This window comes from Nelumbo nucifera, chromosome 6 (genome assembly GCF_055504915.1).
Source record: "Nelumbo nucifera cultivar China Antique chromosome 6, China Antique-T2T, whole genome shotgun sequence".
In the NCBI taxonomy this organism is placed as follows: domain Eukaryota; kingdom Viridiplantae; phylum Streptophyta; class Magnoliopsida; order Proteales; family Nelumbonaceae; genus Nelumbo; species Nelumbo nucifera.
Window position 1 is genome coordinate 48102199 of NC_142654.1, and position 72089 is coordinate 48174287.

The 72089-nt window shown below is 41.5% G+C and overlaps 1 protein-coding gene and 1 non-coding gene across 2 annotated transcripts; both read right to left on the reverse strand.

Moving 5' to 3' along the window:
• Positions 1 to 41424: 41424 nt before the first annotated feature.
• Positions 41425 to 42156, reverse strand: LOC104590360 (uncharacterized). Its single transcript, XM_010248993.1, has one exon. It carries the CDS (start codon positions 42154 to 42156, stop codon positions 41425 to 41427), a length of 732 nt encoding a protein of 243 aa, XP_010247295.1.
• Positions 42157 to 56966: 14810 nt separating this feature from the next.
• LOC148791018 (small nucleolar RNA R71) lies at positions 56967 to 57073 on the reverse strand. The gene has a single exon (XR_016078058.1). It is a non-coding gene; the product is annotated as a small nucleolar RNA R71 (small nucleolar RNA).
• Between the last annotated feature and the right edge of the window lie 15016 nt (positions 57074 to 72089).

Sequence of the window (72089 nt, forward strand, 5' to 3'; positions counted from 1 at the left end):
AAACATTGCCCCCTCGCCCTGCCTTCTGCCATCTCAGCCCTGGATAAGTGCTTAATAGGGGGTGTACCGATGCTGCTCCCCACACTGGATGTTGATCTAGAATTGGTGCTCGTCTCTGGCTTCCGTTCTGGGCTAGCTGCTGGATATGGAGCCATTCCGAGTGGTTCCCTGTTGGCTGCCAGCGAAGGCCCTCCTCCAGTAGGCTTCGGGCTTGCCCAAGCTGCTACTGGGCATCCCATGCTGGACGGCCCTCGGCTAATCTGCAATTTGCACTCGATGGCTCGGGTTAAATTCATTGTTGTGACCAGGTTAGGCGGGCTCTGCATCTCTACATCAACACTCAGGGGTTTGGCTAGACCAGCTGTGAACATATCCACCTGCTGGTCTGGGCGTACTGAAGAGGCCCTGGTGAGAAGGGTCTGGAACTGCCGCTGATACTCTGCTACGGTCCCGGTCTGCTTGAGGTTAATGAGTTCCCCTAAGGGGTTGCTTGTTAATGGGGGTCCGAACCGAAGGAGGCAGTACGACTTGAATTGATCCCAACTAAGACCTGGTTCCTCCTGCTCCACTCAGTAGAACTAGAGTTGCGCTTCTTCAGTCAGGTGGAACACGGCCAGGCTGACCTTGTCCTTCTCCTTCGTGCGCTGATTACGGAAGAATTGCTCACAGCGGTACAGCCATCCCAGTGGGTTTCCGCTGCCGCTATATGAGGGAAACTCCAAACGGCTATACTTGGGAATAACTGCGGCTGTCGGGGCAGCGATCTGCTGTTCGCTAGATGCCTCTGCCCAGTCAGAACGGCGACTGTTTGTGTTGGCGATTCCCTTAGAACTCCTTTCTTTGTTGGAGAGGAATGCTTCTAGCAGGCGTCGCAGCTCTCGGACATCTTCTTTGACTTCACGAACCTCCATGCTGGTTTCTACTAGACTATGTTCCAGTTCGTGGACCTTGGATGATAGCTGCTCCATATCGCCCATGACGTTTGGCTCTGATACCAGAATGTTATGGGCCCGCGCGTAGGATCTCGTCACGGGTCGGTCCACGGGAAGAACCTCTTGCTTTCCCTTGCGCCTTCCCTTGCGTGCTGACCCTATTGTGGAAAACTGAATGGGTGATTTGTCCAAGAGACCACCCAAACTCTTCGAATGGGTGATTTGTCCAAGAGACCACCCGAACTCTCCTTACTCTTCTCTTGACTGGAAACTGAATGTCTTTACTTCAACTCATAGCTCCTTAAATAGGAGATTACAGAAGGAAATTCCTTGTTGGATTCGGCTAGGCTAGGGTAATCCAACTCAAACTCAAACTCCTAATTACCTACTCCTAATGGTAATACAACTCTTACTTAAGAAGATAAGATAAGATAAGGATAAGGGATAAGGGATAAGGGATAAGGGATTAGGAATGGTGTAGCTGGCGGCGAGTTGGTGAGCAGAGCTGATGTGGTAAGATAAGTGTGGACCCACCTTGATGAGCTGTCGTGTAGGCCCCACCCTACTGCTGCTGCCGGTCGGTGCGCGCGTCTCGCAGTGCTGCTGCCGTGAGGTGCGTGCTGCTATCGTGCGGTGCATGCTGCTGCCTAGTGCTACTACCGTGCGGTGCGTGCTGTGCGCTGTCGGGCGGTGCGTGCTGTGCGCTGCTAGGCGGTGCGTGCGGCGCACTGCCGGGCTGCTAGGCGGTGCGTGCTGCTACTTATGACTGCGCCGCAGTGCGCTGCCGGGCGGTGTATCCATAATAGCGATTGGTGATTTGAAGGCAAGAAAGGTTCCCGATGCTAGCAATTGAGTAGACATGGTTACAGGGGGAGGAGGAGGTGGTTTGGATCGAGTATGCTTTGCACCAAGGGATGCCAATTGAGTTGATACTTCCTTTAGCCTCTCTTGAAGTTTGAGGTACTTACTATATGTAACTAAGGCTGGTATCTTTGGATCTAATGAAGAAGCAGGTAAACATGCATTCTTGAGTGAGTCTTGTGCCATGGCTCGGGAAACTGATCGGGTTACTACGTGATGAGTCAGAGGTTTAGGATTCCCAATGGTGTTCTCCTACCAACATAACTTAGTTAGCAACTGCTTCTTTCCTTATTTTGCTTGCTCTCTCTTTCTCTCTCTTTGAATTTTTATTACTTTTTTACAAATTTTTTATTTTGATTTTTTAAGTTTTTTGCTTTTTTAATTTCTATTTTGTTTTTTTCAATTTTAGGCTTTTGCACTTTTGCACTTTGATTTTTTTTAATTTTTTTCTTTCTTATTACCCTTTTCTCTTCCTCTCTTTTTTCTTTCTTTTTTTCTTCATTTTTTAACTCCCACATTAATCTTTAAATCTTTTCAATATCTTTTTCTTCTTGCCTTTCTCTCTCCCCTTTTTTAGCATTTTTATTATATTTTAATCATTTTTAATTTTTAATTTTAGATTTTTTTTATTATTTTTTAAAATTTATTTATTTATTATTTATTATTTTATACTATGTTTAGTTTTTCCTATATTTTTATTATAACTTCTCTATTTAAATAATTTTGTTTCATTTTTTTAATTTCATGTTATCACTCAATACCGATTCCATGTTTTACCATTTAGCTATTACTTATCTATTATCTTTTTTTTTTATTATTATTCTTTCATTGATTTGACCTAATGTTTTTTTGTTGTTTTTTATTATTGATTTTGAATTTTAATATTTTTTACAAATACTTTTTTAATTTTTGATATTTCATTTGTGTTATAATTGTTTTTGACTTTTTTTCTTTTCTTTTCTCTTCTTTTTATATTTTAGATTTTTTATTTGTTATGAATTTGTACTATTAGTTATTATTATTATTTTTATATTATTATTATTATATTAGCATTATTATTATTATTTTATTTTTAATTATATATTTTTTCTTTTTATGTATTTGTGCTACGATTAAATTTACTTAATTACCCAAAAGAAATATTCAAAATTTTTCTTGCTCAAATGATTTTGTTTTTCTTATTTTTGATTTTCTTATTTCTTTTTCTTCCTTCATTTGTCTTTTCTCCTCTTTGTTCTTTTATTTTTTTCTTTTTCCTTCCATTTCTATTCATTTTTCTTTTTTTTTTGTATGTTTTCCAAATCTTTTATTTATTTATTTATTTGTATTTTCGATTGTTATATTATGATTTGTTGCTTTTTATTTTATTTTGTTTATTTTTGACACTTTACTTTATTTTTGGAATTTTCAAAAATTTGTTTTCTTTTTAATATTTTCTGTTTGTTTTATATATTTTTCCTTTCTTTCTTTTTATTTTTCCTCTTTAAAACTTCCCCTTTGATTTCTACCTCTATCGATTTTTCTGATTTGTTTCTATATTTTTGAATTTTTATTTAATTTTTAATTTTTTGGGTACTTTAATTATTTTATGTATTTTTATATTTTTACTTCTCTTTTCTCTTTTACTTTTTTTTTTATTTTTTCCTTTTCTATTTTTTTTTTGTATTTTTAACTTTTTTTTTATTGTCTTTCAAGTGTAGTGCTCAACTAACCCATCCTACCCCTTTTTATTTTTTTATTTTTTTTAATTTATATTATTTTATCCTATTGTTTTATTTTTATTTTGTTTTATTGGACTCTTGACTTTTTATCTAATTTTTGTTTTTTATATATTTTTTTATTTTATGTTATTATTTTTATGTGGGTCCCACCAGGGGTATGCAAACAAACAAAGCTGATGTGCTGACACCCTAACCGACTAGGCTGACACATGGGATGCATAAGGTTGGAGAGTGACATCTAGATCTATGGCTGAGATCACTAGTCTTTAAACCTCCACACATAAGGGCTTCTCGGGCTGGTGACTGGCTGAGAGCTTTCCACTAGCCTCATCGATTCCTAATCCCAATGGCCCAAGTGTACTAAGCTCTCTCCTAATAGGACAATGGGATGCTAAATCTAATGCACAATGATGTGTACAAAGTGTTAATAAGCAAACAAGCAATAACAAAAATAAAGCAGTAAATAATTATCTAAAAATCATAAGAAAATAAGCAATTCTTATTATGATATAAAGAAGAATTCAAAGAGCATGCATATATACAAAAATAGCAATTAGTCCAAATGGGTCTCCATGTATGCCCCACCTATGGTCCAAGAACTCCCTAATGGAATCACCAATTTGTGAGCATCGGAAAGCAACTCACTTGGGTGATAACTGAAATTTGAACTTTAGGGTTGGGCTAAGTGTAGTGTCTAGTAGGGGCAATTGGGCGGGTTGGGTTGGGTTTGGTTTGGGTTAAGCTTCAACCCAACCCATCTAACACGCCAACCCATTATAACCCAGTTATATAAAATCAAATGGGTTGGGTTCAACCCAAACCCGCTTTAACCCAATCCAACCCACCCAAACCCACTAATCTTATATTTATGGACTTAAAAAACAAACTAACTCTCTCTTAACAAATAAGTTGGTCATACCTTGGTGGTAATTGTATTTACTATTTACACAAGTGATGAAGGTTCAAATCACATTACATGTATGCTATTTTTACACAAGCGGCGAAGTCATTTAACTATGTTTGGATTTCGGGTTTGACCGAACCACTTAGGTTCAAACCGGTCAGACAACTTGAACTATCTAATTAGATTATCTTCGAGCTAATCACATCAAGGATGGTTGAACCGTTTAGATCTGGATCAGTTCGGTCGGACCAGACCAGTTTAGTCAATGGTGGATTGACTTAGACCGAACCATATCAGGTTTGTGCATGAGTTTCGGACCGAACTAACTAACCCGAAGTTGGTCAACGTAAGTAAATCGGGTCAGTCCAGATTCAGGTCGGGTTGTGTGGATATTGGTCGGTCGGACGGTCTAGACCGGGAAAAGCACGCGAACACCAAACCATCCCATCCGAAACCGTTTCGGATTTAGGTCAACCCGGATCGGCTTTGTAATCACCCAATTTTTGCTCGGTCCCCTTTCTAACCCACTTTTCATACTCCAAATGCCCAATCAGACTTCACCAATTTCTTTAGAACATGCCAAAACCCTAGGAAACCAAATTTTAACTCAAATACCATCAAATCCACCGTTAAATCCATAAGATTCCCTTTCAATGGTCCCAATTATGCCACGTTACCATACCCATTACCTGATCAGATCCCATCACATGAAACCAAACCTTCAAACAACCAATCGCACCAAAATTCAGCAATAAATTCTTTTATCTCACCATTCATCCATCAGAGATTTCATTCTGACATATCTCACATTACGGTACTTCTCGAACAAAAAACCTATGATCCACACATCTTTGACATGACCAAACCCTCTCCACAACCTTGTAATTCAAACCCATGCCACTCTACCAATCATAAACCAAAAATTCCCTCATTTACCCATCCATCAAGCCAAGATTCCATTTTTAATCCCTTCATTAGCCGAAAGACCCACGACGTAAATTCCAACACCATTAAAACTATCAAACACTCCCGTTAGACCCCAAATACCCTAAGATATCCACCGCCCAAATATCAAATCCAAAAATCCCCATTTTACCCTTTGTACACAAAGATTCTAAATCGACCACTCTCTTTGCTTATCACACTCAAAATCTTAGGTTTCGATCATGACACCTCTCACGAGAGATTCAAACCTTCCCAAAATCTTCAACAACCACTTGATTAACCACCCACCAAATTTCAGAGCTCAAGATGTCCATTTTGCCCTTTATCCAAAAAGATTCTAAATCGATGATCCTCATTAGCCACCACTCTCCTAATCTGAGATCTTCATCGAGATACTCCATCCAAGACCCCAAAACCTCCATCAATTTCTTGATCAACCATCCACCCAACTTCAGACCTCAAAATATCCATTTTGCCCTCTATTAAAAAGATTCCAAATCAATGATCCTCATTAGCTACAAATCTCTTAATCCAAGATCTTCATCGAGATACTCCAAGACCCTAGGACCACCACTAACTTCCCAATCAACCATCCACCCAACATCAGACCACAAAATACCCATTTTGCCATTCATAAAAAAAAGATTCTAAATGAACCATCATCATCGTCCGATACGCCCCAAATTCAAGATCCATCATCACGCATCATCTGACACCTCCAAACCCCATCAAAACCTCCCGATAGATGATTCATCACATTTCAGACCCTAAAATGACCATTTTACCCTTGGCTTAAAAAGATTCCAAATGAACCATCCTCATCGCCCGATATGACCCAAATTCAAGATCAATCATCACACATCATCTAACACCTTCAAACCTCATCGAATCCTCCCGATCGATGATTCATCACATTTCAGACCCTAAAATGACCATTTTATCCTTGGCTTAAAAAGATTCCAAATGAACCATCCTCATCGCTCGATATGCCCCAAATTCAAGATCCATCATCACACATCACTTGACCCATCGAAACCCCATCAAAATCTCCCAGTCAATGATCCATCACATTTTAGACCCTAAAATGACCGTTTTACCCTTGGCTTAAAAAGATTCCAAATGAACCATCCTTATCGCCCGATACGCTCCAAATTCAAGATCCATCATAACACATCATCTGACACCTCCAAACCCCATCAAAACCCCCGATCGATGATCCATCACATTTCAGACCCAAAAATAACCATTTTACCCTTGTCTTAAAAAGATTCCAAATGAACCATCCTCGTCGCCCGATATGCCCCAAATTCAAGATCCATCATCACACATCATCTGACACCTCTAAACCCCATCAAAACATCCCGATCGATGATCCATCACATTTCAGACCCTAAAATGACCATTTTACCCTTAGCTTAAAAAGATTCCAAATGGACCATCCTCATCGCCCGATACGCCCCAAATTCAAGATCCATCATCACACATCATCTAACACCTCCAAACCCCATCAAAACCTCTCGATAATCTTTCTATTAAACCTAAAGCCTTAAAATTACCATTTTACCCCTCATTTATAAAGATTCCAAATCGAGGGCTCTCATTGGTCGTTACTCTCCTATTTCAAGATCGGAATTCTGGCACACACTTCGATACACCTAGACCATGTCATTAGCTTCCTAGACACCCGGATAAACCCTCCTCCATCTTTAGACCTGAAATTACCATTTTACCCCTCTATCAAGAAAAATCCTGATTTGACACCTTACATTGCTCGACACACTCCAATTCATGATTTCTCACTCTAACACACCTCTCGAGGCCATTAAACCTCATCATTTCCCTTTTTAGAAACCTTAAAACCCCCTTGGAAAATTTTATTACAAAATTCCCCATTTTACCCCTCCATCTACAAAGATTCCAATTCGAGCGATCTCGTTGGTTGAGAAAAACCCTAATATCTTGAATTTTAATCTCAGCCCTTGAATCTTCCACATTACACCCCTTGGACTTGCCCTCTCATTGCAAAAAAACCCCTTTTTTGTTTTTTCACTCAAGTCCCTTCACATTTCTAGAAATCACCCCAAAGCCCTTACTAAACCTAGAATCAATCCTAGCCTTAGATTTGAGCCCCCCTTGCTTCTCCACCCTAGGATCAGCCTAACCATCATTTAGCACCCCAAAACCCTAGCCATCCTCCTTAAAAACTAAGCCATTTTCAATTCAAAATTTGAATTCAAATTTGAAAACTCCCCCCGTTCTAAGCATTTAAGGGAATGAGACAAGGAGGAGAAAATCAAGGGAAGTTGTCTCCTTGCCTTAAATTCGGTCAAAAGGCAAGAGATTAATAAAGAAAGAATCTAGGAAGCCTCCATCCCTTAGATTAGGATCAAACCATCCTAGCCTTCCATCTCTTTTGAAAACCAAGCCCAAAACCCTAACCTCTCACACTTAAACCCTAACCAAACACTCCAAATTCGGTCCAAGTTTAACCAAACCCTAAACTAAACCCAATTCAGTTCTAATGGAACTGAACCACCCCCCAAACCAAACTAGGACCCTTCCCACTTTTTTGAACCAATAAAAACCAAAGAAAACTAAAAAAAATCAAAGAAAAAGAGGCCATAAGACCCAAATCCGAACCTAACATGGGGTTTTTTTTTTTGGACTCTCTTTAAGACTCTTCTCCTTTCTCTAGCACTCTTACCATTCTCCCTTCTCCCTCTCAAGAACCGAACTACACACTCTCCTCTCTATCTCTACCTACTTCCTCCACCACCGAATTCCCTCTCACTCATCTCTTCTCCTTCACACCCAACAACGAAAAACCCTAGCCTCGTCCTTTCTGTCCACCACCAAACTGATCATCACCCTCCATCTTCACCCAAGAAATGAGAGAAGAGGAAGAAAGAGCACCACCATTTAGTCACACGACCAAGGGAGAAGAAGAAGAAGAGGGAACAAGGAAGAAGTAAGAGGAAGAAGGTAGAACCCCCTCCCATTCGGCCAAAAGAAGTAAGGAAGAAGAAGAAGGAAGGAAGAAAAAGCCCTACTCCATTTCGGCCAAGTCAAGGAAGAAAGGAAAGATCAAAGCCCTCATTACATCCAATCAAATTCGGACTGTCATTGTTTTAGCATTTCTGCACCATCAATTTTAGCTCATCCCATCCATCACTAATTGTTTGTCAAAAGTCCACAAAGAGGTGAGCTTCTCATCTCATTTTTGTTTTTTTACATTTTCTTTCTTGAACTTTGTTGGTATCCTAGTCCTTCTCTAATTTTAGCATGTAACCCTTTCATCTAAGTGACATTATGTAATTTTTTTCAATAGTTTTCATGGTGGTGGGATGTAGGAATCATTAGAACATTTTGTTAATCACTTTGAGTGAATATGCCTTGTCTTATAGTGTTTATTTTGGGCTGAATTTGAATTTGTTTCAATGCTGAAATCTATTCACTTTCATGGCTTTTTAATTTGATTTATTCTAGGTTAAATTTTTTTCTCGAACATTTTTATATTGGGAATAACAATTGGAAGGGATTTTCATAGGGGATTGAATCACTTGTGGCTTTGCCTTTCCCATTTGCTTTGTAGGAGTGAAGGGAACCTTGGATAAAGAAGGAGAGTGGAATGTAGTTGCCAACTCCTTTGCTCCTTTAAGGGTTTCCCACACCCGAATTGAGAATGGAAGGGTTAAGTCATTTGAGAGAAGAATCCTCTATGATAATCTCCATCTTTCATCCATAAAATCACTAGCATTTTGTAGACTTAATTCTTTCTAGTTCTTATTTTTATTTTTATTTTTTTTTTCCTTTCACTAAATTAGGGGAATGGTACTACTTATCAATTGTGGGAGAGGGGTGCCTAATACCTTCCCTCTCTCCCCTAAAAAGTACCTAGATTAGCTTTGTTTTTAGGTGTGAGTCATTTCTTGTTGTTTTCTTGAACATGGGAGACCCATCACTTATGTTCTTTGCTTTGATGGGTGGCGGCTCCAATCCATTTTCAGCCATGAAGTGAACTTCAAACTCAATATGATTGTACACAGAATGGCGACTTCGCTGGGGAGGGGAAGATGTATGTATGCCATTCCTTTCTTCCCCTTGAGTGGGGAAAGCACTCATGGTTGCTTGTATGCTGATTTTTTTTTTGTACTTTTAATATTGCAATTTCTTGCATGTAGATTGAATTATTTTTTAGGACTGCTAGTAGTTTAACTTGCATGCACATGGGCTGAATTATTTGGCATTGTTAATGGTATTGTTAGCTTACATATAAGTTGAATCTTGGACTGCTAATGGTTTTATTTGCATGCACATAAGTTGAATTTTGTTGGAGTATTAAGGGTTGTGTTTGCATGCACACAAGCTGATTTTTCTTTCACTAATAATGGTTTTACTTGCATGCACTGTTAGACAGTTATGTCCTTAGCTCCAATCAGATTGATGCATCTTTTGACATTTATTGTAAATGAATAAAGTATATAATTGATTCATGTCATTGTGGTGTGTTTCTGTGTAATACCTTTAAATTGGACACTTATGAGACTCGTGTTAGTTTAGAATCTTCACAGCCGTTGGATAGATCTTGGGAGATTTATCATGCCAAGGCTAACACTGATGTGCCGCCAAGTTGGTTGGGGTGGCTTGTCTTAGCTACCAGGGTGAGACCAGAAGTACATGCAACGTGGGTTTTCTTGAAACCTTGAACTGGACCAAATTCCAGTATTGCCCTACACCTTGGAGATAGATGGAAAAAACTGGAATGTTACACCTAACCCCTAAACTCGATTATGATACTGCACTAGGTGTCGGATTGGGCTGTTTTTGATGTACCAATCAGTGAGCTCCTTAGAGGGGGTCAAACCTGGGTATGTTGGGACAGTCTGAGAATTCACTTGAGTGGGTGATCATAGAGACAAGATCAACCCCTTTGTCGGACAAAGTGAATGATTGGGGAATGCACTCTCTCTAATGGAAACCTAAACTACCGGCATTTGATTTCAAACGTTGAGATTTGTTTTGCTATATATATATATATTATGGTTTCAAAATGTTTGCAAAAGGTTTTAATTCCCGGGATCCATGTGAGTAGAGAGTGCAACACTTTTCCTTGCAGTCGAGGGAGAGGTCCTCTCTTGTCGGGCAGTGTTTGATCATTAGGGGCTGAGAGGTTAAATGTAAGACCATTGAGGATAATACCTGATGGGCTAATCTTGCATCTGCCCACAGTCCTTGGGTTTTCATAAGGTGGTTGGACCCAAGGACCATTTAGTGTAAATGTTGGGCTCATTAAGAGCCCATGGTGATGGACTCAGGGGTTCATTATCTCCTAAAGTGAATTTGGCCAAGCCTTGTAACAAAGGCTGGGCTGAACCCATGTGGCTGATGTGTAGATCAATGTTTGGGTCCTACGCCATACAAAGAGAGCCAACTGGGCAGCAGGTTAAGGGGAAAGTGAGCACATAAGTTTAATGGGCCTAAAGTACAATTCGAACTGATTTATAATCTGATTAGTTAATTAAATTAGTTAATTAAAAGGAGGCAAGATATGATTTATAATTTGATTAGGATTGGCTGAAAGGATAAGATAAGTCTTATCCATTTAAGAGTCTAGATCCAAATATTAGATTTGGATCAAGAAACTCTCTCCTAATTAGATTAGGAGGCTGATCCAAAGAAGACTATAAATAGGGGTCGAATTCCTCTGTTTTAACACACAACAACCTGCAGAATTCTCTCCTATTCTTGCCACCCCTACCCAATTCGATCTCCTCTTGTGGAATAGATCAAGAAAGGTTCTTGATATTGTTTCTTGATTGATGAAACAATCTAAAGTCGTGCTCACCAACCCTTGTTCGATTCTTGCTGAAGAATCCTGGTTCTTGCTGAAGAGCCATCCTACTGATCCTGCTTCTTCACACACTGTGTCATATTCAGTGGAAACGGGTTTTGGTCTTCTCCTTGGGTGTGAACACCTTCATTGGGAGTTATTGCTACTTTGTATCAGGTATATCCCTCTCCTCCCATTTGGTTTTAGATCTGGTTCGGTTTTGGATTCAAGATTGATCCTTGAAAATGCAGTTTTCTAAAATAGGGAATACGACTCCCAGATGGGAGAGAGAGAAATTTTTTTTTGAAATTTCGCCCAACCTTCCTGCTGGGTTCGACCATCCATATGATGGAGCTCTCATCCCTTCGATGGTATCAGAGCCAGGTTCAAGTCTTGAACTGAATTAAATCATATTTGGATCTGCGCAAATGGGTAGAAGGTGTTCTACCTGATTTGCGCAGTTAGCGATTTTTCTTGGGAAATTGGTTCCTAGTTTTGGGCGAATGATTTGAAAATAAATCTTTATTATTCTGTTATATATTTAGAATTGTTCAATTTATATTTCTTGAATTTTGGGCTGTTCATATGGAGGAGATCGAAATCTTTCTACGGCGCAAGAAATCTGCACATCTGCATTTTTTTTCTATTCATTCTTGGTCTATAATTAATTTTTATTTTATTTTTATTTTTTTAGATGGAATGTATAGGAATTCGATTCTGATGTAATATTAATAAAAAAATTAGGTTTTCTATTTTATTTTATTGAAGACGAAGCTGGAAGCGCAAAGGAGAAAATTTTGTAGATTTGGGTTCGGTAATCTGCGATTTGCAGTTTTGGAAATTGCAAACTGCAGACTAACTTTTGTTTTGCAGGGTTTCAGCCTTACGAACAACCCTCTTACTGTTGTTTACTGATTCTTGATTGTCATGTATCAGTTTCTTTATTTTTAGATCATGTTTCTTGAATTAAACATCAAACCCTAGACCCATTCGAACCAGATTGGACCAAATTGGTTGGACCGAATCTATGGTTCGATGGGGCTGTTCTCAGCCCTAAAATTTCCTTCATGGGCCGAGGGATTGATGGTTAATTGCAAGATGCAATTCGGCCCACATCTGTAAAACCCAGTTTTGATTTGTTAAAATTGCTTTAGCCCAATTCAGCATAAATGCTATATGGGCCGAACTGCTCTTTGCAGTTCCACCCATATACCTAGATAATAATATTTGATAATATTATGGGATTTAAATGGGCTGAAATGGTTTTTAAATTTTAATTATGGGTTTTACAATTATTTAATTGATTGGATCAATTATCGATTTCATGCATGTGATGTATGTGATGTGATGTGCTGCGTACATGGGCCATAAGTGCTTGGCCCATGTTAATTCGATAGTGGCTCTTTCGAACACCATGGCTGAATGCACATCATTGCCTTGGTGCCCTTAAGATCATTGAATGATCGCCCTTTCTCAGTAGGGCCCACTTCAGTTTCTCCCCAAGAGGAACACCCCGAAACCCTAGCCGTTTCAGACCCACTTTGAATTTGGCTTTATGAAAGTCAGTGGGAGCCACTTTGGTTTGACCTAAATCAGATCTAGGGGGTTTTTCGTTGCCTCCATTAAATATAAGTGCATGTGATAGGGAATTTCATATGATAAATTCTCTAAAGTCCTTCCATCATTAGTATGAAGGTTGGTTGTATTGGTGGGTGGAGATGCACCATAAAATTGGGTTATCCATCTGCTAATGCAGTTGGCTGAATTGCTTCATGAGATGATAGGGGTGTCATAGACCGATGTGGGAGGAGCCTATCCTAAAATTGAAGACTCTCTCACGGTACCTTGGCGTTCACGAACATGATGGGTGAGCACTTATTGGATAGAAAGGTTTAATCTAAAATGGCTATGAACCTTATCTGATAGAGGCCAAAGGGAAAACTCATAAGATGAGTGGATGAGATCCTTCATAGAAGGTGGGGGGGTTTTGCAGCTGAAACAGTTGGCTCCATGCACCCCATGTGGTTTCCCACATTTCTAGAGACATAACTGTCTCCGTCACTGAGATTGGAGGGAATCTCAGAGATGCCCAAAATGGAAATGGAACATAGATTAAAAGCCCTTTTCTATGTAATGACATGAATCAATTAGGTTGTGGACATATAAATCTGCTTTTACCAAAAATGGCAAATGGAAACTTCACCAAGTTGTTGGATGATAACAAACTCAAGGGCCCTAATTATGTTGACTTGTTCTGAAACCTTATGCTGGTTCTGACGTCTGAGAAATTAGACAAAATTGCTAAGAACCTTGCTCCGGATCGTTCGAGTGACAGGGCTTCTGAGGCCCAAAGGAGAGAGTATCAAGAATGGGAAGAGAAAAATTCTCTTGCCCAGTGTTATATTATAGCCTCTTTAGAAAATCTGATACAACAACAATTCAATAAGATCGAAGTGTCAAAGGATATATTGGATAGTCTGAAGACTATGTACGAAGAGCAGAACCGTTCTACTCGACAAAAGGTCTTAAAATTGTTTATGACCACTTAGATGACTGAGAACCAATAGGTTCATGATCATTGTCTAAAGATGATGGGTTATATCAATGAACTGGAGGCTCTCGGGTCCGGGCTAGATCATGACACCAAAATTGATGTTGTTCTCAATTCCTTTCCTCCGTCCTTCAATCAGTTTGTCATGTATTACAACATGAATAAGCTAAATGTTAGCCTTCAAGAACTCAACAATATGTTGCAGAGGGCTAAAAAACTAATTAAGAAGGATAAGCCAATAGCCATGCTTGTTGAAGGTGGAAAATCGGGCAAGAAAAAGCGGAAGGCTAAAAGGAAGGCTCAGAAGAAGGGTAGCAAAACCAAAAAGCAGAAGAAAGACAAGGCATCAGATGCCTATTACTTTTGCAAGCAGAACGGCCACTGGAAGAGGAATTGTCCTCAATACTTGGAGACTAAGAAACAAGGTATGTCCGATTCTTTCATCATAGAGACCAACCTGTTGGTCACTTCTGCTTCCTGGTGTATTGACTCTGGGTCTTCGACTCATGCGTGTAATTCACTGCAAGGGTTCAAGATAAGTAGAAGACTAAGTGATGGAGAAGTGACACTTTACTTGGGCACTTCTGCAACTATTGCAACTACTGCCATAAGCACTACAGAATTAGTTTTCAGAGAAGGGATTATTGTATTGAAAGATTGTCTTTCCGTACCTAATTTAAGAAGAAATTTGATTTCTATCTCAAAATTGTGCATGGATAGTATTCTATTTTGTTTAGTAATGTGATTACTATCAAATGGAATAACAAATTCCTAGCATATGGGGAACTTGAGAATGGTCTCTATGTTCTCCATCCCTCTCTAGAAACCATCATTATTGAAACTACGTTGGAAATAATCCCAAGAAAAAAAACCGTGATACAGTTAGTCCCACGTGCTTGTGGCATTACCGACTTTGCCACATTAACATAGATCATATCACAAGGTTGGTAAAGGATGGTCCTTTTGATTTTCTAACCATAGAAGATCTTCCAACCTGTAAACCTTGCCTTCAGGGTAAGATGACAAAGCGGCCATTTAACGGTAAGCTTGAAAGATTTACAGGCACACTTGACCTGATACATATCGATGTATGTGGTCCCCTGAATGTTAGCACACGTAATCAGCACATTTATTTCATAACCTTTACCGATGATTTCTCGGTATGGTTACGTGTACCTAATGAAACATAAGTCCGACTCCTTTGAAAAGTTCAATAGTTCAGACAAGAAGTCGAGAAACAGTTAGGAAGAGAAATTAAAGCCCTTTGATCAGATCGAGGTGGTGAGTATCTCTTTGACGAATTCAGGGACTACTTAAAGGATAATGGGATAGTATCACAATTAGCCCTCCCACTACACCACAGTTAAACGGTGTGTCGAAGAGGAGGATTTGGACCCTATTGGATATGGTCCGATCACTTCTCATCCACTCAGAATTACTTACATCCTTTTGGGGATATGCATTGGAGACTGCGATTTATGTGTTGAACCGCGTTCCAACCAAATCCATTCCGAAGACTCCCTATGAGATTTGGACCGGTAAGAAACCAAGTGTGAAACACTTGAAAATTTGGGGTTGTCTAGAACATGTTAAAAGAACTAGTGCTAACAAATTGGAATCTAAGACCAGTCGTTGCCTATTTGTAGATTACCCCAAAGGCTCTGTAGGTTATCTATTCTATGATCCGAAGGAACCAAATGTGTTTTGCAATCGAAATGCCTGTTTCTTAAAAGAAGATTACATCCTAGAGAATCTTCAGCAAGAAGTTGTTCTTGATGAGGAGAGCCTAGGAGTAGTGGGAGATGTCCCACAAACTCCAGATACTCAACCTAGAAGGTCTACTCGGGTATCTAGGCCTCCAATTCGTTACGGCTATGACCAAGAAAGTTACTTGGTGGAAGCCACGACAAGGGAGGAGAATTCCACAACTTATGTGGAAGGTATGTTGGATATAGATTCCCTAAAGTGGGTAGATGCCATGAAAGCCGAGATGAACTCAATAGAGACCAACAAGGTCTGGACTCTTGTGGACCCACTCTCTGGGGTGAAAGCAATTGGTTGCAAGTGGATTTACAAGAGAAAGAAGGGCCTAGATGGTAACATTGAGACCTATAAAGCTCGCCTTGTGGTGAAAGAGTACACTCAGAAAGAGGGAATCGACTATGAGGAGACCTTTTCGCTGGTGGCTATGCTAAAGTCTATTAGGATCTTGCTAACTGTAGCAGCATACCATAACTACAAGATTTGGAAAATGGATGTCAAAACCGCGTTCCTGAATGGAGATTTTATTGAAGATATCTATATCCAGCAACCGCAAGGATTCATTGCTGTAGGTCAGGAACACATGTATGCAAACTTAACCGATCCATATATGGACTGAAGTAGGCTTCTAGGAGTTGGAACATCTGGTTTGACTCTACTATCAAACAGTTTGACTTTGAGCAAAATCCGGATGAACCTTGTGTTTACAGGAAAACCAGTGGGGATAAGGTTATATTCTTGGTTCTGTATGTAGATGACATTCTACTCATTGAGAATAATGTAGGAATGTTAACTACGGCCAAAGTGTGGCTTTCACAGCAATTCTCAATGAAAGATCTTGGAGAAGCCACCTATATCTTGGGACTTCAACTCTATAGAGATAGATCAAAGAGGATAATTAAATTATCCCAGTCTACTTACGTTGACAAGATTGTCAAGAGATACAGTATGAAGAACTCTAAGAAAGGAAATGTTCCTTTCAGGCACGGAGTCACTCTCTCCAAGGGTATGTCTCCCAAGACTCCCAAGGAGATTGAGGGCATGAAGGAGATTCCCTATGCTTCAGCCGTAGGGAGCATCATGTATGCCATGTTGTGCACTTGTCCTGACATTGCTCAGGCAGCGAGTGTGGTAAGTAGATACCAGTCTAACCCAAGACAGGAACACTAGACAGCTGTGAAGAACATACTGAAATACCTTCGAAGGATAAAAGAGTTTTGTCTAGTATTCGATGGTAGTTCACTATAGATCCAAGGGTAAAATGATGCCAACTTCTAGTCAGACCCAGATGATAGAATATCTATATCTGGTTACATCTTAACGATGGGGCCTTGTGTAGTAAAAATAGTAGATTCCACAACCCAAGCCAAGCACATTGCCATAATTGAGGCTGCCTAATGAATGAAGGCGTTCATTCTGGAATTTGGAATTTAGCACATCACCCATTCTACTATTGTGTGACAACACTGGATCAACAAGAGATTGATGTTAAGATGTAGCATCAACGGAGAATGTGGCAGACCCATTGACTAAGCCACTGATACAGAAAGTGTTTGAGAAACATGAGGAAAGTTTGGGACTCCGGCTTGTACCCAATTGGACCTAAGTGCAAGTGGGAGCTGTTAGACAATTATGCCCTTAGCTCCAATCAAATTGATGTATCTTTTGACATTTATTGTAAATGAATAAAGTACATAATTGATTCATGTCATTGTGGTGTGTTTCTGTGTAATACCCTTAAACTAGACACCTATGAGGCTCGTGTTAGATTAGAATCTTCATAGTCGTTGGATAGATCTGGGGAGATTTATCCTGCCAAGGCTGACACTGATGTGTTGCCAAGTTGGTTGGCGTGGCTTGTCTCAGCTACTAGGGTGAGACCTAATGTACATGTAGTGTGGGCTTTATTGAAACCCTGAACCGGACCAAATTCCAGTATTGCCCTGGACCTTGGAGACATATAGGCAAAACTGGAATGTTACACCTGACCCCTAGACTCGATTATGATACTGCACTAGGTGTCAGATTGGGTTGTCTTTGATGTACCAATCAGTGAAATCCTTAGAGGGGGTCAAAAGCTAGGTATGTTGGGACAGTCCGAGAATTCACCTGAGTGGTTGATCATAGTGACAGGATCATCCCTTTTGTCAGACAAAGTGAATGATCAAGGAATGCACTCTCTTTGATGGAAACCTAAACTACCGGAAGTTGATTTCAAACGTTGAGATTTCTTTTGCAAAATATATTTATATAGAGATATACATATATATATATATATATATATATATATATATATATATGTATGTATCATATATATATATATATATATATTATGGTTTCAAAATGTTTGCAAAAGGTTTTGATTCCCGAGATCCATGTGAGTAGAGAGTGCAGCACTGTTCCTTGCAGCCGAGGGGGAGGTCCTCTCTTGTCGGGCAGTGTTTGATCATTATGGGCTGAGAGATTAAGTGTAAGACCATTGAGGATAATACCTGATGGGCTAATCTTGCATCTGTCCACAGTCCTTGGGTTTTCATAAGGTGGCTGGACCTAAGGACCATTTAGTGTAAATGTTGGGCCCATTAAGAGCCCATGGTGATGGATTCAGGGGTTCATTGTCTCCTAAAGTGAATTTGGCCAAGCCTTGTAACAAAGGCTGGGATGAACCCATGTGGCTGATGTGTAGATCAATGTTTGGGTTCCACGCCATACAACGAGAGCCAACTGGGCAGCAGGTTAAGGGGAAAGTGAGCACATAAGCTTAATGGGCCCTAAAGCCCAATTCGAACTGGGCTTAAATTAGTTAATTAAAAGGAAACAAGATCTGATTTATAATCTGATTAGGATTAGATGAAAGGATAAGATAACTCTTATACATTTAAGAGTTTAGATCCAAATATCAAATTTGGATCAAGAAACTCTCCTAATTAGATTAGGAGGCTGGTCCAAAGAAGACTATAAATAGGGGGCGAATTCCTCAGTTTTAACACACAGCAACCTACAAAATTCTCTCATATTCTTGCCATCCCTACTCAGTTCGATCTCCTCTTGTGGAATAGATCAAAAAAGGTTATTGATATTGTTTCTTGATTGAAGAAACAATCTAAAGTCGTGCTCACCAGACCCTGTTCGATTCTTGCTGAAGAGACATCCTGTTGATCCTACTTCTTCACACATTGTGTCATCTTCAGTGGAAGTGGGTTTTGGTCTTCTCCCTGGGGGTGAACACCTTCATTGGGAGTTATTGCTACTTTGTATCAGGTATATCCCTCTCCTCCCTTTTGGTTTCAGATCTGGTCCAGTTTTGGGTTCAAGATTGATCCTTGAAAATGCAGTTTTCTAAAATAGGGAATGCGATTCCCAGATGGGAGAGAGAGAAATTTTTTTTTGAAATTTTGCCCAACCTTTCTGCTGGGTTCGGCCATCCATATGATGGATCTCTCATCCCTTCATGCACATGGGCTGAATCCATTTGGATTGTTAAGGGTTAGGTTTGCATTCGTATAGACTGAAATTTCTTGGATTGTTTATGCGTAGGACTGCATACATATGAGCTGAATTTTCTTGGTTTGTTAGTTGTTTTATTGGCATGCATATTGGTTGTATACTTTTGGGATGTTAGTGCTTGGATTTGCATACGTTGAGGTTGAAATGTTTAGGACTGTTAATGGTGTTATTAACATTCGTCTAAGTTGAATTCTTGTGAGTTGTTAATGTATATATCTTCACGTATGTAGTTTGGTTTCTTTGGGATTGTTAGTGGTTAGATTGGCATGCATTTAGGTTGGAATTTTGGGAATGTTTATAGTTTTACTTGCATGCACATATTCTTAATTTTTTTTGACTATTAATAGTTTTGTTTTCTTGCATGAAAGCTGAATTTGTTGAACTGTTAATAGTCTTGTGCTAATAACTTTGGTGACACTCATTAAGACTAAAATTTCATGGGTTAGTAGCTTTATTAGCATATACATTTTTTGAACTGTTAATGGCTTGATTTACATTCATATAGGCTGAAATTTTTAGGGCTGTTGATTGCTTTACTTGCATGTTCATAAGTTGAATAGTTTGGGGCTGTTAATGCTTGGCTTTCTTGTATAATATGATTTTTTTTTGGTAAAATATTTAGCTTGAGAACATAGTAACATCTATGGCTGAATTGGTCAAGCTTGAACTTAGTCCCCCATAGAAAACATAATTTGGCTACATAGGACCAAAATAAACTAAGAGAACAGCAACCCAAACAATAGAATAAAAATGTTAGAATCCAACAAAAAAAAAAAAAGAATATAATTGTATAGTAAATTAAGAAGTGGGGGAAATAAGGGTAGCAAGTGTTGCTTTAGGATAATTTCATCAAGCATAGGAACCATAGCTCAATGTTTGGGAAAATAAATCATTAGACAATAATCCAACTTTTGGAAAGGTAATTAATTGTTAATTTGGTTTAGACAAGAGATTAGTTTAAGGTTTAGGACATGACTTGTTTTATTAAAAATGTAAAAGAAGCAATAAACAAAGGGGGTTATGGGGTAAGTTAGGCTTACTTTAACTTAAAAAATGTGATCAATCTATGATTTTTGAAGATGTAAGAAGATGTTTGAAGCATTTTTGTTTTTACTTTGAGGTTGGGTGATTTAAAGTGCTTGGAATGAGGGGGAGGGGGGCGGTTAGTTCATGAGAAGGCCTTGGAAGCTCAACTTAATCAAATTATTTTAGGTCTTGTTTGGAAAATGGGTGAGATAGCAAACTAGGTAGGTCAAGCTAGGGGGTTGGTTAGGGTGTGAGGTAGAATGTGTATAAACATGGAGTCATGTAAAAGAAAAATTAAAATGCAGCCATGAAAAATTCTTTAGGATTCCCCCAAAAACAAGAAAAAAAAAAGAGAAAAAAAGAAGAAATCAAGAAACAAAAACAAAGTGATTTATTAAGTGGGGTAGAGCTAAACCTAGGCCCAAGCCCATATCCCCTTAGTTTAGCCCAACTAAAGTCTCAACCTAAGCCCATTTCCTCTTAGTAGCCTAAGCCCACTTCCCACTAACATCTAGCTAGGCCTAACCTTAAGCCCATTTTAACCTAGAAGCACACCTTAGCTCCAGGCTCATCACAAACCCAAGTTTAACTTAACCTTGGCCATGTAGGCCGAGGAAACCCTAGGCCAAACCCAATTTAACCAAGGCCAAGGAAGTCTAAGCCCAAACCCATTTCAGCCTATGGGCCAACCAAGGCCAATGTCAAATAGGCCTAGGCCAAGACTACTTTAGTTCAGGGCCCATTTCAAATCCAATCCTTTAGCAATCTAGAAGCCAAACCTAGGCCAAAGCAAAATAAGCTTAGGCCCAAGCCCACTTAACCTTAAACCAACTAGGCTTAGGCTCAAATCCATTGCAACCTAGAAGCTTACCTTAGGCTCAAGCCCATTTCCATCTAAAGCCCATTTTCCCCTAAGCCAGATAGGCCATGCACAAGCCAAGTACCAAACCCAGTTCAAGCCCATTCTCATTCCTAACTCAAGCCCAATTCAGCTAAGGCCATATTGGCCATGTGCAACACTAATCCAAGCCCATTCCCACTTCTGCTAAGGCCATGTAGGCCAAGCCCAATTCAGCCAAGGCCATATAGGCCATGTTTGGCCTAAGGCCTAACCCAGTTCAGCTTAGTACCAGCCTAGACCAAAGCCCATTCCAGCCTAGAACCAATCCTGAAGCCCACCTAACTTAGAGCCTAACATAGTCCATGCCCAAGTGGGCTTAAACCCAATCCTCTGGAACCACTCAGCCTTAAACCCAGCATGTTAGACCTAGGCCCATTTCAACCTAACATTCAAATAGCTTAGACCCAAGTCCCATGTTAAGTAAGCCTAACCCAATCCCATTTCAGCTTGGAATTAAGCCTCACCCAAGTCCAGTACCACATAAGCCTAGGCCCATGTCCATTCTAGCTTAGAACCAGCCTAGCGCAATGCCAAATAGGCCTAGACCCAAGGCCCATTCCAGCCTTAAACCAACCTTGAAGCCCACTCAACATAGAGCCCAGCTTAGTGCAAGTCCAAGTGAACTTAGGCCCAATCCTATTCTACCATACTACCCACTTAGTTCCAAATCCAATCAAGCTTAGTCCCAAGCCCATTTCAACCTAGTGCCAAAGCAACATAGATCAAATCCCATTCTAGTTTAGAGCTCAATCAAGCTTAGTCCCAAGTTCATTTCAGCCTAGTTGCCAAACAATTTAGATCTGAGCCTATCTTTGCCCAACATCCAAACAAGTCAGACCAAGCCCATCTTAACCTAGCATCCAAGCAAACTTAGACTCAAACCCATCCTAATTAGTCCTAAATCCAACTAACCTTAGGTCCAATCCCTTCTCCATCTAGCATCCAAACAAGTTAGACCCATAATCCATGACCTAGGACCCAGACCCATGACCAATTACCCATATCATGGACCCATGACCTAGGGCCCAAGACCCATGACCCATATCCATAACCTAAGACCTGGGATCTGCAACCCATATCCATAGCCTAAGACTTGAGATCCATAACCCATATCCATGACCCATTACCCATATCATAACCTAACACTTAGGATCCATAAGCTATATCCATGGCTTAGGATCCATGACCCATGACCTATAACCTTTGACCCATATTTGTTATCTGTGACCTAGATTCATGACCCATGACCCTGATCCAAATTTGAACCATGTCCAAATTGACCTACCTAGGCCCACCTCAACCCAACCCTTCTACCCCTAATAATAAACATCAAGGTGTTTGCTATTTGTAGACATGCTGATTGTTTCTTATATGATTTGACATGCTTGTATTTTTTTTCCTTTATTGCTTTTCTACATCTACATGCATTGCATATCATCATAGAATGCTAGGAACCTATTGTCCTATAGGCCATTGGGACTTGACACCCAATGGTCCTTGTGAAAAACTTCCAACTAGTCACCAACTTGAGAAGCCCATCCAATGGGTGGAGGTTTAAAGACTGGCGACCTTGTTGAAACCTTCAGTCTAGGTGTCAAACCCGACCTACATGCATTGCATATTGTGTATTAGTTTAAGTAGAGAGTCACCTACCTTTGTTTGTGGATTGTTCCTTTGAATGTTTTTACTTCATTTATTTACTTTATGTATTTATTTATTTTTAGAGGGGCCTAAATTAAAATAAAAGTTCAAAATCGAAAAAGTAAAATAAAATAAAGTCAAAATGAATCTTCATCTTCCAAGTCTTGCATGCACCCAATTCTAGTTGGCCTTAGGAACCATAATTAATTACCTATATCCAAACCCAGGTCCAAATTCAAATCCTAGACCTAAATTTAGGTCCCCACCCATACCTAGATCCTAGATCCAAACCCAGACCTAGATGCTAGATTTATGACCCAAACCTAGATGCTAGACACTACCCTAGCCTTAGATCCATACATAGACCCAAACCTATACCCAAATTTAGATCCAAACTTAGACCAAATGTCAGACCTAGATGCTAGATTTATGACCCAAACCTAGATGCTAGACACTGCCCTAGCCTTAGATCCATACATAGACCCTAAACCTAGATTCAAACCCAACTCCAAATCTAAACCCAAGTCTTAGATCAAAATTCAAACTCAAGCCTTGATCCAAACAGATCCAAATGCTAGATATTTAGCTGGATCCAAACCCAAACCTATATCTAGACTTAGATCCAAATCATAGACCCCTATGCAAACCTAGACTCAGACCTAGATTAGACAAACATACAAAACCAAACCTAGTCTTAAACCCTGATCCGAACTAGATCTAGATCCAAACTAAATCAAAACTCATCCTAAACCCAAATCTAAACTAGATCCAGATTGTGGACACCTATGTTGACTCAAACTTAAACCTATATCCAGACATAGATACAAATCCAAACCTAGTCCTAAACCCAAAACTAGACATAAACCCAACTGCTAGATATCTATCTAGATTCAAGCCAAAACCTAGATCTAGACATAGAACTAGATTGTAAATACCTATAAAGACCCAAACTTAAACCTAGACCCAAACATAGATGCAAATCCAAACCCAGTCCCAAAGCTAGATCCAAACTACATTTAGTCCCAAACTCAGATCCAGATTTAGACCCAGATTGTAGATACCTATGTAGACCCGATGCTAGATCTAGATCCTAGGCCCATCACTCAGATACTAAGCATATCTCCTAAATCCATGACTCAATGTAAACCTAGATCGAAACCTATATCTAAATTCAACATACCTATACTTGTCTAAAATGCCTATACTGATGTAAACCCATACCCTGACCTAAGCCTAGATCCATATCACATATAACACAGATCCAAACCTGCATCCAAACCTAGATTGAAACACACATCCGGATCTAGACCTAGATACCAGATCCATTAACCAAACCCCTAGAACTAGAACCTAAGCCCAATTTCTGACCCTGACATAAACCCAGATCCAATCTATGGTCCAAACTTAGACTATCAACTTTGACCCTATGCCCAAATCCAACCTATGATCCTAACCTAAACCGATACCAACTCCATAACCCATCATGACCAAGCCATTCTTTTTTTCCCTAGTCCAAATTTCCTAACCCGTAACTTGTACCAATCATGTTTACATAGCTCACCTGGCCCATATCCCTTCAAATCCCTTTTGAATTCAGCTCCATAAGCCAACAAAAATCAACCTCGAACAAATAGGGAACCAAAATCCATCCAACTGGCCCATTAGTAGCACTGATAACCTTAACCTCAACTAGCATAACTCAACCCCCTAGAACCCAACCCAATGCACTTAGGACCAATGGAGCCCAAACCAATTTAACCCAACTGCACCCTATTAAACTTAACCCACTCAACCCTATCAATCCCATTAGAATTCAACTCAAATAACCTAAATCAAACCAATTATAACCCAAAAAATCAAGTTCATCCAATCTACTTGAACCCTTTTAAGACAAACTAAACTAACCCAAGCTAGTTCTCTTCAGCCCATTTGAACTATCCTAACCAACCTTCTTAGAAACAACCCATTTAGGCTTATCATCCTAAACTGAACCAAGCTTGCCTAAACCAATTAGAATTGACCCCTAAACCAATTAGAACCGTCCATGCATAGGTTCAACCCATCATCTCGCATCTTAAAGCCTGAACCAACTCCACGTAGGTTCATCCCACCCTCCCACACCTTAGAGCCCACCTAAATAGGTCCGTTCCATCTAAACTTCCTACAACATAGAGCCAACCTCCAACACCCCATTCACCTGCAATCTAAAACCTACCTTCTAGCCACCTCCTTACCCCTAGGTTTAGGGTGCATAAAAGACCCACTAAAAATAAAAAAAGGTAGCAAAAAAATATTTAAAAGAGAAAAAGGAAAAAAATAGGCAAAGGAAAGGGATCAAATAATAAAAAAACAATAAATAAAGAGAAAAATAAAAGAGAACCTCCAATCACATTTCAAATGCAAAGCATCTTCAGAAGAGATGGAAAAGTCTTTAAAAGAATTAATCAACATCATCAATTAAATAAAGAAAGTTGTCAAAACTACTATTGGTCTAATCCCTTTCAAGGGGTACACAGATAGCTTGAACAGTGGCGCTTGGGTGCAACTCGAATAAAAAAGAGAGGAAAAAGAGAATAGTAAGTACTAAAAACAGAAAATAAAACATGAAAATAAAAATGGAAAGTTATAAATAAAGCATCAAGTTAATCTCTCTTCTAAACAAATTGATCATTGGTCAATTGGTCCTCAAGGTCATTCTTTTTCACTTTGTCCATCTTTTTCCTTGTGATTAATTACTCATTCTTCCTTTTCATGGTATCCCAACAGAAAGATGGTTGCTAATAACTATGATAGGCCTGTGACCCATCAAGAATTTAAGGAGCTTCAACAGATGGTAAGCTTGCTAATGGCTAAGGTCAACTAGCTCATTTCACAGACTGGGGTGAACCCATTTCTCTTGCACCTAGCATCACCACAGGTCCATGGCCCAACATCCTCCACACCACCTTCACAAATAATACCCCCAACATCCAATATGTCACAATCCTTAACACCTCCACCACATGTGCCACCATCTTAGACATTGGCAACATCTTCTACCCGACAAGGGCCATGAGATAAACCGTTTGCAAAGGAAAAGGTATTCACTCCACCGCCACGTCCTCCTTCCCAGTTGTTGCCCATCTTCCTTCGAAAGGGCTACATCCGACTATAGACTTAGAAGCCGCCACCTAAGCCAAAGCCTAAGTATTATGATGAAAATGCCATTTGCGCCTACCATCAAGGACCCAGGCATGATACTGACGACTGTTGGCAATTGAAGTTCATGATCTAGCACCTCATTGATGATGGGAAATTCAAGCCTGATTTGGGGATTCCGGATGTTATGCCACCTTTTCCGAAGGGGCTTCTTTGTTAGAATCTTTTGTTATCATTTCCTACTCTGTTTTGCTTTTTTGCTTATGCGAACCATTATAATCTCTCTTTTGAATTAATGAAGGTGGTCGCTTTGATTTATTGTTCTAGATTCTCTTTCGACCTTAATACTTATTTGTGACAGATTAGTGGGTCCATTAGGCTACACCGACCTCATAGGAAAAGGAGTGTCAACTTTCTTCCAGGATGGTTTACAATCAAAGCCCTAGCTAGACCGTGGACTTACAATAAGTCCCAAGGGTAGGCCCTTGAAAAATGTTGGCTATTAATCATGGACTTATGTATAGAATGGCTCCATACAAAGGGGTACCCTTATTGTGCCAAAATTGCTATTGGGAGCATTGAACCTCTATTGAGAGCACCTTCAATAACCCAAGATGGGGAATCACAAGTTCAAGTCCATTGAGAGAAGACCTATTCGAAGCTAGCACTGAATGAGGCATCGTTAAAACCTGGTACCTTGCTAATCAATCAAAAGAAAGGACTTGAGGCCATCCTATTGTTAAATTCCTCACTTGACCCCACTCCCTCTATTATCGCTAGTTAGCCTATTGGTCCAATCAATTTGACTTTTCCTTTGGTAAGCCAAACCAAGTTCCTTGAAATGCACTTCTCAATGTTTAAGAAAATGATTCAAAAATTCAAAAGAGAGAGAAGCAGAAGAAGAGTATCTCCTAAAGCCAATCTATTGTCAAGCTCAACATGTATAGCTCAACATGTATTCTCTTTATATGTGTCATTCAATCGATAATGAAATGAAAGGAGGCCATCCTTGGTTGTTTGCCTCGTCTAATACCTTTAACCTCATGAAGTTGCAAAGTATTTCCACCAATTCCCTTTTTGAGCCTCTACATCAACTTTTGCTTAACCAAACATCTCCGAGCAGGTGAATGTCAAAAGGTGGGGGTATCCATGCAGTTGTAGAAAAGAAAAGAAAATAATAAAAAAAATGGGAAAGATACCTCTTTAGAAAGAAAGAGTTAAATCAAGGAATCTTGAACATGGCTCGCAATAATGGAGAAAGGGTGAAAGAATTGGGTGGTATTAAAAGAAAAAGTTGTTAGAAAAGTTTGGAGTACACTTGATGGTCTCACCAGTCTCATCATTGATATTTGCTCATCGGTTTCAAATTCTTGGCCCCCCATATACACTTCATTCTAACCAAAAGTCCTCCCCGATCAGTAAGAGAACACGACACATATTGATGGAAAATGTGGAGAACATGCCCCATCATTGAGGCTACAAAAGGAGATAACAAAAAAAAGAGAGATAGAAGAAAAAAAAGAAAAGAAAAAGGAAATGAGAGTGCGTCTTCTCATAACGGTCCTAATTAGTAAATCGATTAGTCAACTTAAGCAGCTTTTGGGCCTATGTACCCTTCATTTCTGAGCCTCGTCCCAAGCCACGTTTTGTCCCAAATAAATAAGTCCTCCTCGATCTTTGAGAAATTAGCATTTGGTACCAAGCAAACCTGTCAACCTTATCCACCATTTTACCCAAACTGGGCTACGCCCTAGTCATTAGAGCATCATTTCCATCGACCCCATCAATCTACCCATTAGAACTGAGGTAACCCCTTTTGACACAAATGATTTCTAGATTAATAGTTTAACATTTTGAAAGCCTACCCCTGATGCTCTCAAGGCATTGATTGTCACCTTCCAGAAAGGACTTGGTCACTCTTACTGTATCTAGCTTCAGTGTAATGCCTAAGGACTTATCTGCTCTGTCGCAAGTTAGTATTGTTGGCATCTTCACCACTTCTCTCGTTTGTTACCCCTTTTGCCTATAACTTCTTTGTTCAACCTTGAGATCAACAATAAAAAAGAAACAATGAAGAATAAGAGAAGAAGATCAAGTAAAAAAAAAGAAGAAAAGAAGAGGAAAATGAAAAAAATACTTTGTGACATGCATTGCACAGTTCTCAAGCATAAAAGCAATAAAGGAAAAATCCAATCATTCATCATTGTCACCAAAAAACAAAGGTTTTTGATCACCCAAGATTCAGGTGTCAATCACAAAGGAAAAGTTTTCCAAAATCCCCTAGGAAACTCAAATGTAAAAAAAAAATCTTTTGCTCAAATAGCACAAAATTCTCATTTAGCACAGATTTACTCAGGCTACCCAGATTTGCATTCAACACAGATTTTGCTCAGATTTGCTCAGATTGCACAAAATTTAATCAAATGGTTTTGCTCACATTACTTAGATTTTACTCAAATACCTTTGCTCACATAGCATAGGTTTTTCATTCAGCACAATTTTGCTTAGATTACCCAGATTTTACTCAAACACCTTTGCTCACATAGCATAGGTTTTTCATTTAGCACAGTTTTACTCAGATTGCCTAGATTTTACTCTGACACATTTTTTCGCATAGCATAGGTTTTTCATTCAGCATATTCTTGCTCAGACTTGCCTAGATTGCACAGAATTACTCAGATGCTTTTACTCAGACTACCTAGATTTTGTTCAGATTTGCTCAGATTACATAGATTTTACTCAGAATACCCAAGTTTGCACTCAACACAGATTTTGCTCAGATTTGCTCAGATTGCACAGATTTACTCATATGATTTTGCTCAGAGTACCTAGATTTTTACTCAGGCACTTTTGCTCACATAGCATAAGTTTTTCATTCAGCACAGTTTACTCAGATTTACACAGATTACCCATATTTTACTCAGACATCTTTGCTCACATAGCATAGGTTTTTTCATTCAGCACAATTTTTACTTAAATTTACTCAGACACCTTTGCTCACATAGCATAGGTTTTTCATTCAGCACAGATTTTACTCAGACACCTTTGCTCACATAGCATAGGTTTTTCATTCAGCACAGATTTTACTCAGACACCTTTGCTCACATAGCATAGGTTTTTTTCATTCCGCATAGTTTTGCTCAGATTACCCAGACTTTACTCAGACATCTTTGCTCACATAGCATAAGTTTTTCATTCAGCACGGTTTTACTCAGATTACCCGGTTTTTACTCAGACACCTTTGTCCGCATAGCATAGGTTTTTCATTCAGCATAGTTTTGCTCAGATTTGCCCAGATTGCACAAAATTACTCAGATGCTTTTATTCAGACTACCCAGATTTTGCACAAATTACACAGAATTTACTCAGAATACCTAGGTTTACACTCAACACAAATTTTGCTCAGATTTGCTCAAATTGCACAGAATTTACTCAGATGATTTTGCTCAGATTACCTAGATTTTACTCAGGCACTTTTGCTCACATAGCAATGGGTTTTTCATTACAGATTACCTAGATTTTACTCAAACACCTTTGCTTACAAAGCATAGGTTTTTTGTTCAGCACGGATTTTACTCAGACACCTTTACTTAAATAGCAATGGTTTTTCATTCAGCATAGATGTTACTCAGACACCTTTGCTCAGATAGCAATGGTTTTTTTTTTTTATTTAGCACAAATTTTACACAGACACCTTTTCCTAAATAGCAATGGTTTTTTTCATTTAGCATTGATTTTACTCAAGCACATTTGCTCAGATAGCAATGGTTTTTTTATTCAGTTTCACTCAAATTTACTCAGAATGCACATGTTTTACTCAAACACCTTTACTCATCTAGCAATGGTTTTTTCATTCAACACAAATTTTACTCAGACACCTTTGCTCAAATAGCAATGGTTTTTCATTTAGTTTCACTCAGATTTACTCAGAAAGCATAAAATTTACATTCATCAAACAGAGCAAATTGACCTTGTCAAGCTCTCCAGTCATCAAACAGGTCAACTTGACCTTATCAAACACTACATTCATCAAACAGAGCAAATTAACCTTGTCAAGCTCTTCATTTATCAAATAGGTCAACTCGACCTTATCAAATACTACATTTATCAAACTGAGAGAATCGACCTTGTCGAGCTTTTCATCCACTAAATAAGTCAACTTGAACTTGTCAAAAACCACATTCATCAAACAAAGCAAATTGACCCTATCAGGTTATTTGTTTTATTAGACAAAATGACCCAACCATGTCAAGCTTTGCATTCAAAAGTGGTTCGACCTTTGTTGACCCCTTTCTTGTTTTGCATCAATAATTCAAACATAATAATGCATCATGCAGAAATAAACTTGGGCCCTTCAAGCTTTGTTATGTTTTTAAAGTTTTTGTTTGCACTAACACATTAAACCCGACCTTTTGATCAATGCTACCTTAGAGAGCTTTTTCCATAGTCCCTCACAAAAATCTTCCTGTGCTTCTTTCGTCTATGTTGTTCCCTAGCTTAATACCTCAAAACAAAGAGGGGTAGTTGTAAGCATCCAATTATTGCTCGGTCCCCTTTTTAACCTACTTCTTATACTCCAAATGCCCAATCAGACGTCACCAATCTCTTTAGAACATGCCAAAACCCTAGGACACCAAATTTTAACTCAAATACCATCAAATCCACCATTAAATCCATAAGATTCCCTTTTGATGGTCCCAATTACGCCATGTTACCATACTCGTTACCCGATCAGATCCCATCACATGAAACCAAACCTTCAAACAACCAATTGCACCAAATTTCAGCAATAAGTTCTTTGATCTCACCATTCATCCATCAGAGATTCCATTATGACATATCTCACATTACGGTACTTCTCGAACAATAAACCTATGATCCACACATCTTTGACATAACCATCATTTACTCATCCATCAAGCCAATTTAACCCCATTTATTAGCCGAAAGACCCACGACGTAAATTCCAACACCATTAAAACTATCAAACACTCCCGTTAGACCCCAAATACCCTAAGATATCTACCACCCAAATATCTGATCCAGAAATCCCCATTTTACCCTTTGTACACAAAGATTCCAAATCGACCATTCCCGTTGCTCATCATACTCAAAATCTTAGATTTCAATCATGACACCTCTCACGAGACATTCAAACCTTCCCAAAATCTTCAACAACCACTTGATTGACCACCCACCAAATTTCAGACCTCAAGATGTCCATTTTACCCTTTATCCAAAAAGATTCCAAATCGACGATCCTCATTAGCCACCATTCTCCTAATCTGAGATCTTCATCGAGATACTTCATCCAAGACCCCGAAACCTCCATCAATTTCCTGATCAACCATCCACCTAACTTCAGACCTCATAATATCTATTTTGCCCTTTATAAAAAATGATTACAAATCGACGGTCCTCATTAGCCACAAATCTCTTAATCCAAGATCTAAATCGAGATACTCCAAGACCTTGAGACCACCACTAACTTCCCGATCAACCATCCACCCAACATCAGACCTCGAAATACCCATTTTACCCTTCATCCAAAAATATTCCAAATGAACCATCCTCATCGCCTGATATGCCCCAAATTCAAGATCCATCATCTGACACCTCCAAACCCCCATCAAAACCTCCCAATCGATGATTAATCACATTTCAGACCCTAAAGTGACCATTTTATCCTTGGCTTAAAAAGATTCCAAATTAACCATCCTCATCGCCCGATATGCCCCAAATTCAAGATCCATCATCACACATCATTTGACACCTCCAAACCCCATCAAAACCTCCCGATTGATGATCCATCACATTTCAGACCCTAAAATGACCATTTTATCCTTGGCTTAAAAAGACTCCAAATGAACCATCCCCATCGCCCGATACGGCCCAAATTCAAGATCCATCATCACACATCATCTGATACCTCCAAACCCCATCAAAACCTCCCAATCGATGATCCATCACATTTCAGATTCTAAAATGACCATTTTACCCTTGTCTTAAAAAGATTCCAAATGAACCATCCTCATCGCCCAATACGCCCCAAATTCAAGATCCATCATCACACATCATTTGACACCTCTAAACCCCATCAAAACCTCCCAATCGATGATCCATCACATTTCAGACCCTAAAATGACCATTTTACCCTTAGCTTAAAAAGATTCCAAATGGACCATCCTCAGGGCCCGATACACCCCAAATTCAAGATCAATCATCACACATCATCTAACTCCTCCAAACCCTATCAAAGCCTCTCGATCATCAATCTGTTAAACCTCAAGCCTTAAAATTACCATTTTACCGCTCATCTATAAAGGTTCTAAATTGAGGGGCTCTCATTAGCCATTATTCTCCTATTTCAAGATCGGCATTCTGGAACACCCTTCGATACACCTAGACCACGTCATTAGCTTCCTAGACACCCGGATAAATCCTCATCCATCTTTAGACCCAAAATTACCATTTTACCCTTCTATCAAGAAAAATCCTGATTTGACGGCACACATTGCTCAACACAATCCAAATCATGATTTCTCACTCTGACACACCCCTTGAGGCCATTAAACCTCGTCATTTCCCTTTTCAGGCACCTTAAAACCCCCTTGGAAAATTTCATTACAAAATTCCCCATTTTACCCCTCCATCTACAAAGATTCCAATTCGTGCGATTTCGTTGGTTGAGAAAAAGCCTAATATCTTGAATTTTAATCTCAGCCCTTGAATCCTCCACATTACACCCCTTGGACTTGCCCTCTCATTGCATAAAAACCCCTTTTTTGTTTTTTCACTCAAGTCCCTTCACATTTCTAGACACCCCAAAACCCCCACTAAACCTAGAATCAATCCTAGCCTTAGATTTGATCCCCCCTTACTTTTCCACCCTAGGATCGGCGTAACCATCATTTAGCACCCCAAAACCCTAGCCATCCTCCTTAAAAATTCGTTTAAGCCATTTTCAATTCAAAATTTGAATTTAAATTTGAAAACTCCCCATTTCTAAGCATTTAAGGGAAGGAGACAAGGAGGAGAAAATCAAGAGAAGTTGTCTCCTTGCCTTAAATTCGGTCAAAAGGCAAGAGATTAATAAAGAAAGAATCTAGGAAGCCACCATCCCTTAGATTAGGATCGAAACATCCTAGCCTTCCATCTCTTTTGAAAACCAAGCCCAAAACCCTAACCTCTCACACTTAAACCCTAACCAAACTCTCCAAATTCGGTCCAAGTTTAACCAAACCCTAAACTAAACCCAATTAAGTTCTAATGGAACTAAATTACCCCCCCAAACCAATCTAGGACCCTTCCCACTTTTTTGAACCAAGAAAAACCAAAGAAAACTAAAAAAAAAAATTAAAGAAAAAGAGGCCATAAGACCCAAATCCGAAGACCTAACATGGGGAACTTTTTTTTTGGACTCTCTTTGAGACTCATCTCCTTTCACTAACACTCTTACCATTCTCCCTTCTCCCTCTCAAGAACCAAACTACATACTCTCCTCCTCTCTATCTCTACCTCCTTCCTCCACCACTGAATTCTCTCACTCATCTCTTCTCCTTCACACCAAACAATGAAAAACCCTGGCCTCCTCCTTTCTCTCCACCACAAAACTGATCATCACCCTCCATCTTCACCCAAGAAACGAGAGAAGAGGAAGAAAGAGCACCACCATTTAGTTACACGGCCAAGGGAGAAGAAGAAGAAGAGGGTACAAGGAAGAAGTAAGAGGAAGAAGGTAGAACCCCTTCCCGTTCGGCCAAAGGAAGTAAGGAAGAAGAAGAAGGAAGAGAAAACCCTACTCCATTTCGGCCAAGTCAAGGAAGAAAGGAAAGATCAAAACCCCCATTACATCCAATCAAATTCAGACTGTCATTGTTTTAGCATTTTAGCACCATCAATTTCAGCTCATCCCATCCATCACTAATTGTTTGTCAAAAGGCCACAAAGAGGTGAGCTCTCATCTCATTCTTTTTTTTTTTTTACATTTTTTTCTTGAACTTTGTTGGTATCCTAGGCATTCTCTAATTTTAGCATGTAACCCTTTTCATCTAAGTGACATTGTGTAATTTTTTTGAATAGTTTTCATGGTGGTGAGATGTAGGAATCATTAGAACATTTTGTTAATCACTTTGAATGAATATGCCTTGTCTTATAGTGTTTATTTTGGGCTGAATTTGAATTTGTTTCAATGCTAAAATCTATTCACTTTCATGGCTTTTCAATTTGATTTAGTCTAGGTTAAATTTTTTTTCTTGAACTTTTTTATATTGGGAATAACAATTGGAAGGGATTTTCATAGGGGATTGAACCACTTGTGGCTTTCCCTTTCCCATTTGCTTTGTAGGAGTGAGGGGAACCTTGGATAAAGAAGGAGAGTGGCATGTAGTTGCCAACTCCTTTGCTCCTTTAAGGGTTTCCCACACCCGAATTGAGAATGGAAGGGTTAAGTCATTTGAGAGAAGAATCCTCTATGATAATCCCCATTTTTCATGCATAAAATCACTAGCATTTTGTAGACTTAATTCTTTCTAGTTTTTATTTTTTTCCTTTCACTAAATTAGGGGAATGGTACTACTCATCAATTGTGGGAGAGGGGTGCCTAATACCTTCCCTCTCTCCCATTAAAAGTACCTAGATTAGCTTTGTTTTTAGGTGTGAGTCATTTCTTGTTGTTTTCTTGAACATGGGAGACCCATCACTTCTATGTTCTTTGCTTTGATGGGTGGCGGCTCCAATCCACTTTCAGCCTTGAAGTGAATTTCAAACTCAATATGATTGTTCACAGGCTTGTATTGGGTCGGGTCTGGTTGTATGAATGCTGGTTGGACCGGACGATCCAAGCCGAGTAGAGCAAGCGGTACAGAACCATCCCGCTCGGGTCTATTTCGAATTCGGGTCAACCTGAATAGGTATATGTTGGATCGGGCCAGACCGCGTTGAACTGGTCCAGATTCAGGTCAAATTGATTTGGATTTATGTTGGGTGAAGTGTGTTGATTCAAGGCAAAACTAAATTTAGTCAAGAATTAAATGAACGAGTTTGGTGATGGATTGATCACACAACCCGCCAAATAAATGGGTGGGTTGGGTGGATTAGATACTAGATGGGTTGGGTGGATTCAACGGGTTGGGTGAAAAATTGCCACCCCTAAATTGGTATCCAAGCCCCTTGCAACATCACTCTCTGTTTTTAGGGGAGTGCATTATCGTATTAGATTGTTGTGATATTCAAGTAATGGCATCGTTACACATGATTTGATCCAGTATGATGTTGATAATGTTATCAAAGTTTTAACATGTGTGATTACCTTTTGTGACCTTGTGTTGCCTTGCTGATGTTGTGATTGCATATGATGGGGTGTTATTGGTATCATAATAAGTGAATTCCTCATCACAACTACTACAATGGGCATTTTCATGAGTGATTATCTTTCATCATCCCTCATCGTAGGTCTTTACTGTCAACTATCCGCAAGAGTACAGAGTCGTGCAAGTAATATAGTAAGGAGTACAGAATTGTTCCCATGAGGAATGAATTATTTAGCCACCTATTAATTTCTTCTCAGCTTGTTTGAAGCAATAATTGATTTGGTTTGCGATTTAGGAATTCAAACTAGCGCTACTGATTAAGGAAATTAAATGACAAAAACAAGTACCTTGAACAAAGTCAATAGCAAAGTTGCTAGGGAATAATCCTATCACAATCATCAAGATTCAACATCAATAAAAATCTCACGAGGGTTGTTATATTCCAAGGTGTTTCCTAAAAGCACTAATCGATCTTTCTCAAGACTCGATTAACTAAACCTATGTTCAATTAAAGGGAATTACAATCAATGAATTCTCATTCTTTTAATCGAAATCCTCTTTGCATAAACACAAGCTGTCAATACACCTATACGAAAATCCTACCAACAATTGATATCTCTACCTAATTATTGGCCTAATAAGTGTTATTAGTTCCACCTCAATTATCATCTCTTGATGCATATTCTTGATCAAGGAAAGATTCATTGGTGATCAACCAATGACATATAATCAACACAAATAACACAATATAACAAGAACCTCATCGGTTTTATTAATGAATGAAATTCAATGCATGATCAAGCATTAGTCCCTAACAATAAAAACCTAGCCCCTCATGATATAATTAAGAACAAGCAAACTACCCTAATTAATTTCGGATCAAACCACTCTTTATGATAAGAAGTCATTGCATACAAGAATTGACAGAACCGATTCAGCAATCAAATCTTTAAGCTATCCGACTGAGGTGAAGTCAGTCTTGGATTGGCGAAACCCTAATTTATGAGCAACCTCTCTCGAGCGCAGCCCACCCTATCTCTAAAAGACAAATCTTATATCTCTATCAGAATTTTACTCACCAAAGATGCATTAAGAACAAAAATTCACAGGTTATCAATTCAGGTATGAATGATTGCCAACCGAACCATGCAATTTATCTCTAAAATGCATTCAGTCCGTTTCTCAATTAGATGATCTAATTACCTAACACTTTCTCAAGAAATTAAAGTAATCACAGATGCAAGAACAATTCGGCTAAGATTGTTCTAAAAATTAAAACCCTAATCAAGAATTCCAAGAACAAATCATACTCAATCGGATCTGCCTAAGTTTAATTACAAAACAGTATTAAAGTTCATCATGGTTCGCATAAAAAGGAAGAAAGAAGAAAGATTCAATAGAGAAACCTCAAGAACCCTAATTGAATCTAGGTTACCAAACTGCAGAACCAAAGAGGAAGACACTTAAAATCTTTGCGTCAGTCTTCGATCTCCTTGCTGTGATTCTCCTTCAGTTCGCATTCAGCAGCCTCCTCCTCTCCCTAGCAGCCTTTTTCTTCAAATTTCTTTTAGGGGTTTGAACCCCCCTATCTCCTCTTTTTATATCATTCTCTTCAGATAAAACCCTGTTCTCGTGTAAGTGGGAGAGTGGTGAATTCCCGGATGAAAACTTGCAGGCTAAGGAATTGCTCCAACACGTCAGTAGTGCGGTTCCAAATAATTCGGGCCCGATTTTGACCTCGATGTAGCGTATATATCAAAACTCAATACATGAAAGTTGTAGAACTTTTCCTTATCTTTCCAACGCATCTTGAATCATCTCAATCAGAGTCCGGATGGGAGAGTTATACACAAATTACCACTCGGTGCCAAAACTGTCTAGAATTACCCGATTAACCTTGTTTTCCACTTAACGCCTCATTTCGTGTCCTAAATCGAAATATAAGAATAATGAGTCCATTTAGGCACTAAATAAGCATAAAAGACTACATATTAAGGGATAAAAATATGATAATTTTCATTCTCATCATTTACGACAGTTTCTATTTTGCATGGTTTGTGGAGCATAAAAATTGTGTTGGATTGTTCTAAGTGCCTTATTACCCAGAGCTTTTAAGAGAACTCCTGCGAATGATTACCCAGTGCTTTTAACATATGCTTGGGAATAGTTACCTTGGGTTTTGAAGTTATGTCTGGGACTAGTTGTCTTGGGGCTTCTAAGAGGTGCTTGGGTCTAGTTACCCAGGGCTCTGAACTTTGAAGTGATGCTTAGGACTAGTTACCTAGGGCTTTTAAGAGGTGCCTAGGGCAGGTTACCGTAGGGCTTTAAAGTGGTGCTTGGAATTGGTTATTCAAGGCTTATAAGAGGTGCTTGGGACTAGTTACCCAAGGCTTTGAAAGTGATGCCTAGGACTGATTACCTAGGGTTATAAAGGGTGTCTAGGACAGGTTACCTAGGGCTTTGGAGTGGTACTCAGGACTGGTTACCCAAGGCTCATAAGAGGTGCCTGGGACTGATTACCCAGGGCTTTGAAGTGATGCCTAGGACTGGATACCCAGGGCATATAAGGGGTTCTTGGGACTGGTTACCCAGGGCTCTGAAGTAATGCCTGGAACTAGTTATATAAGGGGTGTCTCGGACTGGTTACTAAAGGCTTTGAATTGATGCCTAGGACTGGTTACCCAGGGCTTATAAGAGGTGCCAAAGACTCGTTACCTAGGGCTTTGAAGTAATGCCTAGGATTAGTTACCCAGGGCTTATAAGGGGTTCCTAGGACTAGTTACATAGGGCTTATAAGTGGTGCTTGGGACCGGTTACCCAGGGCTTATAAAGTGGTGTGGTTTGCCATTTATATGTTTTAGTCTGGTTGAGTTTGTTTGCGATCTTATGTACTCTTGTGGTTTATCCTGTAGGGTTAGTACAATTGATATAGTACTTCTCGTGACATGGGAATGGGAAGAGTGAGTGTGATCCATCGTGAATATATTGTGCGGTTTTCACCAAAGGGAATGAATATAAGTGTGATTCAACATGAATGCTATTTTCACAAAAGGGGGTGAATACAAGTGTGATTCAACATGAATATATTGTGCGATTTTCAGAAAAGGGAATGAATATAAGTGATATTCATCATGAATATAAGTTTGTGATTTCACAAAAGGGAATGAATGTAAGTGAAATTCATCATGAATATGTTTGCAACTTTCACGAAAGGGAATGAATATAAGTGTGATAGTAAGGAACAAAATTGAGAAGAAAATTCATTGTATTCCTTATATTAAGCTTTATGATTACAAGAAAGCATTAATTTTATTCATTGTACAACTTAAGCTAGAGATTGTTCATCGTTTTGTCGTGCTCATTGGTTTGAGGATCCCATAGGCCATAGCACATAATATATCGTATGGGAAGCTTGTTTGATGATATAGGGTCCTATCTTGGTGCAAACTTCCCTATTGATTTACCCTGGTGCATATGTTTTCAATACCTTGTCCCCTTCCTTGAATATCCCCGGTTTGACATTTCTTACAGACCTCATCGATGATGTCCAACCCATCGCACAATAGTTGCTCCATTTCCCCTGTGTTGAATTGTTTCCCCATCATGTAGGCTACCCTTGCAGACACGGTTTGTATTTCAGCGGGCAAGACTACTTGTCTAAAAACCAGGGAATAAGGTGTCACTTAGGTCCCTTAACGGATGGATGTTCTATAAGCCCAAAGCGAGGTGGAGAACTTGTGAACATAGTCTTTTTGGTTCTCAGACACCATTTTCCTTAGCATCTTCGGATGTGTTTTGTTGGTCTCCTCCGCCTGTCCATTACTTTGGGGGTAGTATGTAGTGGATGTGCCTAATCATGCTCTGTATTGTCCTAACAAGTCCTAGTAAGTTCCGTACTTCTTGGATCTTGATGGAAAGGCCATTGTCGTTTAGGATTCGCATGGGCACCTTGAAGAGATGAATGATGTTTTGTCTCAAAAAATTGGCACATTGATGCCCATTACTTCCATGGGCTTCTTTACATCTTCTGGACTTTATTTTGTCTTCTTATGTATACTAGTGGGCCCCGTGTGATGCATAGGAGAAAGTTGTTAGGGCTTATTGTGCTTAAGACTTATTATTCTATGGGACTACACAACTCAGGGGTAGGGATGGCAATTTCCCCCATCTCCGCTAAGTACTCAACCTCCCCAACTAGAAGAAGAGAAAGCTGCCACGGGGCTACATAGAAGGACTAGGAAGGGGTAAAGGAAAAATGAGAGAGCGTTGAGAAATGAGGGAAGGGGGAATGGGAGGAGAGGACTGCTGATGTGGCTTATGTTGCTATATAATATTAATATTAATTAATGCAATGAAATGATAGATATGAAAAATAAATTAATAAATATTGTTAAGTGTAATAATAATTATTGTAATATTAAAAGTAATTATTGTAATGAAATAAATATGAAATGATATGAAAAAAAACTATTTTATATAGGGAAAAACAGGCCTGGGTTTGGATCGGATTATATGCAAAACGCATAACGATTAAATACTGTTAAAACATAAACACAAGTCAAAAAACAGATCTAGGTATGGATCGGATTACATGCCAAACCACTGAGCTTGGGTCAGAACTGGTTTGGGTTTGGATCGGATTCCATTGGGCTTGGGTCAAAATGGTCGAAACGGGTCTAGGTCTCGTTCGAATTACATACAAACCATTAATGGGTCTAGGTCGGAGCATTTGCATGACTCGGCCTGAAATTTTAATTTAAAATTTAACAGAAATCATTTTCTAAAATAATTTAATATAAATAGTTCCATTAAAGCATGGATAAATTTTTTAATAAATTTCTGAAAAATATTTGAATTATTTATTCTAATTTAATAAATATCCTAAAAATTAATTTTCTGAAGTTGGACTTTTGTTGAATTTTCACAAATTAATTTATTATAATTTAATAATATATTCCAAGAAATGAAAATTTAATTTATGAAAGTAAATTAAATTTATCCGGGGTTATAATACAGAAAAGATATGATATGAAGAAACAACTGACCAATAAATTGAAATCATAAACATGATAGAAAATAAGGTGTTATTTATCAAAATTCATGAGTGGGTTTTGATTGGTCAAAACTCTTTCCATATCATATCTTTTTTGCACCATAGATTAAAATTAATAAATATTGTTAGTGTAAAAATACAACTGTAATATGCAAAATAATTACTGTAATGAATTAAATATGAAATGATATTGATGGTGCGCAATCTGGCTACTCCTAGCTGGAAGGTGATCCGAACTCCAGATAAACGACGAGCTGGATCAATCTGCAAAACAGTGTATCAGAGAACCCGGGGTAGCTAACCCGGTGAGGTCGCTCCGGTGCTTAAGTCAGTAATTATGCTGTGAATGCGAGCTGAATGCTTGAGAGCTTGATTGCTAGTGAGTAGAGTAATCATGCGTCTTACTTCTTTTCTTGTCAGGTTGGAGGTTAGGCCTTTATATAGGCGTTGCTTGGCATGGACTTCATGCATCACATCTGAGTTCTCCGGGAGGTCGTGCCCAACCGGTCCGAAGTCCATGAAGGTACCCGTACATGTAGACCAGTCTTCGCACCTTGCTCGGTCTCCTCTGGAACATTCGGTACGGGGGCCAACTTCCGAGAGACCCGATAGTGACGAGTCATGTATGCAGAATTGGTCGGTGAGCACGTCTCGCAAGTCGCCACTTGGACCTCAATCAGGTTGGCAAACTCTCGAGGGAGGTCTCTCCTCACATCGAGGTCACTTTGGCCGGTGACGAGATGCTACAGGTCAGCCCTAGACGAGGTGCTTCTAGCCGACCTAAGTTGTGGTCGAGGTCACCAGGTCGGGGCGAAGACGAACCACAATCTGGGACTCCAAATCATTGCTTAGGTGGTGTCTATGTATCATCCAGCTGCTCCAAGATGCCATGTGGCATGATGTCAATAAAGGCCAAATCTGCCCTCATCAGATATGAATAATCTATTCTATATATGGAAAACGGGTATGGATTTGGGTCGGATTATATGCGAAAACAATAACGAGTACATGCAAAACCACTGACTTTGGGAGGGAAAGGGTCTGGGTCGGATTGGTCAGAACGGGTCTGGGTCTCATTCGGATTACATACAAACCATTGGGTCTGGGTCGGAGCATATGCATGACCCGACCTGACCCGATATTTTATCTTCTTCGCCCGCATACAGCTACAGTGGTCGCTCGACAACGTCACCGGTTTTTACACCCATTCACATTGTATTCACGCCGGAATGGAAGGTAAGGTTCTTGTTAAATACAATGAACTTGTTAAAGAAAGAAAGAAGAAAAGAAGAAACCCTGCAACAATTGAACCATGCATTCTCTTCTCTCTAACGTAAGTATCTTAATCAGTTGGCATCTCATGGCGACACAAAGGGCATACATTCCTCTGTTCCAACCACCGAACTATGCATTCTCCGTGGAAAACATGTGAGCAGGGCATCTCTTTAACTTGTTCATTCAACGAAAACACCTCCAGGCAAACCCCACAACAAATATTAGATTCTCCATTCCCGAATCTGTGTGTTGGCAGGGCGTCTATCGAAGCCAAAGATGCAGGAACGACGCTGATATGCTCACTGCTGACTTCTGTGCTCTCCCTCACTGCCTCAGCAATCTGCTCGTCTTCATCGTATCCATGATGCGTCGTCTGAACCTCAACCCTTGCAACGATTACAGTGGTCTTGGGCTTCGTGACCAACGAAAATGAATCCTCGGCTACCTCGCGAGCGTAATCGGACAACACTTGTTTTATAAACTTGTTAGTCTCTGGGAAGGAGTAGTTCATGAAAGAGAGGCTTTGCCCGATAACATGTTCGGTCGCCCACGGGAGAAACAAGAGTGACAACCAGAACGGGATCGATACTGTACGATTCTCTTCTTCTACTTCTACAATGACTGATTCATCTTCTTCACTAGATCTTCCAATCCATTGACGCTTCTCATCGACGCTCAGTTTGATTAACACTCTGATATCATTGCATTCTAATGGTGGTTTCAAGATTTCTGCAGATTTCATGGCACTTAATTCTAGAAAACGAACGTGCTGAAGCAGAGGAATCGTTATTTCTGACATAGCAACTCTCTCACGCTGAACTCTAAAACTCAATAGAATTAAGACTTCTATCGATCGAGCTATATGCTTTTAAAGAAACAGACTTTCTAATTTTGGTGAAGATTACAGTAGAAACTGTAAATAAAAACTTTGGTGAAGATTATGGTCTTTGGAAAGTAATAGATTTTCTACTTGGACACAAAGTCTGAAACAGTGTAGAAATTAGTCCGACTCACTCGGGATATGTTGGTTACCTACCAAGAGTAGGATTCTCTTTTCCTCCCGCTATGTACCCCTTAGATGAGGAAGGAACACCACTCCAAAAAGAACTCCCTAACTGTTAACTCGGCTGACGAAATATGTCGTTTTTACCAAAATACCCCGTACATAAGTTAGGGGCGTGAAATGCTTTTTTTTTTTTTTTCTTAAATGACCAAAATGGGCATCACACCCCCTATTCACTATTACCCAAATACTTTGAGATTTTAGCCTAAATCCTCCTGAACCTCAGCCCAACTCCGTCCGAGAACAGATCTCCGTTAGACTTCTTGCCAATATCACATTGGAAAATTGTTGGATATAGAAGGAATTGTAATATCGGCCGCATATAAACTCTGGCACCAGAGAAGGTCTGTGTCACCATTGCTTGCTGTTGTCTAAGAAGACTTATTTTTTGCCTTCGCTGGGGAAGAAGAGATTATTTTTCGCTACAACCGGAGAAAAAGGTAACCTATTGCACAATACTACAAGAAGAGGTAAGAAATTTCTTTTGTTTGAGTCTAGGCAATATAAGAAAATGGGGCTATAGTTACTGTATTTTAGCTACGGTCATAAAAACCGTAGCTAAAACATAGGATATAGCCACGGACAGCTTGGCTAAAAGAAACGTATAGCCACGGTTTTAAGGTATTCATACCTATAAGTCACAATAGTAGAAATTAATTAATAGCTATGGTCATTTAGTTTGTAGCTAAAGAGCATTTTCTCCGTGGGTAAAAGCTATTTACAATTATAACCACGGTTTTTAGTTATCTGTAACTGTGAAATTTATCTTTAGCTACAGTCCTTTTATCCGTGGCTAAGTAACACTTTATCTGTAGCTAAAAGTTATATATGGCTATAGCCACGAATTTTAGTTATTTGTAGAGGTAAATTTATTTAAAAATATTATAAAATTAATTAATTTAAAAAAATTTAACATAAAATAATAAACTAGTAAATATTTACTAAAATGATTAAAATTTAATATAATGTATGGAAATTTAATAAATAATATTAATATAATATTAATTAAAAATATTTATTATTTATTAATTACCACTGAGAGTAAATTAATCACTAAGAAATTATTAAAATAAATAAATATGATTAATAATTAATAATTAACAATTAACAAATTATTAGTTCTTTATTAATGATGAATAATAATAATAAATTAACGATTGGTATCTAGTAATACTTAAACTAGAAAATAAGTTATTACTAATTTCATAAGTGATGGAGGGTGATTTGGCCCGACCTAATAATAAGGGGACACGTGGACGTGACTCGACATAAGTGACAACTCAGCTAATCAGTTTGGGACAACTCAGCGCAATAAAGCTCGTTGACCTAGCCCGCCGAAAGTGGCAGCTCGCTACAAGATGATACTCCGTTGCCCCGAGCTAAGACCCTCCCAAGTAGGAAACACCCCGAGCTAAGATTCCCACAAGTAGGGAGAATCCCGAACTGAAGACACTTCGGGTTAAGCCCGTCAGCTCCCTAACATAAGCTCGCTCCTGCCTAAGGCTGCCTCAGGGACCCGCCTCGGAGAAGCACTTCGGCGCATCACCAGCAGCTCGGTGTAAGGTAGCTCGCTGTAGAGCATTTCGGCGTAAGGTAGCTCGCTGCGGGGCAGTTCGGCGTATCATGGAAGATTTTCTGCCTGACAACCGTGTTAGACAGTTGTATGCCCTTAGCTCCAATCAGATTGATGTACATTATGGCATCTATTGTAAATGAATAAAGTACATATTCGATTCATGTTCTTGTGGTATGTTTCTGTGTAATACCCTTAAACTGGACACTTATGAGACTCGTGTTAGTTTAGAATGTTTACAGCCGTTGGATAAGTCTGGGTAGATTTATCCTGCCAAAGCTGACACTAGTGTGCTACCAAATGTTGGGGTGGCCTGTCTCAGCTGCCAGGGTGAGACCCAAGGCACATGCAGTGTAGGTTTATTTGAAACCCTGAACCGGACCAGATTTCCAGTATTGCCCTGGACCTTGGAGATTGATGAGAAAAACTGGAAAGTTACACCTGACCTTAGACTCGACTATGATACTGCACTAGGTGTCAGATTGGGCTATCTTTGATGTGCCAATCAGTGAGATCCTTAGAGGGGGTCAAAACCTGGGTATGTTAGGACAATCCGAGATCTCATCTGAGTGGGTGGTCATAGTGATAGGATCAGCCCCTTTGTCGGACAAAGGTAATGATCGAGGAAGCACTCTCTTTGATGGAAACCAAGACTGTCAGTAGCCGATTTCAATCGTTGAGATTTGTTTTTGCAAAATATATTTTATATATGGATATAAATATATCCGTTGGTACAAGTCTTCACCGCGCACTTATTAGTCTCTGGTATAGGAACCTGGCCCCCAGGTCGATAAGGAGCTGGACCCAGTTCGTACAAGTCTTCACCGCGCACTTTGTCACCAGCAAGCGGTGCCCCCGAACTGAGGAGAGCCTCCTCGGTATAGTCCAGAAGGAAGGGGAGTCCATCCGGGGCTATATCAAGCGATTCAACGACGCGTGCTTACAGATACCACACCTAGACCCCGCAATACAGCTCATAGCGGCCGAGAGGGGAGTGACGTACAAGGAATTCAAATGGCACATGGTAGTCAACCAGCCCGCGACCATAGCTGAATTCCTCAAGCTCACGGACAAGTTCATAAGAACGGAGGAAGAGATCAATCAAAGAGCTGAGGACGGGATTGAAAAAAGGAAGAGGGAAAGCGAGCCTCCCCACCAAGATGGCAGGAGGAAGAAAGACCCAGCTCGAGGGGCGAAGCCAAGTCAGCCATTCCGAGCTCCTGTGGCAGATCGGGCAGATTGCACACCCTTGAACGCGAAGCGGGCTGAGATCCTGATGATGATCAAGGACGCCCCGTACGTAAAGTGGCCACCCCGTCTGAAAGGAAACCCGAATGAGAGGAATAGAAACTTGTATTGCAGCTTTCATAGAAACCACGGTCATAGTACCGAACACTGTAAGAATCTCTGCGACAAAAAAAAGGAACTCATTCGTTGCGGATACCTAAGAAACTTTGTACAGAATAATGGTAATAATAATAATAATAAGGCAGGTCAGCAGGGGGAGCGCAGTAGGGATATACCCGAGTCCAACAACCGGCCAGCAGAGCAGTCACAGAAGCAGCCCCCGGAGGAAAGGCTAGTTTGGGGAACGATCCATGTGATTGTTGGAGGATCGATTGTAGCGGATTGCACCTCGGCAGTAGCTCGGGCATCAACCCGTGAGGCCACCAGAGAAGAACAAAATCCCCCAAAGCGGCCGAGGACAGAAGATCCCAAATTCTTCACCAAAGACGACGCGCACGGGGTTCACTACCCCCACGACGACGCACTCGACATAAAGGTAAAAATCAATGATTTTGAAGTTCGGCACATACTTGTCGACTCCGACAATCCAACAGACATCCTTTTCAAAGCGGCTTTCGACAAACTCGAGTTCCAAGAAAGTCACTTAAAGCCCGCGAACACCCCACTGGTCGGCTTCAGCGGAGAAGAAGTGAGGCCCCTAGGAAAGGTTACAGTTCCTGTGGAAGTCGGCATGTGGCTTAACACGGTAAGACTCAAGCACGACTTCTTGGTGGTTGCGACCCCCGCCCCATACAATGCCATAGTAGGTCGACCAATCACCCACGCTTTAAGAGCTGTGGTGTCCACTTACTATTTAGCCATGAAGTTCCCCACGGACTTCGGCATTGGGGTAGTGCGGGGCGACCAGCTTGAGTCCCGCAAGTGCTACATCGCCGCCCTCAAAGGAAAGGCTAAGGTGGCCAACAACCTCGAGCTGGAGAGGCCCATGGAATAGAACGAGGAGCGAGCTGCGCCCACGGAGGAGACCGTTCCCATCCCTGTCTCGGCAGAGGACCCGACCTGGACACTTCAGGTCGGTGTTTCCTTGGAGGAGCCCTTGCGATCCGATCTGGTACGCTTCTTACTCAGTAACTTAGATGTTTTCGCTTAGTCCGCAGCAGAAATGCCCAGCATAGACCCTAACCTCATAACTCACAAACTTAATACTGACCCTGTAGTTAGGCCTATTAAACAGAAGAAACGCAACCTAGCCCCAGAACGATGGAGGGCGGTCGACGAGGAGGTTGGGAAGCTCCTCGCAGCAGACTTCATAAGGGAAGTTCATTACCCGAGCTGGGTAGCCAACCCCGTTCTGGTGAAAAAGGCCAACGGAAAGTGGCGCATGTGCGTCGACTACACCGACCTAAACCGAGCTTGCCCGAAAGATTGCTTCCCCCTCCCCAGGATCGATCGCCTAGTGGACGCGACCTCAGGGCACGAGTTGCTAAGCTTCCTGGATGCCTACTCGGGCTACAACCGAATCAGGATGGACCCGGCCGACGAGGAAAAGACCGCTTTCATAACCGAGTTCGGCCTGTACTGCTACAAGGTTATGCCCTTCGGACTGAAAAACGCTGGGGCAACCTTTCAAAGGCTTGTGAATAAGCTGTTTCAACCCTTAACTGGCAGTAAAATAGAATGTTATGTAGATGACATGCTCGTCAAAACCCAATTTTCACATAAGTTAATACAAGATTTGCATTCTGTCTTTCAAATTCTACGCCAATTTAGCATGAAGCTAAACCCAAACAAGTGTGTCTTCGGTGTCACCTTGGGTAAATTCCTAGGATACATTGTCAACCAGCGCGGTATTGAGGCCAACTCGGACAAAATAAAGGCCATCTTAGATATGAGATCACCCCGAAAAGTAAAAGAGATTCAGAGGTTGAACGGTAGGATAGCCACTCTGAGTCATTTTATGTCCAAATCGGCAGACCGCTGCCTGCCTTTCTTTAAGGCAATGAAAAGCAAAGGGTTCGAATGGAACCCAGGTTGCCAGCTCACGTTTGACGAGCTAAAAAGGTACCTCGCCGGTATCCCAGTTTTGACCCAGCCCAAAGAGGGCGATGTCCTAGAGCTGTATCTCTCAGCAAGTGACGAAGTGGTTAGCTTGGTACTAATAATGGTAGTAAATCGGGTCCAACGACCCATCTACTATGTTAGTAAAGTATTACAGGGAGTAGAGACGAGATACCCGGAGATAGAAAAACTATCCTACGCATTGGTCATTGCAGCCCGTAAGCTCCGCCCATACTTCCAAGCCCATACCATTATCGTCCTCACCGACAAACCCCTGAGGCAAGTGATACTCAGACCCGAGGTCTCTGGTCGATTGACGAAGTGGGCCATCGAGCTCAGTGAGTACGACCTCCAGTTCAAGCCGCGAACTGCTATCAAGGCCCAAGCCTTGGCGGATTTTGTTGCAGAATGCACGTTTAGCTCCAAAGTCCCTAGCCTAGTTGAGCACGAAGCCCCCAGTTCGGGTGAGCTCGTTGCTCCCAGGCCGGTTGAGTCCAATGAAGGGATGAGAGATCCATTGTATGGACACCCAAATCTTGCGGAATAAGGTGGCGAATTTCAAAAAAATATTCTCTCCCTTCAACTGGGAATTGCATTCCCTATTTTAGAAAAATCATATTTTTCAAGGATTAATCTTGAACCATAAATCGGACCAGATCTGAACAAAAGCAGTAGGAGAGGATTATACCTAATACGGAGAAATAATATCTCCCAACGAAGGTGTTCACACCCAAGGAAAGATCCAAAGACTGCTCCCACAGAAGATGGCGCAGTGTAGGATGGAGCATAATCAGCAGTGTTCTCTCCAAGAACCTAATCATTCGCAAGAAGTAGCAGGATGGCACGTGAGCACAGCTTTCCACCAATCCCCTCACAAGGAACTGATGTCAAGATCGAATCTTGATTTCTCCCACTGAACTAGAGATCGAACTGGTAGGTGAGGCAGCAATAGGAAGGAGGCGGCAAGAAAGAATTTGGCAGGGTTGCTTAATTCTTCCTTCTATGATTTTCAGCTCTGAAGAGGATATGAATATGTGTCTTCTAAAGGCTGCCGCCCCCTCCTTCTTTTGTAACCTTAAAGGGATCAGCTCCTAATCCCATTAGGAGTTGCTGATCCCAATCATATTTCGATCAGACATCCCTTTAAGTGATACGGGTAAATCCTTATCTTATCTGTAGATTGGATCAGCCTTCTCCTAATCTCATTAGGAGGTTTCCAGATCTGAATCACATTCAGATTTGGACTCTTTGAGTGGATAGGGTTAAGACCTTGTCCTATCTGCTAATCCAATCCAAGAATTCGCCCCTTATTTAACTGATTAAATTAGCCCAGTTTGAAATGGGCTTTAGGCCCATTAATGTTATGTGCTCACTTAGCCTTCCTAACTGCTGCCCAGTTGGGCTTCCTTGTATGGCGTGGGACCCAAACATTAATCTACACATCAACCACATGGGTTCAGCCCAACCTATGTAACAAGGCCTAGCCGAATACACTGTTATGGACAATGCACCCCCTGAAATCCATCGCATGGGCTCTATGGGCCCAACACTTACCCTAAGTGGTCCCTGGGCCAAGCCACCTTGTAACACCAAGACACTATGGGCGGATGCAAGATTAGCCCATCAGGTATCATCCTCAATGGTCTTACACTTAACCTCTCAGCCCATAATGATCAAACACTGCCCGACAAGAGAGGACCTCTCCCTTGGCTGCAAGGAACAGTGTTGCACTCTCTTCTTATATGGATCCCAGGAATTAAAACCTTTTGTAAACATTTTAGAAACCGTAATATATATACTTTTATATCTCATATAAAATATATTTTGCAAAACAAATCTCAACGATTGAAATCGGCTGCCGGCAGTCTTGGTTTCCATCAGAGAGAGTGCATCCCCAATCATTACCTTTGTCTGACAAAGGGGATGATCTTGTCACTATGATCACCCACTCAGATGAATTCTCAGACTGTCCCAACATACCCAGGTTTCGACCCCCACTAAGGATCTCACTGATTGGTACATCAAAGACAGCCCAATCCGACACCTAGTGCAGTATCATAATCGAGTCTAGGGGTCGGGTGTAACTTTCCAGTTTTGCCCATTAATCTCCAAGGTCCATGGCAATACTGGAAATCTAGTTTGGTTCAAAGATTCAATTAATCCTACAATGTATGTGCCTTGGGTCTCACCCTGGTGGCTGAGACAGGCCACCCCAACCGACTTGGTGGCACATCAGTGTCAGCCTTATCAGGATAGGTCTCCTTAGACCGGCCCACTGGCTGTGAACATTCTAAACTAACACGAGTCTCATTAAGTGTCCAGTTTAAGGGTATTGCACAGGAACATGAATCAAATATGTACTTTATTCATTTACAATAAACTCATAATGTACATCATTCTGGTTGAAGCTAAGGGCATAAAAAAACTGTCTAACAGCTCCCACTTGCACTTAGGTCCAATCTGGTATAAGCCGGAGTCCCATGCTATCTAGGCCCAATCCTATCAGCTGATCCATCTCAGAATTCGCCCCTTTTAATTGACTGATCAAATCAGCCCAGTTCGAAATGGCTTAAGGCCCATTTAAGGTTATGTACTCACTTAGCCTTCCAAACTGCTGCCCAGTTGGGCTTCCTTGTATGGCATGGGACCCAAACATTGATCTACACATCAGCCACATGGGTTCAGCCCAGCCTTTGTTACAAGGCCTAGCTGAATACACAGTTATGGACAGTGCACCCCCTGAAACCCATCTTATGGGCTCTATGGGCCCAACACTTACCCTAAGTGGTCCCTGGGCCAAGCCACCTTGTAACACCCAGGGACTGTGGGCAGATGCAAGATTAACCCATCAGGTATTATCCTCAATGGTCTTACACTTAACCTCTCAGCCCATAATGATCAAACACTGCCCGACAAGGGAGGACCTCTCCCTCGACTGCAAGGAACAGTGTTTCCATCAGAGAGAGTGCATCCCCGATCATTACCTTTGTCCGACAAAGGGGCTGATCCTGTCACTATGATCACCCACTCAGATTAATTCTCGGACTGTCTCAACATATCCAGTTTTTGACCCCCACTAAGGATCTCACTATTGGTACATCAAAGACAACCCAATCCGACATATAGTGTAGTATCATAATCGAGTCTAGGGGTTAGGTGTAACTTTCCAGTTTTGCCCATCTATCTCCAAGGTCCAGGGCAATATTGGAAATCTGGTCCGGTTCTAAGGTTCTATTAATCCTACACTGCATGTGCTTCGGGTCTCACCCTGGTAGCTAAGACAAGCCACCCCAACAGTTGGCCGCACACCAGTGTCAGCCTTGGCAGGATAAATCTCCCCAGACTTACCCAATGGCTATGAACATTCTAAACTAACACAAGTCTCATTGAGTGTCCAGTTTAAGGGAATAACATAGAAACACACCACAGGAACATGAATCAAATGTGTACTTTATTCATTTACAATAAATTCCTAATGTACATAATTCTGATTGAATCTAAGGGCATACAACTGTCTAACAGCTCCCACTTGCACTTAGGTCCAATCTGGTATAAGCCGGAGTCACATACTTTTCACGTGTTTCTCGAACACTTTCTGTGTCAGTGGCTTAGTTAATGGGTCTGCTATATTCTCCACTGATGCTACCTTCTGAATCAAGATATCCCCTTTACCAACAATCTCCCGAAGTACGTGGTACTTCCTCTCGATGTGCTTCGACTTCGAGTGGGCTCGTGGCTCCTTAGCTTGAGCAATCGCTCCATTGTTGTCACACAACAATGGGATGGGTGATGTGCTGGACGGAACTACTCCCGATTCGTGAACGAACTTCTTCATCCACACGGCTTCCTTGGCAGCTTCACTTGCAGCAATGTATTCGGCCTCGGTTGTGGAGTCTGCTGTGGACCCCTGCTTGCTGCTTTTCCAGCAAACAGCACACGATACTATCGTGAAAACATATCCAGATGTAGACTTTCTATCATCCGGATCCGACTGGAAATCCGCATCTATATACCCTTGGATCTGTAGTGAACTACCATCAAATACCAGACAAAACTCTTTTGTTCTTCGAAGGTACTTAAGTATGCATTTTACAGCAGTCCAATGCTCCTGTCCTGGGTTGGCCTGGAATCTGCTTACTACACTCACTGCCTGGGCGATGTCAGGACGAGTGCACAGCATGGCATACATGATGCTCCCTACGGCTGAGGCATAGGGAACGTCTTTCATGCTCTCGATCTCCTCAGAGGTCTTTGGAGACATCTTCTTGGAGAGATTGACTCCATGTCTGAAAGGAACATTTCCTTTCTTGGAGTTTTCCATGCTGTATCTCTTGACTATTTTGTCAATATAAGTAGATTGGGATAATCCTATTATCCGCTTCGATCTATCTCTATAGAGTCGAAGACCCAGTATATAAGAGGCTTCTCCATGGTCTTTCGTGGAGAATTGCTGTGATAGCCATACTTTTATCGTAGTTAACATTCCCACTTCATTCCTAATGAGCAGAATGTCATCTACATACAGAACTACAAACGTAATCTTGTCACCACTGGTCTTCCTATAAACATAGGGTTCATCCGGATTTTGTTCAAAATCAAACTTTTTGACCGTAGAGTCAAATCGGATGTTCCAACTTCTAGAAGCTTGCTTGAGTCCATATATGGATCTATTCAACTTACAAACCATGTGTTCCTGACCCGCAACTACAAAGCCTTGCGGTTGCTGCATATAGATATGTTCAGTAAGATCTCCATTCAGGAACGCAGTTTTGACATCCATCTACCAAATCTCATAGTCATAGTAAGCTGCTACAGCTAGTAGGATCCTAATGGATTTAAGCATGGCCACGGGCGAAAAGGTTTCCTCATAATCGATGCCTTCTTTCTGAGTGTATCCTTTTGCCACCAGACGAGCTTTGTAGGTCTCAACCCTGCCATCTGGGCCCTTCTTCCTCTTGTAGATCCATTTGCAACCAATTGCTTTTACCCCAGAGGGCGGATCCACTAGAGTCCAGACTCCATTGGTTTCCATTGAGTCCATCTCAGCTCTCATGGCATCTACCCATTTAAGGGAGTCTATGTCCAACATAGCTTCTGTATATGTTACGGGATCCTCTTCACTAGTCAAGGTTTCGACCAGGTAACTATCCTGATCGTAACCAAAACGGACCAGTGGCCTGGACACCCGGGTAGATCTTCTAGGTTGGTCACTACCTGGAACTTGTGGGACACCTCCCACTGCATCTGAGCTCTCCTCATCAAGAACAATTTCCTAGCGAAGATTGTCCAGGAAGTACTCATTTTTCAAGAATTATGCATTCCAACTACAGAACACCTTCTGCTCACTTGGATCATAGAATAGGTAGCCCACTGAGCCCTTTGGGTAGCCTACGAATAGGCAACGACTGGTCTTGGATTCCAATTTGTTCGGATTCGTTCTTTTAATGTGAGCCGAACAACCCCAAATCTTTAAGTGTCGTAAACTTGGTTTTTGCTCACTTGGATCAGCACGTATATCGCAGTCTCTAATGCGTATCCCCAAAAGGATGTGGGTAACTCTGAATGGGTGAGAAGTGACCGGACCATATCTAATAAGGTCCTATTCCTCCTCTTTGAAACACCATTAAGTTGTGGAGTAGCAGGAGGAGCTAACTGTGATACTATCCCATTTACCTTTAAGTAGTCCCTGAATTCGTCAGAGAGATATTTGCCGCCTCGATCTGATCGAAGGGACTTAATTTCTCTCCCTAACTGTTTCTCGACCTCTTGTATGAACTCTTTGAACTTTTCAAAGGATTCAGACTTATGTCTCATTAGGTACACATAACCATAACGAGAATAGTCATCGGTGAATGTAATGAAATACACGTGTTGGTTACGGGTCCTAACACTCAGGGGACCACATACATCAGTATGTATAAGGTCAAGCGTGCCTGTACATCTTTCCAGCTTACCGTTAAATGGCCTCTTTGTCATCTTACCCTGAAGGCAAGGCTCACAAGTGGGAAGATCTTCTACAGTTAGAAAATCCAAAGGACCATCCTTTACTAGTCTGGTGATTCGGTCAATACCGATATGGCCAAGTCAGTAATGCCACAAGCACGTGGGATTAACTGTATCACGTGCTCTTTTCTTGGGGATTTTGGCCGACGTAGTTTCGGCTATGTTATTTTCTAGAGAAGGATGTAGAACATAGAGACCGTTCTCCAGTTCCCCATATGCGATGAATTTATTGTTTCTTTTAATAGTAATCGTATTACTGAAAAAGACAGAATATCCATCCGCACACAGTTTTGAGACAGAAATCAAATTTCTTCTTAGATTTTGCAGAAAAAGACAATCTTTAAGTACAATATTTCCTTCTCTAAATTTTAATTCTACCGTGCCTATTGCCGTAGCTGCAACGCTTGCAGAAGTCCCCAAGTAGAGCATCACTTCTCCATCATTCAGCCTTCTGCTTACCTTGAACTCCTACAGTGAGTTACACGTATGAGTTGAAGCCCCGGAGTCAATACACTAGGACACAGAAGCCACCCATAAATTAGTTTCTATGACACAAGATTCGAAATTACCTTTCTTGGATTCCAGGTACTGAGGACAGTTCCTCTTCCAGTGGCCGGTTTGTTTGCAGAAGTGACATGCGTCTGCTGTCCTGTCCTTCTTCTGCTTCTTGGGCTTGGTAGTCTTCTTTTGAGGCTTCTTTGCCTTTCTCTTTTTCTTGCCCGTTTTGTTAGCTTCAACAAGCATCACCACAGGCTCATCCTTCTTAAGTAAGTCCTCGGCCCTTTGCAACATATTGCTTATCTCTTGGACGCTGACATTCAGCTTGTTCATATTGTAGTTTAATATGAACCCATTGAAGGAAGAGGGCAAGGAGTTCAGAATGGCATCTACTTGAGTGCCAAGATCTAGCCCGGATCCAAGGGCTTCCAGCTCGTTAATGTATCCCATCATCCGAAGACAATGGTCGTGAACTTTCTGCCCCTTGGACATCTGAGCGGTCATCAACATTTTCAAGACCTTCTGCCGAGTAGAACGGTTCTGCTCTTCATACATTGTTTTCAAACTGTCCAATTTGTCCTTAGAGAGTTTGATCTGATCGAACTACCTTTGTATTGAGTTGTCCAAAGAAGCAACGACATTGCAACGGGCTAGGGAGTTTTTATCCTCCCAATCTTGGAATTCTCTCCTACGGGCTTCAGAAGCCCTATCACCCGGACGTTCCGGGGTAGGAGACTTGATTACCTTATCCAATTTTTCAGATGTTAAAACCAGCATTAGGTTACGGTACCAGTCGGCATAGTTTGGGCCCTTAAGCTTGTTGTCGTCAAGAAACTTTGCAAATTGTCCGTTTGCCATTTTCTGATAAAACAACAAATATCAGTTCACAACCTTACTTGATTCATGTTCAAATCATAGACATGAATTTTAATCTATGTTCCATTCCCATTTGTTCATCTCTGAGTTTTCCCTCCTTCTCAGGGACGGATGATGAGAGTAGAATTTATCATATTTTTATCCCCAATTATTCTGTCTTTTATACTAAATTAGCATCTAATTTGACTCATATCTCTTGTATTTTGGTCCAGGGTATGAAAGAAGGCATCAAGAGCAAAGAAAGACAAATCGAATGATTTTTCACAGTTTCAACATCGTTCAGTGATTTGGGCCTAACTCGCGTCTCCGAACTCCGAATGGGCTGATTCAAGATCCACTGAAAAGATAAGAGAAAAAGCCACAACTTTCATGTTTTGGGCTTTCGCAGATTCGGCCTGAAGCGAAGTCAATTCCGGGCCCAAAGTCAGGGAAATTTCGTAGGAAGGCCCAATCCGCAGCTGAAGCCCAACTCGCAGAAAAGCCTGGCTGAAGCCCAATTCGCAGCGGATGTCTATTACGAATCCAAGAACAAGAAACTAAGAAGAATCCTTCTAGATCTAAATTCTTGATGTAATCTTAGAGTGAAAAAGGGATTGAGTTCAAGAGATAAAAATATAGGATTAGAATTAGGATAGGACTTTCTATTTCTTGTAAAGATCAACTTCAAGAGAAAGTAGGAGACCACCCCCTCCCCTTTAATCTATATAAAGGAGGGGGCGGACCAGCTTTAGGCATCACTTGATCACTGAATCATTCAATCATTCAACTTCTGATTTGAATCAAGGAGCAATGAGCAATCAGTCAAGAAGGGTTCAAGAAAGGTTCAAGAATTCAAGAAACTTCAAGAAGAGGAGATCTCAGCACCATGGGCGAATTCAAGAATTCTTTCTTCCCCTTTCTTTGTTTTAATTCTTCCATTATGAACTGATTTGTTTTCTTGCTAGGGCTGTGGAAAGCCTAACCATGTTAATGAATATATTTTTATCTTCTTGATTTATCCAAGATTGTGATTTCCATATAGTCTATGAATTATTGTGCTTAATGTAATTAAGAGCTTGGCCACCTTTTAATTGATTTGGGTTATGTGAATGAATTGAGAGAGGAATTCACATAATTGACAGAATAATTCATAGTGTGAATTGAATGGTATATAGAGATATATATACATGATTCATCTGAATTTAATGGTTTTCTTGGACTTGATGCACTTCCATCTTGAGAGCTCTACTCGAGAGATCGAAGGGTTACCTGATGGGCGTAGGTTTAGTATATCTCGAGAGAGAATATTAAATAGATTTGTGAAAATCTCAGCTTATGGTAATAACAATTAGTCTTGGATAATTGGACCCATCAATATTCATTGCATTGGTTAGGTGGACCAAAAGTCCTAGCGATTCCATCATTTGCGTATTCGATTAGTGATCACCCTTGTTTTTATTTTCTTTGTTCCAGTTTTTATTTTCAGTAGTTCTTGTTTCCTTAAATCTAAATTTTGACTGTCCAAATAATTAGGGAAGACTGTGATTCTAATACTTATTTTGTTAAATCCCTGTGGGAACGATATTATTATACTACTTGATAACTAGTGCACTTGCTAGGGTTATATATTTATAGCTATCAAGTTTTTGGCGCCGTTGCCGGGGATTTAATCCTAAAATAATATTAGAATTTGTTAACCTTGATTAATCTGGACCTTTTATTTCTGTTATTATTTTTATTTTTATTTTTATTTGTTTGTTCGAATTTTTTTTTGTTGGTTCAGATTTACTAGTGCATGACACGCACTAGATAGGAAGGGTTAGCTGAATTCGATCCAGAAATTGAAAGGGCCCTTCGTTGTTGCAAAGGGCCAACAAAGGAAAATCAAGAGAAGAGGTTGTTATTTGTGAACCAGCCATAGAGATAGAAGGAGAGATGGCAGAAGGAAATCGCACCCTCTTGGACTATGCTTGTCCAAACATTGATGGGGCGACATCCAGCATTTGCAAGCCTACCATCCACGCCAATAATTTTGAAATAAAGCTTGCAATAATTCAAATGATCCAAACTAGTATTCAGTTTAGTGGGTTACCAAGTGATGACCCTAATGCACACATCGTTAACTTCCTTGAAATATGTGATACATTTAAACACAATGGAGTTAGTGATGATGCAATTAAGTTAAGATTATTTCCTTTTTCATTGCGTGATAGAGCTAAAGATTGGCTCAACTCACTCCCTGCAGGAAGCATCACCACTTGGAATGATATTACCACTTTTGGCTAAATATTTCCCACCCTCCAAAACAGCAAAATTAATTAATGATATTACCACTTTTGCCCAATTTGAGAGGGAGTCCTTGTATGAAGAATGGGAACGATTCAAGGAAATGCTTAGGAAGTGTCCTCACCATGGGATACCAACTTGGCGACAGATTCAGACATTTTACAATGGTATTAACCCCTCTAATCGATCTATTATTGATGCAGCCGCAGGTGGTACGATCATGAGGAAAACACCGGAAGAAGCTTATGACCTAATAGAGGAGATGGTGTCAAACAACTACCAGTGGAGCAATGATCGAACCAATCAGAGGGGAGTACACCATATCGATTCCCTTGCAGCCATATCTGCACAACTTGCTAGTCTGAATAAGAAGTTTGATGCTTTTAATATTGCGCCATTAATACACCATCTAGCATCTCATGCGATTTATGTGGTCAAATAGGACATACTAATTCTGATTGTCAATTAAATAGTCCTTGTATTTCCCATGATGCAGTAGAGATCAAAAGTCTCGACACAGGTAAGATCTTCAAGGTGAATGGACATCGATTGAAATTGTTCCACGAGGATGCAAATGTCCCCTCTACGGTAGACATCTCGTTGGACATTCCTCGGTATTCATTGGATTAAAGGAGCAAAAAGAGGACGTCGAGCATAACGACATTAAACAATTGCGCTTCTGGGAGGCAACCCATTATGTTTAGTTAATTTTGTTATTTTGTTTGGTTTTGATTTTTGTGTTTAGTAGGAACCTCAAAAAAAAAAAAGCGAACAGGGAAGTACCCCCAAATCCTTCTACTTTATGCATAATCGCATACATTGGGGACAATGTATAACTTAAGTGTGGGGGGATTAGGGAAATCTGATGGAAATTTGAGATACCTTACCATCTTGAAATTTCTGCTCCCGAAAACTTATCCTTGAACGATTTCAACTTATCAAATATCATGTGCTTAGGCTGAATAGATAAGATAGGATGCAAGCATGACTAACTGAATCTTTCTTGGCTGCATATGGTACCTCATGATTTTAATCGATCAATAGGCAAGATGCATAAGGGTTTGATTGATTTTCACATATTTATCTGTCAAACATGGGTTGATTATTCTAGAACTTGCTGTGTTAGGCATATAGAGACCACGATCATTGAATTCATGGATCAGGCAGTGAAACCCTGTGATTCTTGTGAAAAAAAAGGGGGAGTTTGAAAATAAAATCGTGACTATCACCTTTCTCAGGGACAGAGACAGCGACTTGTCTCTGGAAATGTGGGAAACCACATAGGGTGCATGGAGCCAACTGTTTCAGCTGCAAAACTCCACCACCTTTCTGTGAAGGATCATATCCACTCATCATATGAGTTTTCCCTTTGGCCTCTGTCAGACAAGGTTCAGAGCCATTTTCAGGTAAACCTTTCTGTCCAGTGAGTGCTCACCCATCATATTCGTGAACGCCAAGGTACCGTGAGAGAGTTCCCATTTTCTGGTGAAGCCCCTTCCACATCGGTCTATGACGCCACTATCATCTTATGAAACACTTGGACAAGCCCAACAGCAAATGGATAGCCCATTTTCTGGTGCGTTTCCTCATTACTGAAGGACCCATCCTCATGCTAATGATGGAAGGCCTTTAGAGAGTTTATCACATGAATCTCCCTATCACGTGCACTCATATTTACTGGAGGGAACAAGAATTACACCCTAATTTATTTTAGGTCAAACCAAAGTGGCTCCCACTGACTTTCATAAAGCCAGATTTCGGTGGGCCTAAATCAGCTAGGGTTCCGCACGTAACCTCTTCAGGAGGTGTGGGGCCCACCATTGAGGGAGGTCATCCAATGACCAGGAGGGACACCATGGCAATGATGTGCATTCAGCCATGGTGTGCGCAAGAGCCACTATCGAATCTGCATGGGCCAAGCACTTATGGCCCATGAACGTAGCACATCACACATCCATACATCACATGCAGGGAGGAATTGATCCAATCAATTAATTATCTGTAAAAGCCCATTTGAAGCCCATTTTAATCCATAATATTAACAATTAATATCATCTAGGTATATGGGCCGAATCAGGGTTACCCAGTTTGGCCCATATAGCTTGTTCTTTTGAAGTGGGCTTTTGGCAGTTTTAACAATTTAAAACTGGGCCTTACAGGTTGGGCCAAATTAAATATCCAATTAATTATCAATCCTTAGGCCCATTAAACAAAAATTAGGGCTGATATACAGCCTCAATCGAACCCCAGATCCGGTCCAAACAATTTGAACCAATCTTGGTTCGAATGGGTCTAGGGTTTGATTTTTAATTAAATCTTTAATTCAAGAAAATAATCTAAAATTAAAGAACTGATAAAAAAAAACAAGAATCAGTCAATCCAAAGCTGTTCGTACAATCCATCTTGCAAAACAGAGGTTAGATCACAGAATGCAGTTTCATAAACTGCAAATCGCAGGTAGCGAATGTCCCATCTACGAAATCTCCTTCCTTGCGCCGCCATCTTTGATCCAAAAAAATAAAATAAATAGAAAACCTAATTTCTATTATAATTACATCAGATCGAATACCTAATACATTGAGTCTAAAAATAAAAAATAATTATTTATAGACCAAATGTAATGAATAAATCAAGAAACTGCAAATCTTGCAGGTTCCCTGCGCAAACCAAGAATTCGATCTCCTCTTGTACGAACAACCCATAAATCAAGAAAATCATAAAGAACTATTCTAAACAATAATCAGATTTATATAAAATTAATTTCAAATTATTTGCCCATTAATTTTGGGAACAAATTTCCCAAAACCCATATCTGCGCAAATCGGGTAGAACACTTTCTGCCCATTTGCGCAGGTTCAGATCTGAATTAAATTGATTCAAGATTTGAACCATGGCTCTGATACCACTGAAGGGATGGGATATCCATCACATGGACGCCCAAGTCTTGCGGAATGGACTGGGCGAATTTCAAAAAAGAATTCTCCCATCTTTGCAGGGAATCGAATTCCCTATTTTAGAAAACATATTTTCAAGGATCAATCTTGAACCATGAACCAAACCAGATCTGAACCAAAAGGAGTAGGAGGGAGGATGTACCTGATACGGAGAAACAGTATCTCCCAATGGAGGTGTTCACGCCCAAGGAAGGATCCAAAATCTCCTCCCACTTTAGATGGCGCGGTGCAGGATGGAGCAGAATCAACAATGTTCTTCCAAAAGAACTTGACCCTTCGTAAGAATCAACTGGATGGCTTGTGAGTACAGCTCCAACCAATCTTTTCCCAAAATATTGGAATCAAGATCAGATCTTGATTTCTCCCAAGAACTGGAGATCAAACTGAAGGTAATGGCGGTGGCAGGAAGGAGGCGGCAAGAGAGTATTCATAGGGTGCAGAATTCTCTCTTCTTGTGATTTCAGCTCTTAAGAGAATTGAACATCAATCACTAACTATTTTCGCCCCTTTCTCCTTTAATAATCTTAAAGGGATCAGCTCCTAATCCCATTAGGAGTTACTAATCCAAATCATATTTGGATTAGAAGTCCCTTTAAGTGATAAGGGATAACCCTTATCTTATCTGCAGATCAGATCAGCCATCTTCTAATCTAATTAGGAGGCTTCCAGATCTAAATCTCATTTAGATCTTGGACTCTCTATGTGGATAGGGTCTAGGCCCAATCCAATCAGCTGATCCATCTCAGAATTCGCCCCTTTTAATTGACTGATCAAATCAGCCTTGTTCGAAATGGGTTTAAGGCCCATTTAAGGTTATGTACTCACTTAGCCTTCCAAACTGCTGCCCAGTTGGGCTTCCTTGTATGGCATGGGACCCAAACATTGATCTACACTTCAGCCACATGGGTTCAGCCCAGCCTTTGTAACAAGGCCTGGCCGAATACACTATTATGAACAGTGCACCCCCTGAAACCCATCTTATGGGCTCTATGGGCCCAACACTTACCCTAAGTGGTCCCTGGGCCAAGCCACCCTGTAACACCCAGGGACTGTGGGCAGATGCAAGATTAGCCCATCAGGTATTATCCTCAATGGTCTTACAATTAACCTCTCAGCCAATAATGATCAAACACTGCCCGACAAGGGAGGACCTCTCCCTCGACTGCAAGGAACAGTGTTGCACTCTCTGCTTACATGGATCCCGGGAATTAAAACCTTTTGCAAATCATTTCGAAACCATAGCATATATATATATATATATTTATACAAATATATTTTGCAAAACAAAATCTCAACAATTGAAATCGGCTGCCGGCAGCCATGGTTTCCATCAGAGAGAGTGCATCCCCGATCATTACCTTTGTCCGACAAAGGGGCTGATCCTGTCACTATGATCACCCACTCAGATGAATTCTCGGACTGTCCCAACATACCCAGGTTTTGACCCCCACTAAGGATCTCACTGATTGGTACATCAAAGACAGCCCAATCAGACATCTAGTGTAGTATCATAATCGAGTCTAGGGGTTAGGTGTAACGTTCCAGTTTTGTCCATCTATCTCCAAGGTCTAGGGCAATACTGGAAATCTTGTCTGGTTCTAAGGTTCTATTAATCCTACACAGCATGTGCTTCGGGTCTCACCCTGGTAGCTAAGACAAGCCACCCCAACAGTTGGCCGCACACCAGTGTCAGCCTTGGCAGGATAAATCTCCCCAGACTTACCCAATGGCTGTGAACATTCTAAACTAACACAAGTCTCCTTAAGTGTCCAGTTTAAGGGTATAACATAGAAACACACCACCGGAACATGAATCAAATGTGTACTTTATTCATTTACAATAAATTCATAATGTACATAATTCTAATTGAAGCTAAGGGCATAATTCTGAATGATGGAGAAGTGATGCTCTACTTGGGGACTTCTGCAAGCGTTGTAGCTACGGCAATAGGCACTGTAGAATTAAAATTTAGAGAAGGAAATTTTGTACTTAAAGATTGTCTTTTTTTGCAAAATCTAAGAAGAAATTTGATTTCTGTCTCAAAACTGTGTGCAGATGGATATTCTGTCTCTTTTAGTAATACGATTACTATTAAAAGAAACAATAAATTCATCGCATATGGGGAACTGGAGAACGGTCTCTATGTTCTACATCCTTCTCTAGAAACTAACATAGCCGAAACTACGTCGGCCGAAATCCCCAAGAAAAAGCATGTGATACAGTTAATCCCACGTGCCTGTGGCATTACCGACTTGGCCATATCGGTATTGACCGAATCACCAGACTGGTAAAAGATGGTCCTTTGGATTTTCTAACTGTAGAAGATCTTCCCACTTGTGAGCCTTGCCTTCAGGGTAAAATGACAAAGAGGGTAACTGTAGAGGATTTTCTAACTGTACAAGGTGGCTTGGCCCAGGGACCACTTAGGGTAAGTGTTGGGCCCATAGAGCCCATGCGATGGGTTTCAGGGGGTGCACTGTCCATAACAGTGTATTCGGCTAGGCATTGTTACAAAGGCTGGGCTGAACCCATGTGGCTGATGTGTAGATTAATGTTTGGGTCCCACGCCATACAAGGAAGCCCAATTGGGCAGCAGTTAGGAAGGCTAAGTGAGCACATAACATTAATGGGCCTAAAGCCCATTTCGAACTGGGCTAATTTAATCAGTTAAATAAGGGGCAAATTCTTGGATTGGATTAGCAGATAGGACAAGGTCTTAAACCTATCCACTCAGAGAGTCCAAATCTGAATGTGATTCAGATCTGGAAACCTCCTAATGAGATTAGGAGAAGGTTGATCCAATCTACAGATAAGATAAGGGTTTACCCGTTTCACTTAAAGGGATGTCTGATCCAAATATGATTGAGATCAGCAACTCCTAATGGGATTAGGAGCTGATCCCTTTAAGGTTACAAAAGAAGGAGGGGGCGACAGCCTTTAGAAGACACATATTCATATCCTCTTCAGAGCTGAAAATCATAGAAGGAAGAATTAAGCAACCCTGCCAAATTCTTCCTTGCCGCCTCCTTCCTATTGCCGCCTCACCCGCCAATTCGATCTCCAGTTCAGTGGAAGAAATCAAGATTCGATCTTGACATCAGTTCCTTGTGAGGGGATTGGTGGAAAGCTGTGCTCACATGCCATCCAGCTACTTCTTGCGAAGGATTAGGTTCTTGGAGAGAACACTGCTGATTCTGCTCCATCCTACACTACGCCATCTTCAGTGGGAGCAGTCTTTGGATCCTTCCTTAGGTGTGAACACCTTCCTTGGGAGATATTATTTCTCCGTATCAGGTATAATCCTCTCCTACTGCTTTTGTTCAGATCTGGTCTGATTTATGGTTCAAGATTAATCCTTGAAAAATATGATTTTTCTAAAATAGGGAATGCGATTCCCAATTGAAGGGAGAGAATTTTTTTTTGAAATTCACCCACCTTATTCTACAAGATTTTGGCGTCCATACGATGGATCTCTCATCCCTTCATCGGACTCAACCGGCCTGGGAGCAACGAGCTCACCCGGACTGGGGGCTTCGTGCTCAACTAGGCTAGGGACTTTGGAGCTGAACGTTCATTCTGCAACAAAATCCGCCAAGGCTTGTGCCTTGATAGCAGTTCGGGGCTTGAACTGGAGGTCGTACTCACTGAGCTCAATGGCCCACTTTGTCAATCGACCAGAGACCTCGGGTCTGAGTAACACGTGCCTCTGGGGTTTGTCGGTGAGGACAATAATGGTATGGGCTTGGAAGTATGGGCAGAGCTTGCAGGCTGCAATGACCAATGTGTAGGATAGCTTTTCTATCTCCGGGTATCTCGTCTCTGCTCCCTGCAATACTTTACAAACATAGTAGATGGGTCGCTGGACCCGATCAACTACCTTTATTAGTACCAAGCTGACCACTTCGTCACTTGCTGAGAGATACAGCTCTAGGACATCGCCCTCTTCGGGCTGGGTCAAAACTGGGATATCGGTGAGGTACCTTTTGAGCTCGTCAAATGCGAGCTGGCAACCTGGGTTCCATTCGAGCCCTTTTCTTTTCATTGCCTTAAAGAAAGGCAGGCAGCGGTATGCCGATTTGGACATAAAATGACTCAGAGTGGCTATCCTGCCGTTCAACCTATGAATCTCTTTTACTTTTCGGGGTGGTCTCATATCTAAGATGGCCTTTATTTTGTCCGGATTGGCCTCAATACCGCGCTGGTTGACGATGTATCCTAGGAATTTACCCGAGGTGACACTGAAGACACACTTGTTTGGGTTTAGCTTCATGCTAAATTGGTGCAGAATTTGAAAGACAGAATGCAAATCTTGTATTAACTTATGTGAAAATTGGGTTTTGACGACCATGTCGTCTACATAACATTCTATTTTACTACCAATTAAGGGTTAAAACAGCTTATTCACAAGCCTTTGAAAGGTTGTCCCAGCATTTTTCAGTCCAAAGGGCATAACCTTGTAGCAGAATAGGCCGAACTCGATTATGAGGGCGATCTTTTCCTCGTCGGCCGGGTCCATCCTGATTTGGTTGTAGCCCGAGTAGGCATCTAGGAAGCTTAGCAACTCGTGCCCCGAGGTCGCGTCCACTAGGCGGTCGATCCTAGGGAGGGGGAAGCAATCTTTTGGGCAAGCTCGGTTTAGGTTGGTGTAGTCGACGCACATGCGCCACTTTCCGTTGGCCTTTTTCACCAGAACGGGGTTGGCTACCCAGCTCGGGTAATGAACTTCCCTTATGATGTCTGCTGCGAGGAGCTTCCCGACCTCCTCGTCGACCGCCCTCCATCGTTCTGGGGCTAGGTTGCGTTTCTTCTATTTAATAGGCCTCACTACAGGGTCAGTATTAAGTTTGTGAGTTATGAGGTTAGGGTCTATGCTGGGCATTTCTACTGCGGACTAAGCGAAAACATCTAAGTTACTGAGTAAGAAGTGTCCGGGCCGGGTCCTCTGCCAAGACAGGGATGGGAATGGTCTCCTCCGTGGGCGCAACTCGCTCCTCGTTCTATTCCATGGGCCTCTCCAGCTCGAGGTTGTTGGCCACCTTAGCCTTTACTTTGAGGGCGGCGACGTAGCACTTGCGGGACTCAAGCTGGTCACCCCGCACTACCCCAATGCCGAAGTCCGTGGGGAACTTCATGGCTAAATTGTAAGTGGACATCCAGCCCTTAAAGCGTGGGTGATTGGTCGACCTACTATGGCATTGTATGGGGAGGGGGTCGCAACCACCAAGAAGTCGTGCTTAAGTCTTACCGTGTTAGGCCACATGCCAACTTCCACAGGTACTGTAACCTTTCCTAGGGGCCTCACTTCTTCTCCGCTGAAGCCGACCAGTGGGGTGTTCGCGGGCTTTAAGTCACTCTCTTGGAACTGGAGTTTGTCGAAAGCCACTTTGAAAAGGATGTCTGCCGAATTGTCGGAGTCGACAAGTACGCGCCGAACTTCAAAATCTTTGATTTTTACCTTTATGATGAGCGCGTCGTCGTGGGGGTAGTGAACCCCGCGCCCGTCGTCTTCGGTGAAGAATTTGGGATCTTCTGTCCTCGGCCGCTTTGGGGGATTCTGTTCTTCTCTGGTGGCCTCATGGGTTGATGCTCGAGCTGCTTCCGAGGTGCAACCCGCTACAATCGATCCTCCAATGATCACATGGATCGTTCCCCGAACTGGCCTTTCCTCAGGGGGCTGCTTCTGTGACTGCTCTACTGGCCGGTTGCTGGACTCGGGTATATCCCTACTGCGCTCCCCCTGCTGACCTGCCTTATTATTATTATTATTACCATTATTCTGTACAAAGTTTCTTAGGTATCCGCAACGAATGAGTTCCTCTATTTCGTCGCTGAGATTCTGATAGTGTTCGGTACTATGACCGTGGTCTCTGTGAAAGCTGTAATACAAGTTTCTATTCCTCTCATTCGGGTTTCCTTTCAGATGGGGTGGCCACTTTACGTACGGGCCGTCCTTGATCATCATCAGGATCTCAGCCCGCTTCGCGTTCAAGGGTGTGTAATCCGCCCGATCTGTCGCAGGAGCTCGGAACGGCTGACTTGGCTTCGCCCCTCGAGCTAGGTCTTTCTTCCTCCTGCCATATTGGTGGGGAGGCTCACTTTCCCTCTTCCTTTTTACAAACCCGCCCTCATCTCTTTGGTTGATCTCTTCCTCCGTTCTTATGAACCTGTCCGCGAGCTTGAGGAATTCAGCTATGGTTGCGGGCTGGTTGACTACCATGTGCCATTTGAATTCCTTGTGCGTCTCTCCCCTCTCGGCCGCTACGAGTTGTATTACAGGGTCTAGGTGTGGTATCTGTAAGCACGCATCATTGAATCACTTGATATAGCCCTGGATGGACTCCCCTTCCTTCTGGACTATACCGAGGAGGCTCTCCTCAATTTGGGGGCACCGCTTGCTGGTGATAAAGTGCACGGTGAAGACTTGTACGAACTGGGTTCAGCTCCTTATCGACCTGGGGGCCAGGTTCCTATACCAGGTGCGAGCCACTCCCCGGAAGGTGGTAGTGAAGGCCACACACATGCAGGACTCGCTAGCCCTCGCTAGGTGCATCTGGGACTGAAAAGCATCTACATGGTCACTTGGGTCAAAGGAGCCATCATACTTGTCTAGCGGGGGGAGTTTGAAATCTTTGGGCATGGGGACAGCGAGGATGCGGGGGAAGGGACTGAGAAAATAGGGGTAACCCTCATCCGAGCTCGCATACTTTTTACCTCTAAACTTGGGTGGGATGCGGGTGGTAGTTCAGTGAGCTCGACGGTGCCTCCGCGGCTGCATGGAAGGCCCGGTGTTGGCACTACTTGCTTCAGTGTTGCCGAGCTCAATGGGCCCGGACTGCTGGTGGTAGTCCACGGCTAAGGCGCCAAACTGGTTTTCCACGAGCGGGAGCCCGAATGGAGAACGCCGTGCTGACACTAGCTTGATAGGTCGGGAGGTTTCCGATCCGCCGGCATTCACGATCCGGTCGGTCCTAGCTACCGGTAACCTTGCCTCGTCCAAGCTCGCTTCCTCTTTACCTCTGAACTTGGGTAGGATGCGGGTGGTAGTTCGGTGAGCTCATCGGCGCCTCAGCGGCTGCTTGGAAGGCTCGGTGTTGGCGCTGCTTGCTTCAGTGTTGTCGAGCTCAATGGGCCCGGACTTCTAGTGATAGTCTGCGGCTAAAGCGCCGAACTGGTTTTCCGCGAGTGGGAGCCCAAACTGAGAACGCCGAGTTGATGCTGGCTTGATAGGTTGAGAGGTTCCTGATCCACCGGCATGCTGTGAGGTGGGCGTAGTTGGTCTTTCCCTTCTGCCAGGGGATGAGGCTTGTCTTCTGGAGGGGTTCTGAGCCTGGAAAGCTTCTCCCCGGTGAAGACGCCCGCACTGAGGAGAGGGCTTGACTTGATTGACAGCAGGGTGCCGAGGTGGGTGTTGTGGCTGGCTCTAAGGCAGTTGGGGGAACTGTTGTTGGTAGTGGTATTGAGAGACATGATGTATTACCTACTGCTGGTAGAGTTGGTGTTGCTGAAGCTGCTGCATTTGGGGTTGCATGGCCCGCATGCATTGCATCAAATCATCAAGTTGGTTCTGGCTAGTTACTAGGGGGACAACGGTTGGTTCAGCAAAGGTTGTCTCGACAGAGGGGGGAAGGGGAACATTCACATGCGCCACTGTTCGTGGCACATTCAGGCTAGGGATTCCGTCCACTAAGAGGGGGACGGTGAACTACCCAGTGCAGACAGTGGGGGGCTGAGGGTGTTCCCCGATGGCATTCAGGTCAGCATTACGTCTATCACTGCCGGAAGATGCCATGAATTCTAAGTTTTCTTTCTTTAGAAAAGAGCTAGGGGTTGGGGGAGGCTTTTTGAAGCGCTTCCCACAGATGGCGCCAAATGATGATGCACGATCCGGTTGGTCCTAGCTGCCGGTAACCTTGCCTCTGACGGAGCAGGAGATGCCTGAAACAGGAAGGAAACAAGAGATTCTGGGGGAGGAACCCGGTGGGAATGCTCCGATGCTCAAGTTAGTACTCTTGAGAAGGCAAGAAGAATGAGAGACTCTGAGACCAGAAGGCGCAAAAATATCACATACCTTTACTCTGAGGGAAGAGGGCCTTTTATAACTACCCTGGTGCACTCACTCCCAAGCCTCTGCCAGATCAAGTATAACCGCCTCTGCGGGGGACAGGCATAACCGCCACTGTCTTCTCTGTCAGGGTCGTCTCTGTAACAATTGAGATGGCGGTAGCAGGTGGCCGTTGGAGTACAATTGTCATTTTGTCAAATTCCTGATCGGTCAGGCGCGCCGTCTCAGAGTACGGGCTTCCTTGTTAGGTATGGTTATTTAGTCACGCGACCTGGAGCCGAGGTGCCGAACTGTCCCGAGGTGCCGGAGTGTGGCCCGGACTGACCCGAGGTGGGTTAGTCCGGGCTTCATCCTTTGCAGGGTTCCTTGCAAGGCTTGGGACTTCTAGGGAGAGCTCGGGGCCTCTCCTTGGGGAGCTTGGGCTTCTTTTTGGGATGGCTGTCGTTGTGCCGAGCTGACGCTCCTGCCAGGTCATACCCGATTGCTTCCACGTGTCGCACAGCCAAGGGGTTGGGCCAAATCTACCTCCATCAACTACGATTTGCAGTTTCTTGATGTATTTATTACATTTGATCTGTAAAATAATTTTTTATTTTTTAGACTGAATGTATAGGATTCGATCTGATGTAATATTAATAGAAATTTTAGGGTTTCTATTTTATTATTCTTGGATCGAAGATGGCAGCGCAGGAAAGAGATTTCGCAGATGGGAATATCGCTATCTGCGATTTGCAGTTTATGAAACTGCATTCTGTGATCTAACCTCTGTTTTGCAAGATGTGATGTGTGAACAACTCTCCTTCACTGATTCATGCTTTTCTTTGATCAATATTTAATTTTAGATCATTTTCTTGGATTAAATCTTTAATTAAAGATCAAACCCTAGACCCATTCAAACCAGATTGGTCCAAACTAGTTGGACCAAATCTAGGGTTCGATCAAGGCTGATTGTCAGCCCTAATTTCCCACTGATGGGCCTAAGGATTGATAATTAAGTAAGAGTTTAATTTGGCCCAACCTGTAAGGCCCAGTTTTAAATTGTTAAAACTGCTAAAAGCCCACATTTGCAAGAAAGCTATATGGGCCAAACTGCTAAACCCTAATTCAGTCAATATACCTAGATAATGTTAATTGTTAATGTTATGGATTAAAATGGGCTTTAATTATGGGATTTACAGATATTTAATTGATTGGATCAATTTATCCCTGCATGTGATGTATGGATGTGTGATGTGCATCGTTCATGGGCCATAAGTACGTGGCCCATGCAGATTCGACAGTGGCTCTTGTGCACACCATGGCTGAATGCACATCATTGCCATGGTGTCCCTAAAGATCATTGGATGATCTCCCTGAGTGGTGGGCCCCACACCTCCTGAAGAGGATACGTGCGGAACCCTAGCCGATTAGGGCCCACCGAAATCTGGCTTTATGAAAGTCAGTGGGAGCCACTCTGGTTTGACCTAAACTGAACTATGGCGTAATTCTTGTTCCCTCCAGTAATATGTGTGCATGTGATAGGGAGATTCATATGATGAACTCTCTAAAGGCTATCCATCATTAGCATGATGATGAGTCCATTTGCTATTGGATTTGTCTGAGTGTTTCATAATATGATAGGGGCGTCATAGACCGATGTGGGAGGGGCTTCACCAGAAAATGGGAACTCTCTCACGGTACCTTGGCGTTCACGAATATGATGGGTAAGCACTCACTGGACAGAAAGGTTTAACCTAAAATGGCTATGAACCTTGTCTGACAAAGGCCAAAGGGAAAGGTCATATGATGAGTGGATATGATCCTTCACAGAAAGGTGGTGGGGTTTTGCAGTTGAAATAGTTGGCTCCATGCACCCTATGTGGTTTCCCACATTTCCAGAGACAAGTCGTTGTCTCCGTCACTGAGATAGGAGGGAAATCTCAGAGATGAACAAATGGGAATGGAACATAGATTAAAATCCATATCTTTATAATGAACATGAATCAAATTAGATTGTGGACTGATGTTTGCTCTTTTACCAGAAAATGGCAAATAGACAATTTGCAAAGCTTCTTGATGACAATAAGCTTAAGGGCCCAAACTATGTCGACTGGTATCGTAACCTCATGCTGGTCCTGACCTTTGAGAAGTTGGATAAGGTGGCCAAGAATCCTGCCTCGGATCGCCCGAGAGATAGGGCTTCTGATGCCTGGAGAAGAGAATACCAAGAATGGGAGAAAAAAAACTCCCTTGCCCGCTACTATATCATTGCCTCGTTGGATAATCCAATACAAAGGGAGTTCGATCAGATCAAACTTGCCAAAGACATATTGGACAGTCTCAAGCAATGTACAAAGAGCAGAACCGTTCTACTCGACAGAAGGTCTTGAAGCAGTTCATGACCCCGTAGATGTCCAAGCGCCAACAAGTTCACGACCATTGTCTTCGGATGATGGATTATATTAACGAACTGGAGGCTCTTGGATTCGGGCTAGATCTGGTAACTCAGATAGATGCTATTCTCAACTCTTTGCCTCCATCCTTCATTCCATTCATCATGAATTACAACATGAACAAGCTGAACGTCAACTTGCAGGAACTCAGCAATATGTTGTAGCGGGCCAAAGAATTAATTAAGAAGGATGAGCCCATTGCCATGCTTGTTGAAGCTGGCAAGAAGGGCAAGAAGAGGAGGGCAAAGAGAATGCCCTAGAAGAAGGCCACCAAACCCAAGAAACAGAGGAAAGACAAGGCATCGGATGCTTGCCATTTCTGCCATCAGGCCGGCCATTGGAAGAGGAATTGTCCTCAATACCTGGAATCCAAGAAAGGTAATTTCGAATCTTGTGTCATAGAAACCAATTTGTTGCTAGCTTCTGTGTCCTGGTGTATTGACTTTGAGGCTTCAACTCATGCGTGTTACTCACTACAGGGGTTCAAGGTAAGCAGAAGGTTGAGTGAAGGAGAAGTAACGCTTTACTTGGGGACTTCTGCAAGTGTTGCAGCTATGGCCATAGTATCCGTAGTGTTAATTTTTAGAGAAGGAGTAATTGTACTTAAAGATTGTCTTTATGTACAGAATTTAAGAAGAAATTTGATTTTCTGTCTCAAAACCGTGTGCGGATGGATATTCTATCTTCTTTAGTAATACGATTACTATTAAAAGAAACAACAGATTCATCGCATACGGGGAACTGGAGAACGGTCTCTATGTTCTACATCCTTCTCTAGAAACTAATATAGTCGAAACTACGTCGACTGATATCCCCAAGAAAAGAATCTATGATATCGTTAATCCCACGTGCCTGTGGCATTACCGACTTGGCGATATCGGTGTTGACCATATCACAAGGTTGGTAAAGGATGGTCCTTTGGATTTTCTAACTATAGAAGATATTCCCACTTGTGAGCCTTGCCTTCAGGGTAAGATGACAAAATGGCCATTTAACGGTAAGCCTGAAAGGTGTACAGGCACGCTTGACCTTATACATAGTGATGTATGTGGTCCCTTGAGTGTTAGGACTCGTAACCAGTATGTGTTTTTCATTACATTTACCGATGATTATTCTCGGTATGGTTACGTGTACCTAATGAGACATAAGTCCGAATCCTTTGAAAAGTTCAAAGAGTTCAGACAAGAGGTCGAGAAACAGTTAGGGAGAGAAATTAAGGCCCTTCGATCAGATCAAGGAGGCGAATATCTCTCTAATGAATTCAGGGGCTACTTGAAGGTCAACGGGATAGTATCACAGTTAGCTCCTCCTGCTACACCACAACTTAACGGTGTTTCATAGAGGAGGAATAGGACCTTATTGGATATGGTCCGGTCACTTATCGTACACTCAGTGTTACCCACATCCTTTTGGGGTTACGCATTAGAGACTGTGATATATGTGCGGAATCGGGTTCCAACCAAATCAGTTCCGAATACTCCATACGAACTTTGGACCGGAAAGAAACCAAGTGTTAAACACTTGAAGATTTGGGGTTGTCCTGCGCACGTTAAAAGAACGAGTGCAGACAAGTTGGGATCCAAGACTAGTCGTTGCCTATTCATAGGCTACCCAAAAGGCTCTGTGGGTTACCTATTCTATGACCCAAGTGAGCAGAAGGTGTTCTGTAGTCGAAATGCACAGTTCTTGGAGAACGATTA

Coding starts and splice junctions, on each gene's coding strand:
- LOC104590360 (XM_010248993.1), bottom strand. CDS start 42,156: ATGTCAGAAATAACGATTCCTCTGCTTCAGCACGTTCGTTTTCTAGAA.